The following is a 72089-nucleotide window of genomic DNA, read 5'->3' as shown; positions in this document are numbered from 1 at the left end:
AGTAGTCAGTAGCTTTGATTGACTTTCAGCTTTATAAATCTCAGAGATCTTTGCCATGCCTCAAGCAAGAACAACACCATAGTTTAATAATGATCTTGTTTATTAAAGGTTTTCTATGAGACATTCAGAGCAGCATATAAAACAAATTGTAATATATAGATATAGTGGAGTAATGCCTACCTGAGCGGAGAATGAAGTTGATCTCCCTCTGTTTGTGTTACATTACATTACATTACATTACAGTCATTTAGCTTACAATAAGTGTATTCAAGGGTTACTTAACACATTCTACAATTATTTACCTTACGTCTCCAATCTCAGCCATCATTTATCATAGACCTGACTCTATTCAGAGTGCTTTTTAGAGCCTTATATTCTTGAACCATCTGTTGATTGGTTCTTTTCAATTACCTTCTAATTGGCCAATGAGCAGCATCAAAAGGTTTAGGGTAACCTGTGGAGTGAGCACATCATGTGTATTAAAGCTGCCCAGGATGGCAGTGAGGAGTTCTCTCTCTGTTGTTGTGCACAGCAGCTAAACAAACTGGATTTAAACTAGGTTTTAAAGGCTGAAGAGGCCCCTCAACAAGCACAATGACACACATTGCATTCACTTTCTCTGATCAATGAATACTAGGATACAATGTCATTCACACATACAATAAGAAACTTGTATTTCAGAAATGTCCACAAGTGTGAACATGCAGCTGTTGAAAGCGCTGTGTGAGTGTGTGGATCACACTTTATGTTGTCATATTTACTGTCTGTGGCACACACACACACACACACACACACACACACACACACACATACGTCTCGGCTACATCCACACAACTATGTTTCCATACTAGCAAGCCTGAAAACAAATATCACGTGATTATTCGCGTACACGGCATGCGGTGCCAAGGAAGAAGATGGGTTGCTTAGTTACAGAAGATATGTCTTTAATAATAAAATGTAATGCTTGATACTTAAGATCTTCCTCTATATCTCAAACAGACACATTTTGTGGAAGGTTTTACAAGTTTTATTTTTCAAACTTAGTTGCAACGCTGCTCTCTCTCTCTCTCTCTCTCTCTCTCTCTCTCTCTCTCTCTCTCTCTCTCACACACACATGTCAAATTTACTTTAAAATCAACACTTACAAGTCAAAGTTTACAAGATTATGGCTCAATAAATTGGAACTTACCCGGCTTCATTAGCGTTTCTAAACTCCTCCATTTTTGGTGCTCTAAAACTCCAGAGTAGTGTGGACGCTCAGTGTAAACGTAGCAAAAGATATGAATTTAAACTGGAATTTAGTGTGGATGTAGCCTTAAAGCTGTCTACTTTTGATAGGATCTCCCAAGAAGCATGCTAATACCGGGTGTAAACAGGACCTCTGTAAGGCCTCTCCTCAAAGGGACACACCTTTTGTTGTGCTGTTCAGGTATATAATGGATTGTGAGAGTTGCGGGGGAGTAGTGTGGAATGAATGGTAATACATACCAACACGGTGACAAAGATCAGGTAGTTGCACTAAGTGTGTGTCTGCATGTGTGTGTCTGCCACCACATTACCAAACAATGCACTGAGGACTTACAAAGTAATCACTGCATGCCGCTCACACCCACAGCGTCTGACTTAGTTCTGAAAGTTTAAACAACGTCACCTTGAAGTCACTGGTTTATTCAGACTTGATGCCCTGAGCAGGCAGTGTTACCTAGTGATACCTATCTGTCAGCATATCACTGGGAACAATTACACTGTTGTCCAAAAAGTAATTCTAGCTACTCTGTGAGTGAGGCTGTACTTAGACACAGTAAGCTAAATGCTAATGTCAACATGCTAACATGGTGACAATGACAATGGTAACATGCTGATGCTAAGCAGGTATGTTCACTGTAATCACCATCTTACTTTCGTGTCTTAGCATGCTAACATTTAGCCAATTAGCAGTTAACACTAAGTCCAACTGAGGCTGAAGGGAAGTTCATTGGTTTTATTTGGTCATTATCCAAAGTATTGGACAAATAAACATTGTGACATTGTGATGACACTAGATGAATACATTTCATCACAACAAACAAAACGCTATTTTGCCATTGACAGTGTACCAAATACATTTTCATGAAATCATTTGAGGTATAGGGTCAACCCAACACTTCTCCTTCTTCTTGTTCAAAGCAAGCACATGCACGGGTGAGAGGTCCCCTTTATGACAGCAAGCACCAAGTTTAACATGTTTTATCCATCTAGACTGCTTTTATTTAGTCAGATCCATGTTATTGTTGTGTTGTTATCTAATTCAGAATCTGCACTTTCACCTCGGGCCCTAAAGATAATGAATATTGGCATCAATTGTAAGTAATTACGTGAATTCTAACAGCTATTACGGTCAGTAAGAACCAGACACATTATTACAAAAAAGAAAATCAGATGGATCAAAGACAAAATAATAATTTTCAAGTCATCAACAGCTCAGCAATTTACTTACACACATCTGTGTAGTTCTATGACGGTGCTCAAATTATATGATTAGAAACAGAATCAGCCACTGCAGCCCAAGAGCAAAGGTGCTCCTCTACGGTTCATGAAAAATATGAGAGGCTAAATAAATTGTAAGACTTCACAAAACTAGACTGCAATCCTCTGATTGGAGTGGAATAATTGTTTTTGAAAGTTTGGTTTGTGTGTGTGTGTGTGTGTGTATATGTGTGTGTGGGGCCAGTACAAACAAAAGTTCTGAATGGCCTGGCTTTCTCCCTCCGAATAAAAGACAGCAAGCGAGCAAAGGAGGGATGAATAGGAGAAAGCAAAGTAAGAGAGGAGGCTGTGTGCTGCTCCGGCATGCAGCCTGTGAATTACCACAGCAGATGGTGTGTGTGTGTCTGTGTGTGTGTGTATGTGTGTGTATGTGTGTGTGTGTGTGTGTTTGAAACACAAAGGGCCCAGGAAGTGGCGGATGAGTGGCGTGCAGAGGCGCGAGCCACAAGACCCTGTTGTCAATCACGGCCCTTTACTGCCTGTCTGTCTGACCGGTCGGACATACTGTCTGCTGCTGTTACTCTCAGGCTTCTACTGCCCGTCTCACTGCCAACAGTCAAATAGAGATCTACACTGCCTGTCTCACAGTCAGTAATACAGACACTACCCGTCTCACTGCATCAGTCACTAATACAGACACTACCCGTCTCACTGCTTTTGATCACTAATACAAACACTGCCCGTCTCACTGCTATCAGTCACTAATACAGACACTGCCCGTCTCACTGCCATCAGTCACTAATACAGACACTACCCGTCTCACTGCTTTTGATCACTAATACAGACACTGCCCGTCTCACTGCTATCAGTCACTAATACAGACACTACCCGTCTCACTGCTTTTGATCACTAATACAGACACTACCCGTCTCACTGCCATCAGTCACTAATACAGACACTACCCGTCTCACTGCTTTTGATCACTAATACAGACACTGCCCGTCTCACTGCTATCAGTCACTAATACAGACACTGCCCGTCTCACTGCCATCAGTCACTAATACAGACACTGCCCGTCTCACTGCCATCAGTCACTAATACAGACACTACCCGTCTCACTGCTATCAGTCACTAATACAGACACTACCCGTCTCACTGCCATCAGTCACTAATACAGACACTGCCTGTCTCACTGCTATCAGTCACTAATACAGACACTGCCCGTCTCACTGCCATCAGTCACTAATACAGACACTGCCCGTCTCACTGCCATCAGTCACTAATACAGACACTACCCGTCTCACTGCCATCAGTCACTAATACAGACACTACCCGTCTCACTGCTTTTGATCACTAATACAGACACTGCCCGTCTCACTGCTATCAGTCACTAATACAGACACTGCCCGTCTCACTGCTTTTGATCACTAATACAGACACTGCCCGTCTCACTGCTATCAGTCACTAATACAGACACTACCCGTCTCACTGCCATCAGTCACTAATACAGACACTGCCTGTCTCACTGCCATCAGTCACTAATACAGACACTGCCCGTCTCACTGCTATCAGTCACTAATACAGACACTGCCTGTCTCACTGCCATCAGTCACTAATACAGACACTGCCCGTCTCACTGCCATCAGTCACTAATACAGACACTACCCGTCTCACTGCTATCAGTCACTAATACAGACACTGCCCGTCTCACTGCTATCAGTCACTAATACAGACACTGCCCGTCTCACTGCTTTTGATCACTAATACAGACACTGCCCGTCTCACTGCTATCAGTCACTAATACAGACACTGCCCGTCTCACTGCCATCAGTCACTAATACAGACACTGCCTGTCTCACTGCCATCAGTCACTAATACAGACACTGCCCGTCTCACTGCTATCAGTCACTAATACAGACACTGCCTGTCTCACTGCCATCAGTCACTAATACAGACACTGCCCGTCTCACTGCCATCAGTCACTAATACAGACACTACCCGTCTCACTGCTATCAGTCACTAATACAGACACTACCCGTCTCACTGCCATCAGTCACTAATACAGACACTACCTGTCTCACTGCCATCAGTCACTAATACAGACACTGCCCGTCTCACTGCTATCAGTCACTAATACAGACACTGCCCGTCTCACTGCCATCAGTCACTAATACAGACACTGCCCGTCTCACTGCTATCAGTCACTAATACAGACACTGCCCGTCTCACTGCCATCAGTCACTAATACAGACACTGCCTGTCTCACTGCTATCAGTCACTAATACAGACACTGCCTGTCTCACTGCCATCAGTCACTAATACAGACACTGCCCGTCTCACTGCTATCAGTCACTAATACAGACACTGCCCGTCTCACTGCCATCAGTCACTAATACAGACACTACCCGTCTCACTGCTATCAGTCACTAATACAGACACTGCCCGTCTCACTGCCATCAGTCACTAATACAGACACTGCCCGTCTCACTGCCATCAGTCACTAATACAGACACTGCCCGTCTCACTGCCATCAGTCACTAATACAGACACTGCCCGTCTCACTGCCATCAGTCACTAATACAGACACTACCCGTCTCATTGCCATCAGTCACTAATACAGACACTGCCTGTCTCACTGCTATCAGTCACTAATACAGACACTACCCGTCTCACTGCCATCAGTCACTAATACAGACACTGCCCGTCTCACTGCCATCAGTCACTAATACAGACACTACCCGTCTCACTGCCATCAGTCACTAATACAGACACTACCCGTCTCACTGCTTTTGATCACTAATACAGACACTGCCCGTCTCACTGCCATCAGTCACTAATACAGACACTACCCGTCTCACTGCTATCAGTCACTAATACAGACACTACCCGTCTCACTGCCATCAGTCACTAATACAGACACTGCCTGTCTCACTGCTATCAGTCACTAATACAGACACTGCCCGTCTCACTGCCATCAGTCACTAATACAGACACTGCCCGTCTCACTGCTATCAGTCACTAATACAGACACTGCCCGTCTCACTGCCATCAGTCACTAATACAGACACTACCCGTCTCACTGCCATCAGTCACTAATACAGACACTACCCGTCTCACTGCCATCAGTCACTAATACAGACACTACCCGTCTCACTGCCATCAGTCACTAATACAGACACTGCCTGTCTCACTGCTATCAGTCACTAATACAGACACTGCCCGTCTCACTGCCATCAGTCACTAATACAGACACTACCCGTCTCACTGCCATCAGTCACTAATACAGACACTACCCGTCTCACTGCTTTTGATCACTAATACAGACACTGCCCGTCTCACTGCTATCAGTCACTAATACAGACACTGCCCGTCTCACTGCTTTTGATCACTAATACAGACACTGCCCGTCTCACTGCCATCAGTCACTAATACAGACACTGCCCGTCTCACTGCCATCAGTCACTAATACAGACACTGCCCGTCTCACTGCCATCAGTCACTAATACAGACACTACCCGTCTCACTGCTATCAGTCACTAATACAGACACTACCCGTCTCACTGCCATCAGTCACTAATACAGACACTGCCTGTCTCACTGCTATCAGTCACTAATACAGACACTGCCCGTCTCACTGCCATCAGTCACTAATACAGACACTGCCCGTCTCACTGCTATCAGTCACTAATACAGACACTGCCCGTCTCACTGCCATCAGTCACTAATACAGACACTGCCCGTCTCACTGCCATCAGTCACTAATACAGACACTGCCCGTCTCACTGCTATCAGTCACTAATACAGACACTGCCCGTCTCACTGCCATCAGTCACTAATACAGACACTACCCGTCTCACTGCTATCAGTCACTAATACAGACACTACCCGTCTCACTGCTTTTGATCACTAATACAGACACTGCCCGTCTCACTGCCATCAGTCACTAATACAGACACTACCCGTCTCACTGCTATCAGTCACTAATGCAGACACTACCCGTCTCACTGCTTTTGATCACTAATACAGACACTGCCTGTCTCACTGCCATCAGTCACTAATGCAGACACTGTTTGTCTCACTGCTATCAGTCACTAATGCAGACACTACCCGTCTCACTGCTTTTGATCACTAATACAGACACTGCCTGTCTCACTGCCATCAGTCACTAATGCAGACACTGTTTGTCTCACTGCTATCAGTCACTAATACAGACACTGCCTGTCTCACTGCTATCAGTCACTAATGCAGACACTACCCGTCTCACTGCTTTTGATCACTAATACAGAAACTGCCCGTCTCACTGCCATCAGTCACTAATACAGACACTACCCGTCTCACTGCTATCAGTCACTAATACAGACACTACCCGTCTCACTGCCATCAGTCACTAATACAGACACTGCCTGTCTCACTGCTATCAGTCACTAATACAGACACTGCCTGTCTCACTGCTATCAGTCACTAATACAGACACTACCCGTCTCACTGCTATCAGTCACTAATGCAGACACTACCCGTCTCACTGCTTTTGATCACTAATGCAGACACTACCCGTCTCACTGCTATCAGTCACTAATACAGACACTACCCGTCTCACTGCTTTTGATCACTAATGCAGACACTGCCCGTCTCACTGCTATCAGTTACTAATACAGACACTACCCGTCTCACTGCTTTTGATCACTAATACAGACACTGCCCGTCTCACTGCCATCAGTCACTAATACAGACACTACCCGTCTCATTGCTTTTGATCACTAATGCAGACACTACCCGTCTCACTGCTATCAGTCACTAATACAGACACTACCCGTCTCACTGCTTTTGATCACTAATGCAGAAACTGCCCGTCTCACTGCCATCAGTCACTACAGACACTGCATTAATACATATGTTTATGGCGTGTCTCACTGCCTCAGTTACTTATGCAGACCTACATTTTCACACAAACATAAACACACACACCCTTAGACCTAGTCTACATAGTGACTGTAGTTAGTGTTAGAACGGTGGGCCAGTCCTCCGGTGGCACAGCCATGGAGGAAGACATTGAGGAATGAATCAAACATTTGGGAGAGCTGCAACTCAGACTCTCACAACAATCTGCACGCATGGATGATAACACAGTTTACTGCAAAGCTAAGTTTGGAGGGTGGAGGTTGGACCACCGGAACGTCTGTGGCTCAGGGATAGAGGGGTTCATCCGCCAATCAGAAGATGGTCCCCTTAGTCACTTTCACTGGCATGTCTGGTGTCTCCTGGCTAACATTTAAGTCATCCACTACTCACTGTTGATGTGATAGGAATGACCAATAGAATAGCACTGACAAATGAACATTACCATTCTGCAATGCACCGATGCAGTTTACATTTCTTTTTCCCTTCATCACAACCTAAATGTCTTGTTATCTCTTCTTGTTAAGAAGTCTTTAAACATTTATGGATCTGGACGTGAAAGGAACAGTTCCATACATTTACTGTATGTCCATTTATATTGCTGCCCTTTTCTGTGCATTGCTGAGCCTTGGCTTGTTTGGACAGGAAATATACAGTCTGAATCCCAAGAAGCTTTCTTTTATGGTTTAATCTAAAAGCCAAAGTTTAATAAACATTCTTCATTTGCTCCCTCAGTTCCTGATGTGATTTCTCCACACTCCTTTCTATAACCATCATATCACATATTTTTATTACCGTGCACTGCTTGAAGCAGTATGTTTTTACAGTTATGCGGCCTCGTTTGATGGTATATTTCCTTATCGTCACTATCTCTCAGTGCTGTATTTTTACTGCTTTTACTGTGGTTTGGAACCTTGTATAATAATGTTCTTTGATTTCACAATATACAATATATTAAATTCATCAACATAATGTATGTTTTCATATAATGCTTTCTTGCAGTCAATGTGGCAATCCGTCAACAGTTTGTTTCTCAGTGTACCGCTCACATTTAGTGGATGCCATATTGTGGCCTTCATGGGTGGCAAACCCTCCTACATAACAACTTGCCATGTCGCCTCCAACAAAGCTGGTGGGCAGATTAGCAAAACAATTTAGTGAGCTCTGTTAGACAAACAGTTGATGCACAATGTTAGTGTGTGACATAGCTGGTAGTTTAGACCAGTGGTTTTCAATCATGTGCCACCAAGCCCCACAGGTTTAAAGGCTTTCATTCCAACCAAAGTCATCTGATGACAAGTGGGTCATCAGTGAATGCTTCATCTACGGTTTATACCAGATAAGAACATAATATGAAACAGTTGGTGAGCCTCCAACTAGACTCTGTTTAGCTAGGCCATGTCAAAATCCATTCTGTCCCAGCAAAGTGGAGTGGAGAATGATTTCTCTACTACTACCTGACAATTTTGCCCAGATTACTTTGTTTCGTTGTATTAGACACAATGTTCATGTTGTTCCATTCCTCTCATTCATTTACTCAGGTTTTCCTGTAAATGATCAACTCTGCCTCTCATTATGACTGTAGACACACTGGAGAACTCTAGTATGCGGAGAAGTTTTACATAAGGGTACAGTCCACACAATCAAAAAGGGATGTAAAGAAAATGAGCAGTTGAAAATTAAAGAATTAATCACAAAAAAATAAAAAGGGGTTGTTACAGCTCAGCTACCAGCACTTGTGTGGATAGAGTAGCAGCAGGTTAGGGTTCATGAAAAAAGTTGATGCTTTGGTTTTTCCACACCCTAGGTTGTTGTGTGTCATTATAGCAATATAATTTCAGTCTTGTGCATCTGTGTCTAAAGATACCTTATTTCATATGATCACATCACAAATCACAGCAGTTTTTGTGAGGATAATTGTCTGCTAACTAAAACCCTCTGCACATACAGCAACAATATACCCTGGTTTACAGACAAACTCAGACAGCTTCATCAGGCCAAGGAGGAGGCCTACATAAGTGGGGACAGATTCTTGTACAACTAGGCCTGAAACACACTGACACAAAAGATCAGAGTAGCATCATCAATTACCATTCAGATCGTCTGATGGATATCCACAGCGGGGGGATCACCAGCTACAGGAGATTACCCCCCCGCCTGCTGTGGATATCCATCAGACAATCTGAATGGTATTTATTGCAGTTTTGCAACTTTCACACCCTTTACCTGCTCTGACATCAAACAACCACCAGCACCCCATTCTACCCTCGCAACACTCCCCACTTACCCCCACCTGCACTCAGGATCTGTGAAGAGGATGTTAGCCCCAGGCCCAGACGGTGTGTCACCCTCTTGCCTGTGAAGGCCCTGACACTCCAGGCCGACGGTCAGCGTCTGTGGTTGCAGTTGGCACTCCTCCTGCTTCAAATTCTCCACATTCATCCCGATGCAACCTTCCCATCACAGGATTTAATGACTACAGGCTCGTCGCCCTGACATCTGTGTTCATGAAATCCTTTGAGAGACTGGTGTTGACTCACCTGATGGACATCACATGATCCCTGCCAGACTCCCTGCAGTTTGCCTAACGGGCAAACAGGTCAGTGGATAATGGAGGCAACATGGGACTGCACCACCTCCTCCCATAACTACCTAGGGACATACGCAATGATCTGTTTTGAGGATTTCAGCCCAACGATCAACAGTATCATCACAGACATCTTACACTTCAAACTCACCCATCTCATTGTGCTAGACCCGGAATCAGAAACTGTTTATTGCCAAGTACGTTACACATACAAGGAATGGCAAGGTCATTTGGTGCGTAACAGTAAAACACAGTGCAATAGTATGACATAATTAAAAAATAGAAAATATGAAAATTTACAATAAAATATGGTGAACAAACAATCAAATAAGAGTATGTTAAAACAAGTATATTATAAAAGTGTCAAATGTATATTAAATGAGAAAAGATGTGCAAGGGTGTGTAACTGTAAGAAACTGTCAGGGATGTCAGAGTCAGTGGGGGTCCCGGGCATTATTAATGAAGCCAACTTTGCAGGTTTGCAGACAACACACTTTTAGTTAGTTATAATTAGTGGCCTCACGCTCAAAACTGTTCAGACTGCCACAGGAGCTGCTGATTTAACTCTACACTGCAATAATACAGTCTGTTCTCGGCACCTTCATCACTGTGTGGTTTGGGTCAGCTACCAAACAGGACTTGATTTCACTTCAGATTTTGAAATACTCTCCCTCAAAACCCTGTCCACACACTCATGCTCGTATATAATAAAAACAGAAGTGGATGAACCAGTTTGAAGAGTAACCGTCAATGGGGGACGCTCTAGTAAAGTGACAAGGCACGGATCATTTAATTCGTCAATATCACAGCTGGCATTCTATTAGTCGGAGGATTTTAACAGGGTTGTTGCCCACAAAAATCCAAGAGCAGAGGAGAAATCTAAGACCAAACGTTTCATGAGCTCACGGAATTAGCAACATGTCACTGTGAAACATCTACATGGCTTGTGTGAGTTAGCAAACATCCTGAGATAAATGTAGTTCATTAATCTTCATCTTCCGGACAAGTCTGTTTACTTTTTCAGAGCAGTGCTGAGTGGCGGTCGTGAGCTAACCAGTGGTGAACGCTTCTGTGTATGTATGTTTCTCCTGCTAGTTTCTCTGCTGTGTGGTGCCATATTGGACTGTCAGTGACCGATTTTGTGCCTTGGGCTGCATTTATTCAAAATCCGGCACCTTACATGGGTTACATGACCAGATACACCACACAGCAGCCTAGAATCAGGCTTGTTAACACTGAGCTCCTTGCATAATTGATGCTTGAATTCACAAGATAAACAATATTGTTATTACAGATTATATTTTTAATAATACATATTAAATAGTACATAGTTAGGTTTAGGCAACCTAACTTAGTTAGGTTTAGGAAAACCGTCTTGCAAAAAAAACAACAACACACGGTATCAAACACTGGTCTCATGTTTGAAAGTCCTGCTTTTGTTGGACCCATACACCTCCCCTCCACCCCACCATAAGTGGTCTTTCTTTAAATACCCCGTCACAAGCTCTAACTATTGCATAGTAAGGTGGATGAGTTTAATTTGTATCCAGCACGAAAAAGGATACTAATTGACTTTCCATTGGTATTGCTTTCGTCCTGAAATAAAAAAACGTCCATTTACATGAAATGTTGTTACTCTTGCCTTAAGGTTTATGTTAGACATTTCTATACTCATCCATGTGACATATAACCATTTTTTGCTGCAGAGGCTCTGTAGAAGTTTCTCTGCCACCCCTTGCAGCTTCTGGGACATGACTGACCATGGCAGATTTGTCTACAATTTGTGATACAGTTTTCATGTAGTCAGCCTCTGTTGCTCCAGCACTAATTAAATAATCTTGGATTTCTGTAAACACATGGAAGAAAATGTAATAATGACAAGCATGTGATAAAATGTTGCAATGTATCTACTGCAGCTGCCAGGAAGAGTGCAGCTGTGTCTTTACGCACACATTCTTTATACGCATTGTAGACAGCATATTGGCTGTGCTTTGCATTGCTGCACCTGAAACATAAAAGGGTATCCTAGGAAGTCTCCCGGCAGTCTAGGCCTATAGCAGCATATCTAGGGGCTTGTCCAAGGCAAACCTGGGCCAGCCCTAAGTATAAACATGAGTCAGCCTTAACTATAAACCTCAGCCAGTCCTAACTATAAACCTGAGCCAGCCCTAAGTATAAACATGAGTCAGCCTTAACTATAAACCTCAGCCAGTCCTAACTATAAACCTGAGCCAGCCCTAAGTATAAACCTGGGCCAGCCTTAACTATAAATCTCAGCCAGCCCTAACTATAAACTTGAGCCAGCCATAACTATAAACCTGAGCCAGCCTTAACTATAAACCTGAGCCAGTCCTAACTATAAACCTGAGCCAGCCCTAACTATAAACCTGAGCCAGCCCTAACTATAAACCTGGGCCAGCCCTAACTATAAACCTGAGCCAGCCCTAACTATAAACCTGAGCCAGCCCTAAGTATAAACCTGGGCCAGCCTTAACTATAAACCTCAGCCAGCCCTAACTATAAACTTGAGCCAGCCCTAACTATAAACCTGAGCCAGCCCTAACTATAAACCTGAGCCAGCCCTAACTATAAACCTGAGTCAGCCCTAACTATAAACCTGAGCCAGCCCTAACTATAAACCTGGGCCAGCCCTAACTATAAACCTGAGCCAGCCCTAACTATAAACCTGAGCCAGCCCTAAGTATAAACCTGGGCCAGCCTTAACTATAAACCTCAGCCAGCCCTAACTATAAACTTGAGCCAGCCCTAACTATAAACCTGAGCCAGCCCTAACTATAAACCTGAGCCAGCCCTAACTATAAACCTGAGCCAGCCCTAACTATAAACCTGAGCCAGCCCTAACTATAAACCTGGGCCAGCCCTAACTATAAACCTGAGCCAGCCCTAACTATAAACCTGGGCCAGCCTTAACTATAAATCTCAGCCAGCCCTAACTATAAACTTGAGCCAGCCATAACTATAAACCTGAGCCAGCCTTAACTATAAACCTGAGCCAGCCCTAACTATAAACCTGAGCCAGCCCTAACTATAAACCTGAGCCAGTCCTAACTATAAACCTGGGCCAGCCCTAACTATAAACCTGAGCCAGCCCTAACTATAAACCTGAGCCAGCCCTAACTATAAACCTGAGCCAGCCCTAACTATAAACCTGAGCCAGCCCTAACTATAAACTTGAGCCAGCCCTAACTATAAACCTGAGTCAGCCCTAACTATAAACCTGAGTCTTGAGCCTATTTGGACATGCTTGGAGTTTAGCAAACTGGTTAGTTTTGTCTGGCTTGATTGATAGATATAGTCCCTCATTGGGACCTATAGTCTTAACAAACTCCTTTTGGTTGAGAATCATTTATCTTGAGGGTTTCTTCCCTCCACTTCATCAGAATCAGGCAGAAAAAGTGTCCTACCGACTCAGCCCAGTGCAGACTTTCTCTCAGTATGTTGTATGCATGGCGAACATAAGGCAGACACAGCAGCTATTAATTCATTACAGAGGGCACTTGCAAGGCGAGGTTTTCTCCACACAGGGCTGACATGGTATTAACTAGGCGTGCACGATATGAGAGAAATCTGCCATGAAATCTAACTAGGGCTTGTGGAGTGCATATTAACTATACAAATCCTCTGTCAATAGTTGTTTTAACAGACATTTGAATATTTTAAATATAACTAAGCTAAATGTTGCTTCAAGTTTACAATAGCAAAGTCACTATATGAACTCGAACTACGCCTTTCTTCAAAGAATCTGGAGTTACAATACGTAACTACCGTACCCGTGTCGCTGGTGATGGTGCTGGTTTCGTGGGTGCAGGATGCATGCATCATACAGCTGTCTCTACATATTTACTGTGCCCCACAGATACGTCACAAACAACAATGGAGACTGCAGTGAGCCATTATCCTACACTCATTTAGCAGTAATATCTTTATCATGCAACTTTCTTCAAATTTCAGGTTTGTGATATTTGGACAAAGCAAACAGTTTTATTATTGTGTTATTATTGTTATCTTATTGTGTTATGATCCAGGTTAGGAAGCAGATACATCTGTGCGTCACAGTTAATGTCACAGTTTCAAGTGCAGCGCCATAAAGTTATTTGTTTTGGTGATTCCCCAGCAGAGATAAATTAGATCAATTGCATAACCTATGGCCCCAATCCCTTCTTTGGTTATCAGATTTCCATAATTTTTGCATGATTTGCATAGTATTTGCATCCTGACCCTGTGCTGGCCACGGCTGTATAGTACAATTGTGCAGGGGAAAGCCCAGTGGCTGTTACTCATTACACAACCAGGAAACAACAACAGCAGCTGGCCAAGAGGCCTCCAGCTACAGGGGCTGTAACCATACCAGGGAGGTTTTCCACCAGGCAGCTGAAATGAAATATGAACAGCTGTATTCACAGTTACTTGAGCAAAAATCTATTCCTCCTTTCTGCGCTCAAGTACAGTACAGTCAACGTTTTTATCTATCTAAAGGTAGAAAACAACAGAGAAGGATTTGAGATGTGTCTAGGAAGTAAATATCAGACAACAAATAGGCAGTTGATTTTGAACCGATTTTGCAATTTGAATTTGAATGTATGAATCAGGTTGATCAGAGGTGTAAATTTAAACCTCATTTGGAGTGCAAGAACTCAATGAAAAGTCCTCATTTCAGTTTGAAATGACTACACAGCAATGCAATGCTGACTCTAAACTTTTGTAATTTAATGAACGTGGGTGAATTTTCGTTTATGTACCAAACTTTGGTCAATTAACTGATCTAAACTAACTGTACTAACTGGATAGTTCAGTTAAACACTGTTTAGTTTGGATCCAAACTAAACAGTGTTTAACTGAACTAACATGGGTACTTTGTCAACCAGATATTATACGAACATGTATTTCTAAATATTAACAAACTGAATGTGTCCTTCAGTGCAAAGCTGCACTAACCAGAACAGTGACTGCTGCCTCTGCTGTGTATATTTTCAAATACATTGACATAGCACGCTGAGCATGTCATGTGAAGAAGAATATGGTCACTTCTGCAACAGCTTCCAGGATATGACAAAAGCAAGTCAAATGGCAGATTCCACATGTTTAAAGCAACAGCACAGCAGCATTAACCTGCTGGCCCAAACTGAAAGCAGAGGAAAACAACAGAGACAATGCAGACACACATGGTGTAACATATGTATCACCTCGAGCGCACGCTCTGATAAGATTGCATTCATTTCTCTTGTGCTATGCTTGTTCCGTCTGTGTGGGAAAACTACAAGGAATGTGCTATCACTTCCCATCGAGCATTCTCTCACTGTCACGGACAGGCAACTTGTTAGCTAGTTCATTCCTGCCCATACAGGAATATTAGAAGGCTTGGCCTACTAAACTTTAACTCTGACATGTGGGAAAGGTTACTTTTAAAAGCTGCTGGGGCAAACAAGGTGTCAGTCAAAACAGGTTATGGACCATTTTGGAAGACAAGAGCAGGCGGGATTTACAAGACAGTTTCTCTAAACAAAGACACTTTTAACACTGTGATAAGGCACTCCTAAAAGTCTTTCATGCTCAGACAGCATGGCTCACTGTCAGCGGAGGAATGCCTTTAATACAGGTTTATTGTGTTTAAAAATAACAGGCAGAGGTTCTGTCACCATCAAATCCTTTCTTCCCACTTCTCAAACCTTTCGGGGCCAGATTGTAAAAACCTTGGTAACACAAACTTTAAAGGGATACGCCTCCTTCCCTTATTCTTATTTTGACTATGGAGCACACATAATGATAGGATATCTATTCTTAGATTCAACTTTTATTCGTAAAAAGGAGAATGTGTAATTACTTCATTCAAAAGTTAGTAATGAGTTGCTTTAAGGCAGATTTCTGGTGAAAGTAGTGTTGACATGCTAATAGTTCATAGAACACTTCATGGTCTCTAATCGCTCTATCCATCTCAAACCAATGAGTAAATGTAATTATGTATTCCCCTTACCTTTTATCCTGCAATCACATGGCATCAAGCTACGTAGTTCTCATTGCCTTGCTTGAAGATATAGCTACATATTGATCACAAAGAGTTCATTGATCCTCTGCATTGCTCAGAGCTGAAGAGAAAATTCATCAGAAGTAACATGTCAGAGTGTGAAAAGGCCCACATCAAACATCATGCTGAGCTAACCAGATTTTCTTTTTTTCTCTATTGTAGCAATTCATAAGAAAGTTCCAGTCTCACACCAAATTTAAAGTTGTGAGGTTGACAACCCATTAATGTGTGGGAAACTTACAGAAACTAGTTTTTTTTATCAACAAATATTGATACAAACAATGAATGTGTGAAAATGTGTGATGAGACTAGATTAAAAACATGAACTCGTACACATCTAAAAGGCCACAGCCTTAAACTTCTGAATGTGCTATTGTCCCTGAGACCAGGAACAGTCAGCGGTGAGATGAAAACTGCCAGACAGATTTGAGTAGTGTGGAAGAGAACTTGTGGCACACTTTAATATGGAGCTACTAGAATTACTTTTCATTTTTACTTCGTACCTATCCATTCTTCCACCAGGGTGAACAATGAATTTTGCAAATGTCAATAACAACACTCACCATGTTTCAGGTTTTCTTCTAATTGTGTCTGTCCTTCCTCTGTCACAATTATTCCCACATGTGCCAGTGTATAGTGTCACATGTCACTCACATGCACTAACACGCACTAAAAGCTAATGTAAACAAAGCAGAGAGAAGCTCGGAACGCAACACTTCATTCTCTGCTCAGACATTACTCCACTCTAATAGTTCTTTGCTATCAATGCTCTGACTCCTGTATGTGAACCCTTAAGTGAAGAGCTGACACCAGAAACGTCTTTAGAACCTCTATGAACATTTAGAGATTTAAATGTAGAATACATCTGTAAATAGTGTACCGAGTTATCTGGTACATCCTGTCTGCAACTTTGCATCATGACATATGTCATATGCAGCTATTTTTCAATCGCAAATACTGTCTGGATCACATTTTCACACTTTAAATCCCACAACTCCACAGAGAGACTTTAAAATCACACTTTACCTTACAGGTAGGCTTTTTACTGATATTAGTTTGAGTTAAGCACTAACTGAGGATGTACTAATCTTTGGTGTATGTGTGTTAACATGTTAACCCTTTTCTACAAGCCATACGTGTCACAGTGAGGGGAGATTTTAGATTTATGTCTGGATATAGATTGTGCTGCTGGAGTTGCTCAGTCCGTAATCATGAGAGCCATCCGGTCTCTCTCTCTCATTCTCTCTTGGCCTCTCTCTCCCTCTGTCTGTGTGTCTGTCTCTCTCTATCTATCTCTCTGACTGTCTCCCTCATTGCCTTTCTCTCTTCATGCACACTCACACAGGAGTGTTCCCCCTCCGATCAGAAAATAATTGGGATTAAACTTGTTTGAATGTCCTGGATATCTGTACACCTGAACAGTTTCCTAAGAGACAATTCAATCCTTTCATATCTATAATATAAGATGAATACAGTACATGTTAGGATTCAGGTCTGCTGTTGCCTCAGGTACCAGTGACATTCTAGGCATCAGATCAGATGTGTTTGATCGTATGTGTAGAAATAACTGAAGGGGTTTTCCCTACTGCTTTAATGAGACAGCAAACAGACGGCTCATTTCAGTTTAAGTTCAGCTTCCGTTATCACAGAAGGATGCATTTACACCTTTCAGCCATCTGGCCAGAATGAGTCCCAAACCTTGTCCATAGGTGGTTTGAACAATCAGACTTCAATCTGTCTTGAGTGCTAGAATACTGGAAAGCACTGACACAATGTAATATAAACAGGAACGTATGCATGTCTGCTGTCCGTTTCAGAGCATATTTGAGCCTTTAAGCTACGTTCAGACTGCAGACTAATCCGATTCGTTCCTCAAATTAGATCTTTAAGACAGCCTCCGCACTGTTATTTTCAAGTGATCAGATCGGATTTGTGTGTCCAGACATCACCAACCTATCTCCATGGTTTGCTGTTGTAATGATAGGTGTCCGTAGCTATGATGGTGATGTGGGTTTCCAATGCAGATGCATTCATGCTTGAAACAATCAAATCAAGTCGCGTTTCAGAACTGTGGTGTAAGTTGCGATTGGGAAGCAGCAGAAAGTGAATGCAAAGTGAAAGTGCCAAAAAACAATTGTTGTCTTTCAAACACTCTGCTCGGCACGTCCACACTTTGAAATCCGATTTTAAGTGGCCAGATATCCAATTATATTTCAAACCAACTCCAAATGTGGTTTGCAACTGATTTGCAAATATTGCACGTCATATGCTGTTTTACTGTCCAGTCTTAAATCAATCTGGATACAATCTGGATATGCCAAAAAAACAGATTTGAGGCAAAAGTGTTTATAGCTGCTCCAAACGGCCACACTTGAAGACAGAGTGAAAGCCAGTCATCATAGAGAGGGGGGAGACGTGATAAGTGAGCACATATGGGAATAACACATACTTTCAGATGGGACTTCATGCAAGAATGTGATTTCAGGACTTTTACCAATTTCTCTTAAGTATGAACAAAATGACAGTCTGACTCTCTCCACAGGGCAAACCCACTCACTTGACCGGCATATCTGAGTGACTTTGGATTAAAATATATTTAGAATGTATCAGACTAACTAAATACAAAATTATTATTCGGTTAACCAGATCACCATCATTGCTGCCAATTTACTGATGTTTTTTTACGGATGATATTGGCATATTTTGACACAGGTCAATAGTTGATCGACAAGATAAATGATCTCTCTCTGACAGGTACCTCAGGGCCTTTCTGCAGATCTCTGTTCTGTATCATCTACTGTTATAACACCTGACAGGATAACGTCACCTGCTGTATATCATCCTGTGTAATATCTCAGTGAATATCACCCCTCACTGCTTTACATTAGAAGTTATATAAGTATCTTTGTTACATTTTAGTGAGATATTGGTACTTGTTTTTTGACAAGTGATCTTGAATATCTTGTGAAGTAAAAAATGACTTTTGTCCAATACAGGCTTATTATGACACATAACACTTCCTAATAGCGCAGTTTTTCTTGAAAATATTACACACTCATTCCAGACGGCTTAGAGGGGAGAGCTGGATTTGCCTTGTTTGATATTTGATCTGAATGGTCAAGTCCTCCAACCCCAGTCTCTCTCTGTCTGTCCCTCACTCACTCTGATACCATGTGTCTCTACGTCTGAGTGATAAGTAAGCCTGCTGGAATCCAGTAGTTGTGCTTCAGCAGCATCTAGTATGTCTGTCATTCTGCAGACACAGACACGCAACACTCACCCCATGGTAAAAAACGTTCCAACACAATGGGACCAATTGCTGCTTACTTAACTTTATCTGGATGCTTTTAGCATTTCCACACCTTATAAATCACGAGAAAACAACTTTCCTCTCTTTTCCACATCACTTCAAGCCCTCAGAACGTCCTCTCTCTGTGTCCTCGTCCAACAACAGCTGCATGAGTCATCTGACAAAAGTAGTGCCTGACAAATGACAGTTTTAAGTGAAGTAAAGGCTTACCTGATGAAAAACATGACTGTTCATGCACAGTGACTGCTTTGATTGAAGTTTATAACATAGTAATAGAAAATATAAAAAAACCATTGCCCACCTCCAGCTGCAAAAATGCCTTAAGTGTACTTGACTTCACTTGAGTAACCTCCATGCAGCAGCAATGTTAAAGATACTGTACATTACTTTGTTAGCACCTTGGGCACCCGAAGATTTCATATAAGCTAATTGTTTTTTCAAAACTAGCAGAGTTTACACTTTCAAAAACATTGGTGTCTGATCTACTGGTGGTATCCACACTCTTTTATTATGTGTAGCAGGAGGAAGAAGATCAGTCGTTGTAATATTTCATCATGGACTGTGAACTTTAAGAAAATCTAAAATGCATGGTGTGACAAAAAAACAGCATATTTAATGGGGCATAGTGTTAAGTTTAAAGTGAACTTGATGTGGCATTAAAGCACCCTAATGTCTTCTGTGTCTCTGAAGGAATAACCCCGATGATGTCATCAATACCAAATTGGAGCCTGGAGATAATCTACAACATTTTAACAGAAACCCGGTGTTACAAACTCTGTCTCTGTGAGACAAAATCAAGTTGCATTGTGGGAAATGTAGGATCCAGTGTTTTTGGAGCTTCTTACTAGGGACTAACAGTCAGAATACAGAATTGTAATGCTACATTTCTTAAAGCACCTCTTTGACCTAATAAACAACATGAAGAACATGGATAGAAAAATAAAAAAGCAATCAATCACTGACTGCACAGCCCTTAGATAAGAGAGAAATAAAAAAGTCTCTAATCTAATGAATTACTTTATTAAATCATCATGTTCGTCACGATTAGGCTTTGCCTCTGTGTTCTGTGTCTTTGTGTAGCTCCACACCCTCACTCTACCTGTCAGCCACTCCCTTCACCTGCCCCTGATCAACTAATCAAGCACTCGCTCCTCATTAGCACAGCTCCCTTCACCTGTTCTAGCCACTATTTAAACCCCAGTCACACACTCACTCACCGCCAGATCATTGCCATGTCTACCTGCCCGTTTGGCTTGTCCTGTTCCCGGTTTCCCCGTCTGCCTTCCCTGTCTCGTTCCTGCTGGATTTTCCCTCTCGTCTCTTGTCTCGTCCGTGGATCCCCTGCTGTGTCCTGTGAGTCTCCTGTTTTGGTTTCCTGTAAATAAATATCTGTTGCACACTACTCTGCCTGGTCTGCGTCTGAGTCCTCCACCATGCCCCGTGACAATGTTATCCTATGCTAAAAGGTCTTTCTGATGCTTTTCCAATGAACCTGACTTTAAATTGCCAGGTAAAGAAAAACATCTATATCTGCCTGTGTGTCCCAGCTGCAGGGTTAGTCCTGTAAACCTCCAGTTGACTGCAGGGTAGAGACCAGACAAACAGCTTCATCTTCCCCTCCGTTGGCAGGAGGGTCCTGTCGTTCGTTTACGTCAACACAAAGTCAACATTAAACAAGTCAATCTTTTAACTTTCATATTTCCAATATTACCTGTCCATCAGTTTTGATCACATCTCAGCCTTTTAAAAAGTCTAAATTTGGTTGAACACGACTTTGCTGTACTGCCCCTGTCTTCATCACCATTTTCATTGTCATTACAATCATTAACAATTACAATATCAAACAAAAACTGGAAAAGCTCTGCTAAAAAAAGAACCTCAGCATCAATCCTGCAAGGCTACGAGTTTCTTTGTCTTTCTGCAGCAGTGAGTGTTTGGACTGAGCCCAGAATTTCCACAGCAGCTCTGAAAGTCATTAAAACCTCCACAGACACACAACTGGCTTTCATTTTGTCATTATGGCCCCCATGAAGGCCCTGATTGTTGGAGGGGAGCCTCAGCCAGTGAAACAGTGCCATGGAGGGGGAGGGAGAAAAGGATGACGGAGGGACCACACATGTCTTCATGGACAGGGAATCCCCCACTAACCAGTGGACTTTACTGAGGCCTGTGGGAATCAGCTGCCTGTGTAAAGTCATGCATACGGTAGGTTAGGTTGTACAGTGTCCCTAAATGTGTTTCATGTTTGAAAATGTTCAAGCAAGAGTTCCTGTGTTGGATCTTGTTCAGTTTTAGCTGCGTTGTCTAAACATGGCTATTATTTAAAGCTACAAAGTTCTCGAAGACCTTCATTCTCTCTTTTTTTGCGACATCTGTGGCAAAAAGTGGTACTTAGGTGTTTATTTGGATCTCACCAAACCGTGTCAGAAATTCCTGGGACAACAAATTCTCACTCCCAACTCCTCAAATATGGCAGCTTGTTCCTTTTTAGAGTAAAATAGACCATAAAGCAGGGTATGCTTTAGGGCGGTTCTGCCTTTTGATTTACAGGTCACTGCCACTACCAGGGCTGTATGCAGCTTCTTTCCGACAGTCCTCCGCAGTCCAAAGATGCTCACTTTCGTTCATGTTCACTGGTTCCAAAAAGTCAAGATGGCGAAAAGTTGAAAACTAGTGTGGTGGCAGCTTATTTTACCGTCCTTCGCCACTTCTTGCAGGATGTAAAGGGTTCTGACTCTACCATGTCCAACTTACGTGCTCTTGCAGGCTAAACTTTTCTTGTTAGCTGTCCAATGTTGAGGATCGTAGCTCGTAGTTAAAAGTAGTTTTATTCCATGTAAACAAAAAATAAACAAAATCTTTATGCAATGAATGGAGTACCAAAACACTGACCTTCTGCTCGCAATAACTAAAAAGTCTATAATCTGCGGTCAGAAAAATTGTTGCTCCATCAAAGCTTAATTAGCACTGAAACCTACTTAAAGGAGTCAACCAAAATGATCCAAAAGCAGGAACAGAATAAAGCAGCCTTTATCTTAATAGGGCAAAAAACATACAGCAAAGCACATTTTGCAACATGACCAATTCCCTTAACTATATTGTATGGTAAACATTCTAAAGGGCATAACAAACATTACTTTTGCAATAAACATACAAAAAACTTAACATTATATAATGGCTCGTACATTCTGGCCATAATTGTCTTTGTGGCTAACAAAGACAATTATTCTCATGCACATTAATAAAGGGCCATACTGCGAGCACAATACAAAGGCAAAAAGTAAGACCAATGTCAACAATAAATTAACTAATAGACCAGGAATAAACATCCAGTTATCATTGTCATTCTTTGAGTGCTTTTATGTCCATTTTGTGGACGAGAGTCAAAAGTGTTACATGTCACCTTCAAGCAATAACCAGAGCTTGGTGACAGGTCTCAGAAGAACATTTGTGCTGGTTTTCACCTGGACCTGGTGAACTCTGCCTCCGATGTCCTCCATTGTCTGGATCACTCGTCCCATAATCCATGAGTTTCGTGGAGCTGAGTCGTCTACCACAAGAACAATGTCACCGATTTCTTTCTGGACGAGACCACTTTTGCCTTTCCTGTAATTCAGGCAAATACACTCTTCCATACGCGCTTCTAGAACAAATCTGCCAGGTACTGGACTTGACGCCATCTTCGTCTGGAGTAGATGTCATTCCTTTCAAAAACACATGGCTGCAGTGAACATTTGGCTTTCAGCAACAGCAGGTTATTTGGAGTTAGGGCATCAAGATCCCCTGGATCAGTAGAGGTCTGAGTAATCGGGCAGCTATTAATGATCGCTTCTACCTCACATAGGAGAGTATGCAGCCCCTCCCCATCAAGTCAAGTTATGACCACTGTGTCCCAGTTCCTCATGGACTGATCGAAGATTTAAGAGTGGTGATGTGAAGGTCTTTGGTTAGAATAGCTGGATGTTTCACCTCGTCTGGCATAGCTGCCTTATTCAACCGGCCACCAACTCTTTTAATACCATCATGTAAGACTGGTGACTTGCATCAGGTCTTCTGTACAGAATGTTGCTGTACTGCCAGGATCCAAGAATGCATATGTCTCAACTGTTTGATTCCCTTTCACAGACTTCAATTTGACTGGAACAATTGAAAGCACAAACTCTGCCTTGCCGGCCCCAGTGCAACTACAGGTTTCTGTGTCTATAGTGAAAGATGAGTTTGCATCAGATAGCTTGCTGTTCTCACTTTCATCAGCTGAGTGAACAATTTTCTTGTTGGCCATGCAGAATAGTGGGATACTATAGCGAGCATATTTGACAGGTAAGCTTCTGTTGACAGCCTTTACTCAAGTGTCCTTGTGACAAACATCCGAAGCACAAGCCCTTAGACTTCAAGAAGTCCAGCTTTTCTTTGTGAGACTTCTGTTTCAAAAGCTTGCAGAACTCAAGTTCATGACCTTTGTGGCATAAAGAACACTGTTTTCCACTTATGGGAGAATCATTTTTCATCTTTCACTGATTCAACGCTTGTGGCAAAGATGTTCTTCTGCTCCTTGAATCTTTGACTACTTGATGTGTTCCCCCTAAACTTGCCCACAACCTTAGAGAAACTGGACTCTCGAATGTTTCCGAACATTGGGTAAGAGGTGACTTTTGCCTGTTTGTCCACGACCAGATCTGTGAATCTAGCTCTTCTGCCATTTTTTTCCTGTACTTCCCATGCAACTCCTCTCCACCTCTCTCTCAATTTGAAAGGAAGCTTCAAGATAATAGCCCGCATGCTAGTAGGGCTATCCGTCTCCTCCATATATTCCACACTATCAACTGTATTGCAACAACCCGTGAGAAACACAGAAAACTTAGCAAGGGCTTCTCCATCCTCTGACTTGATTGTGGGCCATTTCAGAGCCTTTTCAATGTAGGCTGAACTACCTTAACTATATTGTATGGTAAACATTTTAAAGGGCATAACAAATATTACTTTCGCAATAAACATAAAATACAAAAAACTGTTAACAATATATAATGGCTCTTACAACGAGGCTTAAAAAGGACAATCCACAAACCAATGATTGACGTTAGGACTACGTCCACTTCTTATAAAAAGTCTGTGTGAGACTCGTGAGTCGCTTGTCACATTACTCGTTTGCCACTCGCTAGTAACATGAGTCACTAGACAGTCAAGTTAACTCTAACCACATTCATTTTCTAAACCTAATTAGGTCCATCTCCGATGCCAAGGGGCACTGACCTAGCGTCATTTTTGACGAGTTGGGGGTGAGAATGTATTGTCTAGATACCCCTCTAGTGTCAGTTTTGGACTTGTCATGTCAGTTTACACTCATGACATGCATAAAGTATCATTTTGAAATAAACTTCCAACATATGTTTGCTTACTTTTTACGTTTACCTCCTTTTTTTATGTAGTTACGCAAAACAAAAGTACTTGGTTAGGCTTTGGAAAAGATCATGGTTTGTGTTCAAAAAAGCAAGTTTGTTACTCAACTAGCGTTATTAAAGTAGGGGAGTTCAATAGCAGAGCTACGGTTAAGTAACTCTGGGACACGACCAGCTGTCTCCTGGGTGAAAGTCCTGTGTTTGCCTGACATCTGACAAACACACTGTGATTGGTCAGCTGTATGGAGGTGAAAAAGGAGCCAAGGCTTGAACTTCTCTTTCAGCTTTCTCCTTTCAATCTTTACATAGCTATTTCTGTCACTTTTCATGTAAACGATAACACAACATATTTAATCTCCTCCTTCAGTGTGATAAAGAGCCTCACTCTACCTCCCAGTTTGGCTGCTAAGGACAACTATAAATAGGTGTTAAGACATATATCTGCAGCCCCATTCATTCCAATGTAGGCCAACACAGTGGCATGGCAAAAACAAAACATTATGATTTTACCCACTCAGATTGATTTATCATGCGTGATTGTTCTGAAGTACTTTACTTAAATTACAGAATTGGATTTACAGCCAGGTTACTTTTATTTCACCATTGTACATACTATTAGACTATTCTGTGCAGTCATGATGTTTGCAGAAGGTTTGCGGTGGAGATGGCTTTGCTAGATGTGTGCAAGTAGCCCATGCTGACCACAGTTCTTGTAATCCCCATGTGGAATCTCTGTAGCCGCTGTAAGACCAACTAGTAGTTTTATTGTTTTGAGGGCACACACCAGCTACGGTGTAGCTACAGAGCTTTGTACATGCCATAACCTACTAATGTACAATAAGCTGTATATAAGCCATATAAAACAACAATTTATGTCATTGCTTCGCATTAGGTCATGTAAGTCACCCAGACTGCCACCAGTATATTAATAATCCTTCCTCCCCATTCTGTCTGTGTAGTTGTGCTCTTTTTTAAAATTATTTGTAGTACTTCTGCTACAGCACTACATGGAGTAAATTGCATCACAACCTGGTCTGGTCTGAGTGGAGTGCGTGTCGTATCCGTTTGTCCACCACCTCCCTCTGCCTCAGAGATAACAATGTTATCACGGGTGAAAGAGTCAGGAGGGATGGGCTTAGATGAGGAGAGGGGAGGAGGGGTGGGGCTTCATATTGTGCACCAAGTCAATCAATTATTATCTCATTGTTATTATTAATATTATTAGTCTTTTAATCATTTGTGGAAAGTTTAATGTTCAAAACAGACAAAATAATACCTATGCCAGTGGCATGTCAACAAGTAGAGAAGATTACATCACATTATTTGTGTGATTGAGAAAAAGGACTTTTCCCTCCATTCACAACACATCATTTCATTCCGACATGGAAACAGCTCTAGAGAATCTACATGCTGAGAGTCCCCTCAGCTGACCGGATCCCCCTTTTCTTCTTTACCAACCAGCACGTTTTGGTTGAAACCTTTTTTTTTTCATTCATTCATTCATTCATTAAAAAAAAACAAGTTTGACTAAAGACGAATTAAATGAAACTATTACATCCTCACTCATGTGGTCAGCTTTTTATATGCTTTAAAATACTTACAAATATTCACCTTTAAAGTACTTCACCCCCAGCATGGCTATTTGTGTATCAACTACTCACTGCGTGTTACCTTGAATTCTAGAAGAAAACGTTTATCTCACATGTCTCCACTGTGAACGGACAATCCAAAAGTGGAGAAAAGCCTTGTGTTTTAAATGACAAGGTATTACATAGACACATGAGTTTGGGAAGTAGTATCGTACGATTGGATAAATGAGACTTGGATTATATTGCACAAGTAGTGTGAGATTTTGTAAACTGATGTTTTTATATAATTTAGCTTTTATTTAAAGCGTTTTAATTCATCGAGACATCTCTCCCGTTTTGGCTCGTCCGTGTGAAGGCATGAGAGAAAACCAAAGTTTTCTTCAAGACCTCAAGGTAAAACAGGGTGAGTTACTGATATACAAAGTGTCATTTTGGGGGTAAAGTATTGCGCTAAACACATGATTCTTAAAATGTATACTTTTAAACTGCTGCCGACGTGACTAACAAGACTTTGGACAAAGTCTGAACACACATGGCGATATAGTCACCCAGCAGCCCTTTGGGCCGAGGCCTCTTTGATGTCTAATACCGGACTGCAGCAGACAGGAAGCACCCTGATACCAATCTGATCCCCTGTGCACAGCAATTTAATCCCTCTTCCACTGTTTCCTGAAGCACAAGCCCAGCAGTGACATGCTAGGTGCTTGATTTTCAGCCCCAAATTGAATTAAGGTCTGAGCTAGGGAAGGCGTGTACTTTACTGCCTTAAAGCCTCTGGTTTGAGAGAAATGGCTGTCCCCTTCTTTCTTTTTTCAACAAGACTTTTTCATGTATCATGAAGATGCAATCTTCTCTTTAGAGCAGCCTTGTTTGTTTCTTTGTGAACGAAAATCCCAAACTTACTGAGCCCTAAAAGCTGACTCTGATTCAGACTTATTCTCTGAAGGTACATGTACTTTACTTCAGTGGCGGGCCGTGGATTTTATACCTGGGTCTTCAGTGCTGTTCGACACTTCTAATACGTCACAGTTACGGGTCATTATTTGTTTCGTGTAAAAGCCGCATATTCACATAACACTGCAACATTTGACAAATGAAATAAAATGTTACATGAAGTTCAACACCTAGCATACAAAACACGAAATGCAGAGTGCAGATACATGAATACAAGCATGACGGGATGCTGCGTCATTAATGGACAATATAGTCCAAATCAATGTAACACAATGACAAATTCACAAGAGCAGTCGCATATATTCATATGACAATAAAGCAACAAATCAATCCAGCAGACCTGCAGCGGATCCACGAATTCCACCACACGAGCACAAGCCATTAAAATATTATTCATAAAAACGCCACGATAGACAAATGAACAGTAGTAACTGTCGAGGTAAACAAACAAACTTCACTTACCAATTGCTGTCTATCCTCCTTTCTTTACATCAGTTCCAGTAAGAAGTCCTTCTCCATTCATCGATGCCAGTCGAGCCTCCACAGTTGTATTTTGCCGGTCGTCGTCGGTCTTCCGCCGCCGGTCGGTCGTCGTCTTCGACCGCCGTCTTCGACCGCCGTTCGGTTGTCCGTCTTCCGCCGCCGTTCGGTGGTCGTCTTCGGCCGTGGACCGGTGAAGGGCGGGCCGCGGTTGTGGAGCTGTTTCCCTGCAAACGTGGTCGTTGAGTTGTAGATCCACTCGAGTCTCTCCAAAAGTACCGACGCTCAGTTAAAATGAAACACATTCCCAGCCATAACATGTGCAACGCTTCTCCGACGCTGCATACAAATCCTTTTCCTGGCTGGGTCAGGGCTGCTAGCTGTGGGGTCGTTTCTTACTGTCCAGTTTGTTCAGAAATGTCCTTCTTGAGAAAAGCGTTCCCAGTAACTCCGCCACTAAATCCGTTTCTCCTCCTTCCGCCATTTCATATTAAAAAAACAAAGCTAGGTAAAATGTCTTTCAAATATTTCCACTTGAACTCTGTCTGCTACAACCAAAGCTCTGCTAGCAAGCATTATGTTTCGCGGCCACATAGTCACGTGCCCGCCCACTGATCAATCACAGCACACTCTGCACCTTGAGGCAGAGAGGCATCAAGCTGCAGTAATGCTGACGTAACTGTAGGCCTGCAAACCGCTCAGGTGCGTCCATGAATCTCAAACTAAAGAGCTGATTGGTTGAAGACTATGTCAATCAACAATATCGTCCCCATTCAACTTAAACTGCACATGGAAGCACTGGATGAGTCTGCAGGCTGGGGCCTCTCTTCTTACCTAGAGACACAGAGGTGAAATCTGATTGGATAAAAGCTCTACTTAAAACAAGCTGCACTGGAAGCAGAGCAACTGAGGAGCACAGTAGCTGTGCAATGAGAAAATAAGATAATGGGAAAAATATTTGTATAAATTATAATACATATAAGAAAAAGTTAAATGTTTTTAAGAAAAAATATTAAATTATAAAATAGCTATAACTTTGTGATTCTGTTTAGGCCAGCAGAGAAGGCTTTGCAGGCCCTGACGGCCCGCCACTGCTTTACTTTAATTTCTTTTATACAACTTTCTGTCTGCTCTGAACCTTAATTTATTTACTTTATTGTCAACGGTCCTGCTGTGTAGTGCAGTGTAATACTACTCATGCTTAGGTGTCCATATTTAAAGCTCTGCTGCTACACACACACACACACACACACACACACACACACACACACACACACACACACACACACACACACACACACACACACACACACACACACACACACACACACACACAGTCTGTACTCTGGATTGTTTCCTCTCGTCCACTTGTCACATCGTTACATCACACAGCCTGTTTACGCTCTCACTAGTCCTCTCTCACATTGTCTCCCCCCCCCCCCCCCCTCCAACACATGAAACCACCTCCAACCTACCATGGGAAGGAGTCCATATACATGGGAGGAGGCCCCGGAGGAATCTCACTATGTGGACTCATTAGAAAGACATGCGCTCTCTCAGACATGCATGCTAACAGCATTCTCTGCAGGCCGGCACTTGACGACAGACAGATCAGAGCGATAAAGCTCCCTCTGAACAAGAACGGATGGGCTTGAAACATACTTCCTCCCATGCAGCCCTTGTGCTGACACATAAAGCTGGCCTTACCACATGAATACACCAAACAGGAAAAGTCACTTAAACACTACAACAGTTACATTAGTTTAAAAAGTTGCGTATAATAAAAATAAAACTGCACGATTTAGCTAGATATCAGTTCATTTGAAACCAGCACTGAGCTCAGCAGCTGCTTCAAATATAGAGATCACATTTTAGATTTCATGTTTGGGGCTATTCCAGATTTTGTAAACTGGGTAATGGTATGTTATTTGTGGTATTTAGCAATTATCAGCTATGTATGCCCTCTATAAAGTTAACGTCATTACATCACCAATGAACTGCCATATTGCTAATGAATGACTAATAACACAGTATAACATAGCTGTAATCATGTATTAATATATAATTAATTACACAGATCAAATGTTAGCGTTATAAAACATGTCAACTGTTAAGACACAAAAGATTTAAACTGTTCTCCTGGCAACATGGAGAGCTTGATAGTTCATTGTTGACTGTGTAGTCATTTGACAAAAGAAATCGGAACTCAAGGCCCACTTTCTAGATTTCACTGTTGACTTGGTTGAGGTAAAAAACATAAGATCAATAAAGCTAACTCTAACCCCTTTTTACTTAACACACTATCTGTATATATGTTACATTATGATGTTACGCTTTTTTCCGTATAGCTTGATATGATAAATGTCATAATAAACACATTTTCATTGATTACATTTTAAATTTACACGACCTATCAAACGTTTGGAATCAGTTGTTCAATATCTATTCCAACATAATCGAGATAAAAACAAAGTATTATTCAGACGCCAAATGTTTTTGTTAATGTTTGACTTAGTTTGGGCCCCCAAAAAAGAAGAAAGAAATGATCAAAACTCCATTTAGTCAAGTCAATGTTGCATGACATCGGAGAAGTCAAGTCAAATCAATTTTGTTCACAGAGCCCAGTTTCACAAATCACAAATTTTCCTCAAGGCGGTTTTACAATATGTACAGCATACAACATGCTCTGTCCTCTGACCCTGAAGTTATTTCACGTGATGTTCTCCAAAGAGAGAAAAGTGGTCAGAGAGACCAAAGTCTTTAACCAACAATGAACAAACTCTTACAGGTTAATTCTTCCCATGGTCAGTTTAAAACCAGTATGTCTTATATGTTCAGAGACTGTAGCGGTTAATAAAAGCGGTAATGTGAAGCGCCACTACGACTCAAAGCATGAGTCTTTTGAGCAAACGTATCCACTCACATCTGAAATGAAGAAACAGAAAATAAACCTAAGAGCCCAATATGATCAGAATCCTAACACATGAATTCACTGTTCAACAATGATGTTAACAGAGAGAATAGAGCTGAAACAAGTGGTTTAATAACCACAGATAAAGTCCCTGCACACTAGTTTATCTTGTTAGAAAATGAGAAAAATATAATATTGCGGCTTTTTTGATTGACATCACTTCACACCTGAATGAACTGAATTTAAATCTGCAGGACAATTCAGTTCAGTTTTTTTTTCTAAAATATGGTACTTTATTTTAAGATGAACATTTTTCAAAAGCATGTTATATCAGTTATCCTCTTGAACCCTCAGCCTTTTTTTAGGCCTCTTCCCGAAAATTGTAACCCAAACTAAAGAGACTATAATTCTGTAACTACAAGGTCTATTTTAAAAATGTTGATGGTTCAATAACACTCGGAATTGTGAGATTTGAAGAGATGAGTAAATATTGTGTATATGTTACTGGTTAATAATAGTAGCTGAAAAATTTGGAAGAGTGCAGCATCTTTTGATAAGTACTAGAAGTGATTCACTGTTTTCATGTTGCTGTCTGTCCACCGTGCTTATTTGGCCATGCATTGTTATTACTGACTGCTGATGAATGAATATATTATATAATCAAAATAATTTAGTTTTAAAGACATCCACCCTCTTGACACTCACACACCACATGTCATCAGTTTCTGTCATACAGTAACACGTTGGTGCACGTTACCTGCACATGTCCACTCTTCAGCAACCATTTCGGTTCCAAGCAACAACATAAACCATTTCAATTTGGATAGGTGATACATTTCTGGCCATCATACACTTAAGATGATCCAGCTGACAATGTTTCTCAGTTATTAGCAATAAGAACACAATGCCAGAAAACAAAATAGGCCAAGACTGTACATCACTTAACCATTAGAATTTAAAAGAGCTCGGAAACTGCTAGCTCTGAGAGAACATACACCTTCCCACAAACCCAAAGCTGTCTTCTTTATTTTTATATGACGTATAGTTTTGAAAGAGTCATTGATCATCAATCAGCCTTTTGTCCATCTTGAAACCAATCATGTCTCACCTTTTCCTCCTCCTCCCCCTCTGTATTTTACAACCCCCCTCCTCCACAGCCTAGGTGTGGACAGGCCTCCCATGTGTTTCATTCATCAGTGCTTACTACAATATGTGTGGGGTCATGTTGTTTCTGCTCCAGTTAAAGAGATAATGGTGAACAACCCACACTCCCCTTAACCAAACATCCAGCTCCGGAGAGATCCACCATTGTTAAACAAGGAGAGTCCCGCTTTCATATGAAAAAATAGAACATGTAAAAGTTACAGGAACTAACATGTTTAAGGTGCTGCCCATTGATGTTTGGATCAACCAGTGGGATTATTTCTACCTGTAGTGCAGCCCTGCATGCAGAACAGAAGGCTCCATTTGAATTTGTTTGTATTTCTTTCTAAAGAATCTTGTCCCTCCTTGGCTTAATCCACCATAGGGTCACTGATGCAAAGGCTTCATATCTGGACTGTGTTGTATTGATAAGTGCAGCAGCTTTTCAAAGAGTTTCTGTAGCGAGTCAACAGCTCAATCTTTCTGGGTTTCCTCTGTTTGGACAAGGTCAGGTGACAGGCTCTGCCAGATATTTCTGAATGAACTGTGTGTGTGTGGCTGTGCGTGCAGACACGTGCATGGAGGGCCGTCCATTCATACATTCCTTCCTCCCACAGTAACCTGAGCCGGGGGGGCAAAGAAAGAGGGGGTGGAGTCTCACTCTTTCATTTGTCTGACTTATCTAACGATTTCTTAATTCTTGAGAAATGGCTAATAGTTTTTCTCCTAAAATGATTCTAACTACTGACTGACTGATATAACTGATATTACAATATTGTAAAAGTTGGAATACACGACAAGCTCCTCTCCAACAATGACAAACTCTTTTATGTCCACAAAAATCCTGACTGGGCTCGTGAGGAAAAAGACAGTTCAAGCTGAATAGGAATGGATGGATATTTTTTTTCATTCTATCACTGCACCTTCTCTCTTGTTGTACTACAAAGACTACTGGGGTGGCAAGACAACACAGAGCATAATCCGGGAACACACACGTACGCACACAGCAGCACAGCAGCACAGCAGCACAGCCCCAGTCTTTGGCTCCCCTCCCCTGTGTCTGGTTGCAGCCCTCCTCCGTCCTGTGACCTACAGGCATTTAACCTCTGACCTGCAGGGCCAATATTAACTCTTGTGTGATTGTTCCAGGGCAGCCGACTTCCCCTGGCCCAGGCCCTGAGAACATTCCTGGGCTCCGTCGCTAGGAGAGCCTTGCTGTCACACTGCTGACCTCCTCTATGTTCAGGGTTACCCTTGATCTTCTATATACACACACACACACACACACACACACACACACACACACACACACACACACACACACACACACACACACACACACACACACACACACACACTCAGCAGCCCCTCCACCCCCAACCCCCAAGCCAGAGGTCCTAGTGAGGGCTGCTGGCCTGTCTCGGGGCTGAAGGCCACCCAGTCCGTCTACTAGCTGACAGCGTGCGTTCACTCTGCTAACACAAAACACCTGCATTCATCAATAACTGATGGCTGCATGGATGATTGAGATGTTTGTCATCGGTGAGTGTGTTTACAGACACATTAATATCCCGGTTTGGAGTCTTCTCCTTATTGGTTGTATGGCATTTACATGGAACATGAGAAAACCTGTTATCCATCCCCCTGTTAACAAGATCACAAACATATCTAAGTCTCTAATTATGTGCATACAGGTGACTCTTAATTCCACAAAAAACACTTTTTAATTTACCAACCTGATTATCTGCACATGTAAACACACTCATTAAAAGACCATTAAAGGAACACTAAGCCATTTTCCTGGAGGAAAACACCAGCGTACCATGGTAGCCAGATTTCCTTTCGTTTGTAAAAAAAGGCGGTAACCAAACATCTTAATAGATCTTAATGTTGAAAATATGTTGATGAGGTTTGGATTTTGGTTATACCTGAGGGGTTTGAAACATGTTACGGTGCAAATTAGTAATATTTTAAGTGATTCTTATCTAGTATTTAATAGATTTACCTCATAATTGCGGTAAATTAATGGATACATAAAACAAACCATTATTTTTTAATGAAGAGGCAAATTGAAGGGTTCATTCAAAATGTTGTAGTAAATTAATAGATACTTCAATAAAATCTAATAAATCAATTGACAGTGTGATTGAAGGTCCGTGGCTGCGCAGCAGATGCAGCACATGAAACAACGAGCAAAAGGAGTAAAACAAAGTCTCTGAGAACACACAGCCAACGTAAGATAAGCCTTGAGTATGAATTCATTAAAGACACACAAGTAAACATTCATTTCTATGTTTTGCGTTTTAGAATTGTGTTTGTATCAGGATGTCTAGAGTAACGGTAATGCTTTTCTCAGGAGAATAATGTTTTAAAATGTGAATGTTGTTGATCAGTATGTGTAATAACCTTCATGTGAAAACACACGTGTGTGTGTGTGTGTGTGTGTGTCTGTGTGTGTGTGCTGTCTCAGTTTTATTTTCCACTGGTTGTAAAATCAAAGATAAATCTTGATGTGAAGATATGAAAAACCATATTGCAGAATGTTTTCACTAAATGCATTCAAAAATGTTAGTCTTTGTCACACACAACAATACCATGCTAACCGATGAGGCTTTCATTGGCCATTAGTCAAATTGTGTTGTCAGACTGTGGATGTAGTAGATATTAATGCTATGTGAAATGTGATCAGTCACTGTGGGGGATAATAGAGGACAAAGGATTGTGATATCTGAAGAAATATCAATTTGAAAGTGAAAGGAGAACTTCAAAGTCATCTCACGACACTGATTGCATAACTCACTTACAGTCACCTTCACCCTAACCTTCACCTTCTGTCATGTGCCTGCTTGTGGTGTGTACTTTTGTACTGCGAGCTTGTAATGTATTATTCTACTTAAAAAAACTACGTTTTTTTCCATGTGTTACAAAATAAAGTTGTGCCTCTTTTAATCATAACAAAGCTAAGTGGTTCAAGTGCGTCTCTTCCTATTGCAAACATCGAGTCAAGGTTGAATCAGCACTCTCCTGAAACCGCTCTCTGAGGGTCCTAACGACATCCTAATGATGTAGGTTATTGTTCTGTGTTGGTAGTTCTTGACCTCAGTTCTGCGCTCAACACTGTAGACCATCATATAAGAACCTACTTGATTGGGTAGGCATCTGGCAGAGCATAAGACTTGTTTTCATCTTGTCTCACTGTTGGAGACTTTGTGTCTGATACCTCTCCACGATCTTGTGGTGTTCCGCGAGGCTCGGTCCTGGGGCCCCTGTTTATCTATCCAACGTTTGGGTTAATTAGGCTCCTAGATTATCTGAATGCTATTAGGGACTGGATTGCAGAACATGTTACACAGCTCAATACTGTTTTTGTTGTTGCTCCAGAAAACCTTGCCCTCATGATCATGCAAAGTATTGGGCCACTTTCCTCTGCTGCCCACTCCCTTTGTAATCTAGGGGTGATGTTTGATCAATCCTAATCGTTTGAAACACATTTGAAATGAGTTGTATTTAACACTCTAAACAATATTATAGCAGCAAACAATGATTTTCTATGTAAAGATATAGTGGAGTAATGTCTACCTGAGCAGAGAATGAAGTCACTCTCTGCACTGCTCTTATACGTCGGTTACAGCTGATGGCGACTGACGACACGCGTCGTGGAAGCGTGGCACCCACCCTCGGGTTCCCTCTTAAACACATATAGGACTTTTGGAAAGTGAAGGAGGAAAAAAGACAAACAAGTTCTTAGTTCAATCAAATCTATTCTGCCTCGTCATCCTCACCTACACTCAGACTCAGATCGGTTTTGAACCTGCTGACATGCAACAGCTTGACACAATATAGTCAAAGTACAGCTGAGGTTGATCTGAATTTGGTTGTGTACTTAAGGTATCTTGCTATGAACGGAGTCTTGAAAAAGTGGAAATGTTGACCTGTTGGTGGTGTTAAGTGAAAAGTCTGTGGATCAATAGGTTTCCTCCTCTGCCGACTATGAATGTGTGTACCAAACTTCATAGCAATCCATCCAGTTTTGCAGAGATATTTCACTCTGGACCAAAATGTGGACGAATAGATGCACAGGCCAAAAGACATTGCCACCCTTGGAGTCTTATTACAAACTGTCTGCAGTCGGGTTGCATTGTGAGTAATGTTACACACAAGGTTGGATCATTTTTTGTAGTTTATTGCGAGTCCATCAGTGCAATGACAAATTTGTGTAGTCCTTTTTTTATTCTAAGTGCTCTGACATATTGGTAATGCAAGTTATTGTTATTTGAGCTTCAGTTTATTCATACATGCATTATTCAGCTCCTGGTCACAGTGACAGCAAGGTCATATCTACCCTAGATGTGAGAAACACTGCTTCCATTTAATTTATAAAGCTACCGACATGTCCTGAGGTGTTGAGGCGCTCTATAGCAAACAAATGCACACTGCAGTCTGACAGACACCCAAGGATAAGAACCACGGGAATTAGCTTTTAAATTCTTTGCACCATACCAACGGAATACAAATACTCTGGGATGAAGCACATGTTGTCACTGTTTGTCTCTCTCAATGAAATATGTCCTCCAGTTGAATGTAAATGTTATCATTTTTTTAGTTTTTTTAAATCTAGGTAGCAATTTGATTTTATACTTCTACTTATCACACATATTATTTGAAATATCACTGTCAACAGGGCACTTCTGCAGAACAGAGCTAGCTCTCGGTTCGTTAATCATGTATGAATAAAGGTTGAAAAAAAGGAAAGTAGCTCTGGTGAGACACTGAAGTGTTCCCAGGCCACGTGTGTGTAGCACCAGGGGCTGTTGGATGTGTTAGAATACCTTAGGAAGACATCCAGGAGCCCAGCCACCTGATTTAGCTCCTTTCATAGGGAGAGGGTATCTCTAATGCAAACTCTGGCCACCTGACCCAGCTCCAAACTATCTTGAAGGGCAACCAAGCTGTGTGCAGAGAACAGACCACACTGATGAGGGTTGGAAGATTGATCAAGTAGTAAATGGAGAGCTTGGTCTTCAGGCTCAGCTCCCTCTTCTTCAGGACAGTGTGCATGCTGCACCTATCCGTTCAATCTCAAACCCTCTCTTACTTTTCCCTCTCCTTTAGGCATAATGTTTAAACATAAGCTATGATATCATTTCTCACAGAGGGACAGTACTAATTTGTGTGTTGAGGAATTATAGCTAATAGTTGTTTGAATGGGTTTTAATAATTAAGTGGTTGAAGGTGACACACTACAGGCGAAAACATTGTTTTTCATGCCCGTGTTAATATTGATATTCTACGTTATTTTGCTTCCATAACTTGTCTTCTTTCATACTAGTGGAAAGAAAACATCCAAAATACACATTTAGGTGTTTATTTTACGTCAATTTGTCTGTCTGCGCCTGTAGATTTCTCCTAAATTCACCAAAGCTTACCATAGATAATACTTCATGTATATTTAAACATACATTTTCAGATAACTTGTAATTCAACATATATTTTCTTCAAGTTAGTTATCAGCTGGGAACATTTCATGCTGGCATCTCTTAGTCTTTAGTCCTTTTTCATACTATTCACCTGTAGTGTCTTCAACATGTATGACATATCTTTAAAGGCCAGTATTTTAAAAAGAGACATCCAACATGTAAATGCAAATTCCTTTTACTTTAATACGTCAGCAAACTGAAACAAGAATATTCAACCTGGCTTCGGCAAATGAACACTTATTCAATAAGATAAGCCCTCATTTGTATATCCTACCATAGAATTTCAGAAAAGTTATTACACAAAAAATAGTTGTGTTAATCAACATGGTGGTATCTTTTAGTTACAATCTTTACCCTTTTAAACCGGGATGGCTCCCCAAACTATGATCATTAGTTAAGGTCTGTTCTGCTGTTCTACATATCATGTAACATCAATGTCAGTTGAGGCATGTGCAGTGTGTTTGCTTTCACTGTTTTTCTTTGTTTGCTCTGCCGCCTCCAGTCACCTGTTGGTTTTTCCCCCAACACAGTGCAGATGTTGACCGCTTATAAGGGAAGTTGAACATCTTCATACAACGGCAGCAGTCCGTTCATCACCTATCACCGGTCACTCTCGGAGGAAGTTTGTTCAGGGAGACGGCTGCATCCTCATCTATGCTTCATAACCAAGTCACTGAGGGGACTAATATTCAGATCTGTTCAAATAAGGAACCAACATTTCCCCATGTCCTACTATAATGTACATTGTGGAGGTATACTAAAAAACACACTCGCTGGGCACTTTATTAGGTACACATTTACAATCTAATGCAATTCAATACAAAAAGACATGTTACAAATGTTATAATGTTAGTTTTCTGGTGGCAGAAATGTGTTAATTCAACTATATGTTTATTACTGAGGTCAGTTCAAGGTGTTGTATTGAAATACATTATATTGAGAGGTGTTTCTAATTTGACCTCATTTACAACGTACATAAAACAATAAATTTGATTTCCACACAGGGTATGAACCCACACACACACACACACACACACGGTTGATTACACAGTGACCACATGAGTAGAAAAGACAGTTCATGGAATTAAACAAGGTCATTTTCATATTCTCATCTGCATAGTCTAGTATATCCATCTGTATATGTGTGTGTGTGTGTGTGTGTGTGTGTGTGTGTGTGCAGATGCTACAATACATGGCTGGTTGCCAGTCGTGTCAGTGGACAAAGGCAGCAGCAGCACAGATTCTGGGGAACAATGGACATGAGTTTGGTCGACACACACACACACACAAACACAGACACAGAGACACACACACACACACACACACTGTCATGCAAGCAAAATAAAAATAGTTTGAAACGAACCATCGTTTCTGTTGTGACGCATGATGAGCTTTGGGTTTTGGTAGGGAATATTTGGTACCTTTCCAAAAAAAAAGAAAATACTGCAGCCTGTTTTGTCAAAGTGGTTCCAAAGTAAAAAGATCAACTATTAATGCCAAGCTGTAATCCACACAGTGGGCCATATGGTAAAATATTGTATGACAATGGTGAAGATGTGGCCCAAAGTCCCTTTTTGGGGATGCATAACTTTTTCATAAGGATGAACAGAATTGGATTCCGGGTAATTGTGGCCTAAAGCAGTGTATCTCATCTATCAATCATGTCAAAGTTCCTTTAAAATGTGTGGATGGGCAGGGCAGGACCAACAAGCACAACATGTAATTCAACAGGTGTGCCTAATAAACTGGAGAATGAACGATTAAAGAAGAATAAGGGAATCTTGAGCTGTTGGCAAGCTGCTTGGCTGAGCAGTAATGGCTAGAGCAGGGGTCGGCAACCCGCGGCTCTGGAGCCGCATGTGGCTCTTCAGCCCCTCTGTTGCGGCTCCCTGATAACGTTGCTGGACACGCCGCCAAAAATAATTTAATAGTTTGTCAACTAAAGTGTGCGCCACATCCTATTACGTCGCTGTCAAGCGCCTTTCCCTGCAGTTGGCTAATCATATATGGTTTGCAGACCTCCGCCCTCGGTAAACTATTGTAAGCTATTATGTTGAGCACGTTAAGAGCTCTGTAGGAAGCAGAGTTCCTGTGTCTGTGTTTGGGGCTTTTATTGTGGAGGATGAGACGGAAAGAGAAAAAAAGGTTCTGGTGAAGTGTGGGAGAAGTGAATAAAGTTGCTGCCGTCTTGGTGCAGATTACAGAGCCCCGTGTTTATTATTTTATTATTATCATAAAGTATTGGCACAACATTAACCCTCGGTAAACTATCAATGGATAAATCCAAAACAGGTAGCAATAAAATGTCAAGAATTGTCTTTATTCTTGTTCTATAATTTCACAAATACAACAAACTATAGTTTTCGTATATATAATATAACTATATACAAAACCTTATAAGGTGTGATATCAAATAGCTTCTGCGGCTCCAGACACATTTTATTTGGTGAAAAATAAGACAAAATGGCTCTTTGGATGGTAAAGGTTGCCGACCCCTGGGCTAGAGCTACACATTTTGAAATCATCATCAGCTTTCACTCTCTCTGCTCTTTGGTAATTTAACTCTTCATTTTAACCATGGGTAAATACAGGATATGGTCTTTAATAGACATGGACATTCGGAAGGACTAAGACAAAAGAGATGGACAAAAGTCTTCCCAGGCCTCCTGGAGAGTAGAGGTAAAGGATTAAATACTGCAGGATGGGAATTTGAGTCAAAAATCTTCACTCATAACTTAGTGAAATGTGAACACAGACATGAAACGTTCCTGAGGATATCATTATCTCTGATCCACAATAAACGTCTATAGATCAACTTTAAAATCATGAAAAAATGCCGCTGCAGAACTTCATGTTCTTCAACATCTTCATGTTTTCTTCAGTTTTAAAGTAATCCATTGATAGTGTTCTGTTCACCCATGGGTACATTACAAACAAGAGCCGATCATAGATCATTCAGCATACTTTTAACGGAGACAATTTGACTAAATATACACAAACACACACTAAAACAAACATGTCCGTAATAATTGCAGTATAGCACAGTTTGACTTGCATTCCAGTGTGGCCATTCAAAACAGCTATAAACACTTTTGCTTTAGGAGGTGGTCTGAGGTGGTCACTTCATGCAACTTGTTTGTTTGAAGCAGACTGTTGAACACAGCATCAGCGTCCCGTCACTACACACATGTAACTAGATCTGCACACACAGTCAGTCAAAACTGAACTTCTCCAAGTGAATATGCAATGTTTGCATATGAGCATGGAGCTGAACTGCTGACCACATGGCTGATGACTCTGATGTTCATGGCTGGTTTCACACACTGTTTCCCTCCAGCTAATTGAGCTGCATCCCATTTGGTGTGTGTGACTGAGCAGCATGTAGCTGAAGCATGACTCGCTTATGAATACGTGCACACTTACAATGTTCAGTCTGCCCGCCATCTGCCGGCCATGAGCCTGCTGCTCCGACTGCACCCAACGCCTCGATGAAGCTGCTCGTTGCTCTAACTTCAACCACAAAGTCCTCACTTTAAAATAACCACTTGAGGAAGTTAGCATTCAAACAAATATTCAAAAGAGGTCTCTCTCTCTTTCTCTCTCACTCACACACAGACTCACACACACACACACACACACACACACACACACACACACACACACACACACACACACACACACACACACACACACACACAAATGTGCCCCCTGCTTGACCATTACCAATTAACCCTTTATCATTGTGCATGTACAATAAGAGTGTATTTGTGTGTCCTCAATCTGTCCATCAGGTGCCTTTAGAAGCATATGCCTAGTGGTCCGTGTGTGTTGTAGAGATGCGGTGGATCTCCGGGGAGTCTTTAGAGTGGAAGGGATGACCACCAGACAAAATCTTTGTCCCTCAGCTGTAGTCTTATTCAGGGCAGACGTTAAGCGATACAGGTCTCGGTTTCAGCAGGCAAAAAGAGACTAATATTGCAAAACTAGGTACAACAGCTCCGACCTGCGTCTTCCCATTACAAATGTAAACTCTGACTCACATAGGTGGAAGAGTGATGTCACTATATAGACACCCAGGTAGTGGTCGTTACAGTGTGTTAGTGGGGGTACAACACTGAATGAGACAGGATAAACTGTGAATTTTAGAAAAGCTTTACGCAGCAGCAAGGATATCATTATAGGTCCAACACAGGACTTTCAGCCAGGAGGCCGCAGTTCTTGTCCCATGAAAGGCAGAGTCAATGTTGACTTAGTTCTCTTTTGTTATGTAACTTACATACTAACGCCACAAACGTAAGTTATGAAACAAACATAGTTATTTTACATAACAAACAACTCTTTGGACCCAAACCACAATCTTTTCCTCAACCTTACCTTAAGTTTGAAAAAAATGAAAAACAGGGTATCATGCGAACCGTTGCACCATTACACCTGAGCCAGAAGTTGATACATTCTACCAGTAGGTCCTGTAACCATGGAGCAACAGACAACAGTCACTGGATTACTTTAGATGCTTAAGAAAACGTTAATGCAAAATTCAGCAATCAGGCATCAATGATTCAGTATGCTTGAAACTAGTGCTGGGCGGTATGACCAAAAATTTGGTAGTAGTATTTTCGCCCCGGTAGGACGTACCTTGAATCCAGTGTTTTAATCATTGCTCTGAGCTCGTCTTTCTCGAAAGTCTGTAGCGGGACCATGTCCTTGCAGAAGTGGATCGTTATTGCATTCGTAATGTCGCTCCACCGCTTGCTTTTCTTGTCATATGCAGTGCTTCAAGCAAATGCCTCTTCAAGCGATGTCTGACCCTTTGGCTTCACTGTTTCACTTGTGTTAACGTTACCGGTTGCTGACCGTAATCACACTCTTGCTATTCAAACACATGTTTTCTGCTGAGGTGATGGAGAAAGTTGCTCGTGTTACCACCAGCATCAACAACAGTGGCTCGACACACTTTGCAATATATAGTCTTTTGGATGTCGGACTTTTTAAAACCAAAACACTTCCAAACAGTGGAGACAGCTCCTCTCTTGGGTCACAGACTCTATCGGTGCATCTCTGGTCTGTCTTTGTTCATCCTGCATCGCTCTTTTCTGTTCTTTAATGTAACGTTACTGTAGCGACGGAGCCTCTCCCAGCTGTTAGTAGACTGTTGTGCTACCGGGCTAGCTAGCGAGCTGTACCCAGCATGCCGTTCGGCGGTGTAATTTTATAAATGTACAGCAGTTGTTTTGGCTTTGCACCAGTATGACGGTGTGTGAAAAATGTATATCATACGGGAAATTAAAACCGGTATACCGCCCAGCACTACTTGAAACTAACTAGTTGTATGACATGGCGTCTGACCTAGTCTAAAAACACAAGTGTTAATAGATGCTCCGAAAGGCCACAGTGAAAGAGGGGTGAAATCTGTCATCAGATCCTGTCAGATGATCTGACCTCAGCATTCTGAGGGGATTAACCTGCACATGGCAGACCGAACTCTGGGCATAGACAACTAATTCATGTCATTCACTGTCAACTGTCCACAATAAGATCACACCTCACTCAGGTAGCCACTGCTAGATATATGCAGCTTCATTTTTAATGACCAGTAGCGTTGGTGCAGCTGTGAAATGTGTAATTGAAAGCATTTGTGTGTGCATGGATGTTACTAATGAGTTGAGAAGCAGGTCAGCTCAGCAAGACGATAGCGGCCTCCTGGTGAGCAGTGGTCACCACTTCGTGATGGCCACGCTTCAGGACACAAACACACACACACACACAAGGAAGTTGATTAAGTGTATGCAATGAGATCAGGGAGGTGTGTGGGAAGAGGAGGATGGCGTGAGAACACATGGCGATGAGGGGGACAAAATCCCTCTTACTTTTTTTCGTGGATCCATATTGCTCTGCAGTGGTGACCACAGGCTGGACACATGCCGGCGATTTGGGCAACAGGTGGTCAGACATGTTTTGCTATGGTCAACAGACACAGTGGTGAATAAAGAGGGTGGAACAAAGGATGAAAAATTGGGTTTGGTTTTTGAACAATCTCAGCAGCATGATTTATATAGATTAGTTGGTTTAGTGCAGACCCATTGACTTCCCGAGATTTTTATTTTCATCACTTAAAGTAATGATTACAACACAGAAATACGAGAGACTACCAATTAGCTCTGTTAGCTCTGTGTTCTTCAACTTCAGACCTTTTATTTCAGTTGATGATGTGATCACATGGTCCAACTTCCCAATTAAAGTTGGGTTTAATCATATTGATGGAGCCAGAAAGCCTGGGGCCTGATAGTGTTTTTCCAGGTTTCTCACCAACCTGATTGTGTGACTACTGATTCCTAATGACGTGTCTCAAATCACAGGAATGATGCATGATGAAATTCAATCAGAATTTAGTTGAAATGAGAAAGTTGGTATCATGAAGAAATACCAGTAACGATCTTACAGAGGGGTAGGAAGTCCACTGAGCAACATCCTTCCCCTTTTGGTAATGCAAGGGATTGCTCTCTGGACTCAGTCATTTAGTTCTTTCCAAGGAGTCTAGGCAGACGGCATTAAAATAAACCTATTGAGGGAATTCAGATGATCGGAGTATTAGATAGTTAATTAGTGATACAACTCAGCATCAAATACATCTGGTGCACATACAGATACAAATGCTATTTCTGTGCCATTTCCTTCTGGTTTTATGTCAGCAACTCCCATCAGTACATCTCCCAGATTCCATATCTGTGTGTTGAAGTCATTGCCAAGCATACCCTTAGCAATAATTACTACGCCTCTGCTCTTTCTATATTGCTAATTCAATAACACATTATAATTCATTCTGCATTCTGTCAGCATCTTTTCCAATAAATACATTGGTTGAAAATCAATTCATAATGCTTATTTGTTGCTTCTTTTGGATTACTTCTGTTCAACATACGTAACTGGTGCTCCTCCAGCAAACGAAGCCAAGTGCACTACCATCCATTAGCTAGAGTATCAGATCATATCCTATTCAATTACAAATGCATGGACTAGTCCACCTCTCAAAAGCCTGTTTGCCAGCCATCCTGTCTGCCAGTCTGCCAGCCTGTCTGTCTGTCAATTGAGAAGTCTTTGACCCCCTCTTTTACAACGTGACAAGGCAGCAAACCGCGGGCCACAGGGCTGATGGGCCATGATATTGTGTATACGGCAACTGTCCATTCTGGACTATTGTCTGGATGAGCGCTACTGTCTCAGAGACAAAAGAAGCACCTGCCTGATGATTCAAACACACACACACATAATGGTCTGCCATGTGCCTGACACAAGGCCACTGTGTGTCCCTAACCTCCCATTATACTAAGGAGGGGAGTGTGACGTGGGGCTGGACATGTAGCACACGCTCAGGGATTGTGTGTGTGTGTGTGTGTGTGTGTTGAGGCTATGATAGATATTGGCGGGAAGGAGGTGGGTGAGTGTGTACATGAGCTGTGTGTGTGCTTGTGTGTGTTGGGGGTGGGAAGGCTCACTCTAGGGGTCAGTTTGGCGGGAATGTCAGGCTTGTTGGATTTACATCTGTTCAGCATTGTGCCAGGCTGTGCGCCACACTACAGAAAACACACACACACACACACACACACACACACACACACACAAGCTCATTCAGCCATTTGTGAGTAACCGAAAGGCATCATGTTGGCATGTGCCTGATTAACAACAGGTCAATCTGTCCATTTGTGTATGTGTGCACATGAGCAGCGGAAGCGACACTACAACACTTGTTGCGCATCTGTCCTCCGAGGCATGTCCAACGAGCTGCTCCTATAGTCAAAGAGAGACTCTGTTGATCCGACCAGCCCTCTATTGACAGTCATCCAGAGAGACATAGGCAGACTCAGTCATAGCTGTCAGGCCTAACCATCCCTGTGGGTCTTAGTAGATAATTGTGCATTCATGTGCTGTCAGGATAATTGCATACACTGCTCTTCACCAGCGGGTTTCACTTAAATGTCCCGCCATGTAAGGCACTGAGGTTGAAGAAATCAAGACACAAGTGTGATTAGTTTCAATGGCAGAATAAACCATCAGACCTTTCTCAAACTATGTTTGGTCAGCAACATAACATGCATTTGCACGAGTAAACCCTCAAACTTAAACATGAATATGATAACATGCAGTGTTCTAATGTGACAAAGGCTTCTGAAAATGCATTAAGAACCACCTTTGACCAGAAATGGTACTTCCAAATGATCATGCAATATTAGACCATTTAACTTTGATACAGCCTGCAATTGTGGCAAAAACAGGTCAATTAGAAAGTGCTCTTCATAGCTCAACTGTAAGATTTCTCTCCAGTGGGGTCATAGTGACGTATTAGTGACTGTGCCCCAAACAATCAACTAAAAATGCCAAGCTTTAAAGTTCATTCTTAGCATCACACCTTAGAAACAATGATTGACAAAGCAAAGTCATGGATGTGTTCAGGAGCTCTCGATCACATACGTTGATCTTCATTGGATGCAAATTGATTTTTCCCTGTTGTAATGACATATTTATTCAATTGAAATACAATTTTTGGTTTTGTCCACTTTAAGTACATCACATTGTCTTAAAAGTCAATGCGCTCTATACAGCTTCTAAACAGACTTTGTTGTCAGACTATTTTGTCAACAGCTGTTTCAAAGGTTAAGAATGAACTCTGATGCTCAACTTTTAAGACAGCATGGATGTGAAGTCCTAGAATTGCGCAGAAAAATAATGAAATCTCAAAGTCTGCAACTGAGCAAACTCCATCTACCGATAAAAGTTGTATAACATGATTGAAAGCTTCAGAACAGTTATGGACCTTGCAGTGAGATTATTCTGCCAGGATCCATGCAACAAGCTCTAAACCTTGCTGGCATAAGTTCTAAATTAAGTAATGTTTATTTTTTGTATTCTATGACAAGTTTTATGCATTTATTACTATTACTCATTGGGAAAGTTGTCACTTCACAGCAACTAAAGCTGGGCATTCCATCACACAGAACTAATCCTTATTCAAAAAGATCAATGCGGAGATATAGGACATCTCACCAGACCAGTTATATTTTGACTGATCCTGTGTCTGGCACAAGGAGACATTATTGGTTAGCCTCATTAACCTGTCACAGACTTGCATTGAAAGTCATATATTTATGGGCATTTCAGTTTGAAATAGATGTGAAATTGCAGAACAAAGTGAATGAGGGAAAATGCTTCAACGCCTCTGCCTACTTAAGCCATGCAAATGTGTCCTTCTGTCTGTGATTACATGTATTTTATGGACCAATACAGGTCAGCAGAGTAGGTGCTGAATAGTGGAAAAAGCGTGAGAGAGCCTGAAAGCTGGTGTCTAACACCAAAAGCGTGAGAGCTGGCAACCTTTCAGTGACCAGGTAAGCATACATTTTAAGGTCACTGATCTTTTGGCAGCTGCAGCTCGCCTCAAGCAGCTGCAGCTCGCTTCAAGCAACTGACGGTTTAGGGTCTTGCTCAAGGGCACCTTACTGATGATAATGAGAGAGGGGCAACTGGTGGTCATTCACTTTCCCCACGTAAATCACTGGCATCACATGAGGTGAGTGGCTATCTCCACAAGGAACTGATAATTAAGACGTACACATCCGCGATTGGTTGGTTTTGTGAGTCATGACATTTTTCTTAGGAAGACTCGACCACAAGTGTTAACCGCAAATATCAAAGGTTTTATGTTTGCATAAACACCATTTAGAAGGTCTTGAATTGGCAGAAACGTTAATATTGTGCAAAGAAAGCAAGACAAGGTGAAATGGGTTACCAGGTGGAGACACGGGACATGGTGATAACTGCAATATCTCTGTTAGGGAGTGCAAACAGTGACTGGTTAGTGATAAAGTGGCGGTGACTTTGAACAATCAACCAACAACTCCCACACAAGGGCTGTAACACAGTTGGCTTGGACATCAAGAACAATGTTCGGTAGTAAAATGTAAACACAAGGTGAGTTGAGGACAGTATCAGTCACCAAAAAGTATTTCAACAGACTTTCTGCAATTTCTTTTGCTTTCATTTCCTCACTTTGTTGATAAAAGCATGGGGCTGAATAAGCTGCTTGAACAAAACACTGCTATGTGACTAAGGAATATATTATCCTCTGTAGATAACAGTTTTAAAGTGGATGCTAAATATTCTTTAAACTGTCTCCAGTCTGGTGCTTAGCTAGACTACACACACCCTGGATGTATTTAGCTCGGCTGTAAACCTTCTGTATATGTACTGGGCTGAAAGAAATTAATTTGATATCAATATTTACCTTCGAAGGTCTGCAAAGATGTTTCCCAAAGTAAGTGTTCATATGAGAACAAATGCAGAGGTTTCAGGGAGGAAATCTTGGGCCAGTCAGACCTGTACATTGGTTATATTTCCAGCTTGTGAGGTTTTATACTTTTACAGCCACTCTTTTTCAAAGGGATTTTTTTTCTGAGGTACTATAATTATCTAATGACTGTATTTACTTTGCAGATGGAAATCTCACTTGATAAGTGCTTTAAGCTGTTGTAATAAGATAGATTTCAGTAGTCTAACCTGTTTAATCAATCACCAGTATTCAGAATCAGAATCAGATCCTTCACTGCACTTTTGAAAAAAAAAATGTTAAAAGGCACTATGCATGTAACCAATGTATATTGACTCGTCATCTCTCACGTCCACAACTGACACTAGAGGAGCATGTAGAGTTTCATAGTTTGAAGCTTATAGCACTGCCTGCGTGGTTGTTCCCTGCAGGGCGATCCCTGCTCCATGCTTCACTTTAAGGATGATGTTATGGTAGGCTATGCGTTTGTTTTGCATTCATAACAATTTTAAGTTGGTTGTGCAACAAAATATAATCTTTTGTTTCAAGTTTTCACAAAACACCCACTTACATAAAAAACATCCAGGTTGCCAATTTGAGATGTACGATGTGACCAATTTATTTGAAGGGAGAGCCGGGCTTTCTTCCATGGTGCCTTCCATAAGCTCAAAGTTCGCCCTATATTTCTCTTATTGCTGGGACATAAAAGGCGACCTCAGTGATTGAGATATTACACAGGTCTCAGCTGTAACCCTGGGTTCTCTTCCCCCTTTTTTGCTATTTTGCTTCATATGAAGTACTCTGAAAGCACATGTCAATGATGGATCACATAAGCATGTGATGAGTGTCAGCAACTAATATTTGTCATGTGTTTTGTACAGAATACAGCAAGTAAGAATTAACTACAATTTCAGCTCAATGATGGGAACATCTTTTCTTTTAGAGGTCATTTGTGAAGGGCTTCACATACTATTTCCTATTGGGAATTTTAATTTTGAGATTATCTGATAAATATGCCAATTTGGAAAACTCTTAATTGAGTGTTATTGTTTTACAAACAGTATATTTGTCTTCTATAGTGACTTTGATGAAGATCAGACAACACTGTACGGATGAATTATGCATAAAAGAAGGTAATTCCAAAGGGTTCACTTCCGTTTTCTTGGCACTGTAGGAGTACAGTAAAAGTACAGTAAGTATTATCAGCAAAGTGTACAGAAAGTATCTAAAACCAAAAGAAAATTGTATTAATCATATTATTTGGATTGTTACTAATACTAATACATGAATGTGAAAGTAGCATTTGAATGTAGTAGCGGGTGACTGTATATTTTGTAAGTATCTTTATTTAAGCCTAGCTATAGATAACTCTAGTGGTCAGATGACTGTAGTGCAGTAAAACATACAATATTTCCCTCAAGCAAAAGTTTCAAAGCTGTATAGGTACAGTATTTGAGTATGTAGTAGTTTCAATGTTAGTATCCTCATACAACAGTTTGTACGATATCTTATGAAAAAATTGACTTCTGTACAGTCTTTTCAAAACTAATTTCTGTCATCACAGGAAACAACTTAGTTAGGTTAAGGCAACAAAACTACTTAGTATTGTTTGGGAAAAGATTCTGGTTTGGATTAAATAACTAAGGAAGGGACGTGACAAATAAATCAATGTTGACTTCTCGTTCACACCGGGCAAAAGCGTCACTCTCCTGGGTGAAAGACCGGTTTTTGTTTGACCCATCCACCTCATTCCCCACCTGCCCTGTGTGTGTGTTTTTTGTTTTTCTATACTTCCTGGTTCATGATTACACGGATTACATACAAATAGATTTTATAGGAAATCTACGAATTACAGCGCAGTAATTTATGGCTACGAATGCTGGATAAAAACAGCCCGATTTATTTGCACATAAACAATGTCATTTGAAAATGTTACATTTACAACTGCTTTTTAAGTCACCTTTTATTTAAGTAAAGAGACTGAAACATCTCTCACTGGTGTTTGAAATATGCGTGAATAGCATTTATTTGTTTTCTTGCATGTGTCTCTGTGCACCACTCAGACAAGCATGTACATATATTTGCGGGAACACATGTGCCTAATAGAAGGTGGATGTGTATATGTGTGTGCATGCATACATTAGCAGTCTTCCTACACGTATTGCACTACACTGAGCCATTTTGAAGGCTGAATGGAAGAGTGTAGAGGAACAGGGAGGGACAAGGTCGCTTTCAGAGGAGGGAGGAACTCAACACATAAATTCTCCAGCTTCTCTTTGATAAGCCTTCAATTCACCAGGGATCATGTACCATGCTAATAGCTGCCTGCTTCAACATCCCAGCCAGCTCACATAACACACACACACACACACACACACACACACACACACCAGCAGCACTTATACACAAACACACAGAGACACATATGTGTAACTTATGGAACTATCTCTACGTGACCTATATTCATATGAAAATACCCCAAAACACATGCATGCTAACAACCCAAAACAGAATAATTGTTGATAAAAACACATTGATACATACAGTCAAGTAGAGAAATAACACACATTTACGCTTGAGAATACTACAACAAATATATATATATGGGGAGGCTATTTCAAAATCTAACCATAGTAACTCACAGACCCCCCCCCCCATCACACACACCACACCCCCAGGCTAAAATCAGGCTATTTCTCTCTTGAGATTTTCACACAATTAAGTCAACTTAATGCGAGTGGACAGGCGCCCACTGCCATGGCTGCCAGACACAATATGCTATAATTACACATTCACTAAATGCAAACATTTGAAAATGTTGTCTTCTGTTAGACTCGGGAGCATGAAAGACAAAAAGGGTCCAGGGTTACATGGCAGGATCTGAAGCAGACCTTGGGCACAACCTCAGTGCTAACTCTTGAAACTACAGCTACCAGCCATCCTTATTAAGATTCCAACAGGAAGATGAATTATTGGATGAGAAAAGAGATTTGTGCTGGAGACTTACTCTTTTTTTTTACAAAATGTGGAAAACAAATTTTCAGGTTTTGTGTTAAAACAAAAGAATTGAAATATATTTTCCACTTTCACCAAAAAGCACGACACTGTAGTATATAACACATCCACAAGCATTTCATTGAATATAAATGTTGTGTTCCATCAGTGTGAAAGCAAGTGTTTCCATGTCTTCTGCAGGACAAAGTGTTGGGATGAGAGCAGTCCTGCTTAATTCATTAGTGTGGGTGTTGCTCTAAGCCTTGCATGCATTCAGGGATGTTAATGCAGGCTGCAGACAGATGTGATTCTAAATAGCACCACACTGTGAGCCTTCACTATAGCACACCATGACCCCCACGCTGCACATAAAGAAAGAAAAAAAACACAAGAAAATTGTTGATTTGGAATGAAGCATAGCAGAACCCTTTATTGTACTGGAAAGAAATGTGTGGAACAGGTAGGCTTCAGGACCTCACTGCAGGGAAGAGGTTAAATACAGTCAGTAACTAGAGACCATCTTGTGATGGGATCCCACAAGCCTCAACGCCAAATCAGACCAGGGGCGCAAAGTGTGTGTGTGTGTGTGTGTGTGTGTGTGTGTATGTGTGTGTGTGTGTGTGTGTGTGTGTGTGTACTTATTGTCCTTTGCTTGGATCACACAAATCACAGAACTCAACCTTCATTTTCATCTCAACCACACACCTGTAAAGTTACTGCATCTTACACGGCTGTGGCACTGTCGCTGGGAAATCTGTCCACAGACAGACAGAAATATAAATACCAGGCACAGTATACTCCAATCCTCTTCTGTGGTAGTCCCAGGACCACATTTTGCCATGATGACTCACAAAAAGACTCACAAGGTAAAAACACTGTCACACTTTATGGTGAAAATGTAAATTTGTTTAAAGGGAAACATGAAATTCAGGTGAAAGGTGACAATTATAAATATAATGGAATATAATGCGGTAAGGCTCACGGGCATTCTGTTTTGCTGTATAAAATATGAATTCACACATGTAGGCATGATTTACTCTTTCCTCCTCTCTTGTGTCTTTTGTTTGGGGAAGTAAGTTTATGTGGCACCTATTCATGTCGAGGACAAATAAATGAATTGTAATGCATTTATAAACCCTGGATGTAAATGGCTCATATGTGTTTCAGCGAGATTGCTGCACTTCAAAGCATACCCCAACATTTGTGTTCTCTGACCATGAAGTTGTACCATCTTGAGAAAATTGTTACTTTATCCAATTATGAGAATAAAGTCATAATTAAATGAGAATAAATTAAATATTAAGAAAAAGAGTTGCAATATTATGAGAATAAAGTAACAACAACCCCCTCCTCCCACTGACCAATTTAGGCCGGCAGCCTGCCCCCCTTACACATCCCCCCTAGCGTGGTCTGATCGGAGGGTGAAGGGGCATCCCAGGAGGAAATAACGGTATTGTCACGGGGCATGGTGGAGGACTCGGACGCAGACCAGGCAGAGTAGCGTGCAACAGATATTTATTTACAGGAAACCAAGACAGGAGACTCACAGGACACAGCAGGGGATCCACGGACGAGACAAGAGACGAGAGGGAAAATCCAGCAGGAATGAGACAGGGAAGGCAGACGGGGAAACCGGGAACAGGACGAGCCAAACGGGCAGGTAGACATGGCAGGAGGAATGATCTGGCAAGGAGTGACTGAGGGGCAGGAGTTCATGTAGACGGATGAACAGGTGAGGGGAGTTGCGCTGATGAGGGGGAAGAGCTTCATTAAAGATCAGATGAAGGGAATTAGACCGAGAGAGTGACTGACAGGTAGAGTGAGGAGGGTGTGGAGCTACACAGAACACAGAGGCAAAGCCTAATCGTGACAGGTGGTGACCACCCACTACACGGCCAAGCACTTTTTTTTTATCTGTGTGGTAGTTGGCCTTCTGAGAAAACCGCTTCCAACAACACCAAAGTTTGAATTCCACTTTGTGGGACAAACTGACCCCAGCCTGCTGTCTGATGCATCGTCTGTCCAGACTAGTAGCTCTGTGAGGCTGTAACTCTCATTGAGAGACTGTTCAGTAAACTCTAATACCAAGACAATGACATTTTGACCTGATAATGGCACTAGATCAAAAGTAACGGATTCACTCACATACACAAAGAGCATGAATATCTGCACCAAATTAGATGGTGCCAGAATGTCTGTGCCAGAATGTGTGACCATCCATCCTGTGGATGTAGAGAGGTTAAGTGAAAGCAAGAATCAGGGGTCATTTGATCCATTGTCAAATTTCAACGAAAAATGACTCCTCAATTTTTGTTTGTTTTCCCACAAAAGAATGTAACACGTGTCAATTTCTGCTCCTTGCGCATACGGTCTTTTCAAAATAAACTTCTGTCTTCACCGGACACTAAGTTAGGGTTAGGTAACAAAACTATTTAGTTAGGTTCAGGAAAAGATGGTCGTTTGGGTCAAAATAACTACGGTTGTGCCGTAACTCTCCTGGCTGAAAGACCGGTTTGTTAGACCCATCCACCTCCCCTCCAACCTGTTCTGTTTATATGCTTTTGCTGTCTTTGTACTTCCTTGGTCATGATAACGTGGATAACATACAAAATTATTTTGTGGGATAGCTACGAAATTCGTTGCATTGTTTTTCGTAGATATAGCTGCGAATGCGTAATGAGACAAGCCTGTACATTTCATGGCAATCCATCCACTAGTTGTTGAGATATTTCAGTCCAAACCAAAGTTATGGACCAACCAACAAACTGAAGTTGCCCTTATGCATTACCATTTGTCTATGTTTGCATATGCGCCTGTTTAATTTCTTGACTTTTGATGTAGTTATGGCGGGGTGAAAGGAGAGGCACAGCTACGGTGGTTTTGTTGATTAGGTAGTGCACTGCATTGCAATTTTGGGGTTCATTCTGGCACAAAATTGTATTTGCCTCAAAACCTGCTCAGACCAACTCTTATTGCAATTGTGTTTGAGGACACAGACCTCTCTAAAATCACAAAATTCAAGTATGTTCAGAATAGCCTCTTTTAGTTTGCTTAAAATTTTTTCCATCTACTCAAATTGATTTGTGCATCAAAATATTTTGTTATGTGATGATTCACCAAACGTCAGTACTGATGTTCTGTCTGACGAATGAGTTTCCAACAACAACTCAAAAAACTTTTCTGTGCAATGGATTAAACACTTGTAGACATCATACAACAGCACGAACGATATGTGTGGTTCATCTACTGTTTCTGATTTGAGAGAGAAGCTGTGAGTAGTTGAACATGTAGCACAGAAGAAGTAATTGTTTATACCTCCCCAACATAGATATAAAAAGTGGACGGAGTTGTCGGGACGTCACCGATTGGTTTGTGGACTGCAAACCAATTGGTTCAGATTTTGTCCATCACCATCTTTGATTACGGCCGTCACCATCTTCTCAATCACAAGGAAGCCCGCCTTAAAGCATACCCTGCTTTATGGTCGATTTGACTCTAAATGGACCATTATTTACAAAATGATGCTGAAGAGGAAGTTCAGTCAGGAAGACTCTCTTTGCTCTCCTTTTCATTCAGAATATCTCAGTCTCTCTCTCTCTCTCCCTGTGATTACTCTATCAGCTGATTGTGGGCGTTCACTTTAAATTAACCAACCAGATTTTGCATAGTTTCCTGAAGCCAATCACATCGTTACTGTCAAACTTTAAAAATGTTCTACTCACTGCTGCTGTCAGTTGTCATTTCAGCAGAGTCGGATGCGACCCTCCTCCACCCCAGTCACCTCCAGTCAGCATCACAGTCATGCTCCTCATTCGTCATCGGATTGCAGCAGCTCCCTTCATCACCACCAGTGTCTGGACACCAGGGGGATTCTGCTTCATCTGACCTCAGCATCACTACCCCTCGATTATCCTAAGACTTTGCACTATTCAAATTTTACGCATGTGTAATAAATTATTGTTAAACTGTAACGAAGTATCTCCTGATTGAAATAAACATCATGCTGTATTGAAGAAGACTTGAAACTAGAGATTGAGACCATACGTTCACATTTACTGGGGAAATAAATATGACCATAAAATGGTTGACATCACACTTGCTAAACATTAGCATGCTAGCATTGTCATTATGAGCATGTGAGCATGCTGATGTTAGCATTTAGCTCAAAGCACCACTGTGTTGAAGTATAGGCTCACAGAGCTGCTAGTAGACTATTGACTACTTGGCATTTTGTTAAAAACACTTTTTGACCTGCAAAGCTGATCCACTGACAACACCAGTCGACAAACAAGAAGTGAGGGGAAATTTAAAATGCCCAGAAATATTTAGATTGCTATTGTCCCAACATACTGTTAACATTTAGGGTGAATCTGTGTTTAGCATGACAATTGATGCTACATAAGGCTTTCTCTGATACTTCAGAAGTGTTGAACAACTAACACAAATTAACTGTGCCACTCCATACACTGTAAATGAGGGCAATGGGACAACAAAGAATACATTCCTCAGACAAGAGGGTTTCCATTGCCTGTTCTCAAATAAAAGGCGAGCAGACGCTGCTCTATAAACCATGCAGTTCCCTCTCACTGGGAAACATTTTAGCATTTTATGCCATTCTCCAACTTCTCTGCTTCAATTGGCCAGGGGAAGTGAGAAAAATGGCCATTGCAGGTCAAAAGAAGGTCTACAGGGGTCCTGACTTTCAAGGTGGTCCCATTAAGGATTATTCATTTTATAGTGCTCTTTAACAAGCCTCACTTACTGGATGACCTAAACTGTTACTTTGATTCAAGACTAATAGAACAAAGGCAAAACATATTCAAATATGGTTCTTTGAAGATTGCTGTTATTCACCTGGTGACAACAAATCAATCATGTTTAGAGGCTGTTTGCCACCTTCTGCAGCAGCTCCTCGTCAATATGTTACAGTAAAAAAAAACTTCACCCAAACAAAATGGCTCTATTGTTGTACAAGACAAAAGTTCTGGTAGTTTGCTAGAAATAGACACATACATGCACACAATGCACACACACGCACAAAAAAAAAAAATCACAATTTTTTTCTTCATTTACTTATACCTTTCGTTTTCTCTAAACCTTATTTAATTTAATATGTAAAACAGGACTGAAGTGACTTACTTATGCTAAAACTGGGCTTGCACATTTGATGAAGACATTAAAGCATTGTTATTACACCACATAAGGAAATATTCAATGTTTGATATGTTATCTGAGGTATGCATGAGGAAATCAAGCATTGACATTGTTTACCGGGAAAGTAATTCACAGAAAAATGTGACATTACAATGTGAAGTTACAGTTACATCCCAGAGAAGTCTAACTGCCTGTTTGACCCCCTACAGACAATCCGCATTAGGAGTTGTGTAAATATTAGTGATTGGAGTGCAGTTTTGCTGTGTTTAAAGTCCTGTCAACAGCATTCACTGTTATAGAGCAGCATCCCATGTATATAACCAGCTTTTTTAGCTCGGCCATAAACGGAAGCAATGAATCATATTCTGAAGCAAACTTCTAAACCATGAATGAGTATGATTTGTTAGCTGTGAGGGTCCAGGGTCTCCAGGACCCAAAACAAAACATTAGGGCTAACATTTTTTACATCATATGATATTATACGCAATTTCCTAAATCTGCAAATAAGTAAACTTAACTCTATCTTCAACATCAAACACATTATCTCAGAAAGCCAACAAAAGCCATCAGATACTCAGACTCAATGCACCAGCCATTACAAACTGGTGAGAACAATCCACATCGCTATTGAAACCACCTGTTACTGCAATGAATCACAATCTTTCTGAGAGACTGGATACTAGTTTTTCTCTTCTTCCTTTTTAGGCTCTGTCGCCTGGAGCTAATGAACGCTGGTGCTTTCTAACATGAGTTTTATTAAGTGATTTGTGTTTAGAATTCCACAAAAAATAGTCACCTCATCTACAAGAGAGTGATTGAGAAGCTACAAGCAGAAAAGAATGACCCTCAAGAGAAAATGGAGTGCAGATAAAAATAATAACAGCGTTAGTACTGTTTTAACCTCTTGAACCCTCAGCCTTTTTTTAGGCCTCTTCTCGAAAATTGTAACCCATACAAAAGAGACTACAATTCTGTAACTACAAGGTCTATTTTAAAAATTGATGCTTGAATAACACTAGGGATTGTAAGATTTGATGAGATGAGTAAATATTGTGTATATGTTACTGGTTAATAGTAGCTGGAGATTGAACACAGCAAACAGGGGAAATTCCCAGGTTCGTCTGAAGAAAAAGCACTGTAATTTATTAAATGAGGACCTGGCTAGCCTAAAAACATTCCCAATTCATCACACAAAGGGTGCAGGTGCCTCACAAAAAGATTTGGTGTAAATAAAGTGAAGCAAGCGCCAGTTATAGGTGTTTATCTAAAAAAAAACATGCCAAATTCTCATTTTCGAACCAGGATCCAGCAGCTGTTCCATTGTACTTTTATATACTTTATAACTATATATTTCATTATATTTCACTTTGTTTATCACTCATATTGTACAATCTATCCCAACAGAGCTGTTTGGCATCATTTTGGCATCATTTTGACCCATTTTGACCCATTTTTACCTCTCATATCTCTCCTTGATGCATTTTCCTCGTCTCTGTCTGTTTGTCTGGAGCGCTTGCTCAGGCTGTGCCGGACGGATCTTGTCATGTGACCACTCGTTACAACCGGGTGCTCATTGAGAACACACTCGTGTGTTCCATGAATAAAACTCCAAAACCGTGCCGCGGTCAGCCCCCAAGCCCCAAGCCCCCTGTATGATTAGCCGCCGGCATTCTGACCACCATTTTAGCTCAGATGAACAGAGAAATGCCATTTTAAGTTCCAGACGTACCCACTTAGTAGACGAACACATTACTAATAAGGAATAATTGCGGATTTCACCGTTTTGGCCCTCAAAACCGACTCAAGGTCTGATACAGTTATAATATTTCGCAGTGTGGGAGTTGTGCTTTCTGTGGCTTGTTGGCTGTAACTCCTGAATGCTTTGACGGAGAGTAATTTGGACGATACTGTTGAACTCTGTGTGATGTGCTAATGCTGTTAGCTGTGTGATATGCCGGGGGAGACGCTATGGCCACGATTTACGAAGCATTCTCTGAGTTGTTGTCTTGCCGGCTGTGGCGTCAAATGCATGATATTGTGGCGGATCTTAGTAGAATAGTTTATAATGGTGTTTGCAGTGTGTAAAATGGTTAAAGTGATTAAATTAAGGAGACTTTTTCCAAAAAAAAAAGTTATTATTTCTTTTATTTATTTCTTTATGAAAAGTCCATTCTGCGACATTCGGAACCGAGCCTCGGAACCGAACGGAGACCATGTGGGCTTAAGCTAACCTCCTCCCTCCCTCTCTGTCCTCCAAGTCTTATCTATGGCCATTTGTAGCGGCCATTAGCATTGAAGGGCCTGGTAATCTCTAGCTGCAGGGAAGGAAATTCACTTTCAAAGAGCCGAGGCCATTCTCTGCTCCCTCTCGTACAACCTCCCCCTCTGTCGCCTCCTCCTCCTCCTCTTCTCCTGGGCCCAGAGCCTTTATGTTGACATCTGTCCACCACATTCCAAACACATCTCCTCATCCATACCTGTTGGTCCAACACAAAATATGAGTCTTCTCTCCATGAAAAAAACACATTCTTAAATGCTGCAGTTGTATAATGTTATGTGTTTATGGCTTTGCTTGTCCTCCTTGAGTGTGTGTGTGTGTGTGTGTGTGTGTGTGTGTGTGTGTGTGTGTGTGTGTGTGTGTGTGTGTGTGTGAGTGTGTGTGTTTGTGTATGTATGTGTGTGTGAAAATAAGATTATCTGCCAGGTACTTGCCCTTTACAGGCCTACAACGATATGGAGCCGTCATTGCAGAGGGTGATATAGGCCAGTCTTTTTCAACCTTTTCTGAGCCACAGCACACTTTTTACTTTAAAAAGATCCCGCGACACAACCAACAACCAAAAATGTTACAAAATGACACCTTTTAGCATTATACAGCATATATGCCATGGTGTTAAACTCAATCTCAGAGAGGGACAAAACTAAAATTGACAAATAGAGTCACCATTTAATAAACAGGATAGAAGGGATATTGGACAAAGTGCAAAAAGAATACATGTTTAGGTATAAGCTACATTATTTTATGCATACGTACCAGAGCCAGATGTTTGGCATATTTTCTTGGCTGCCAGTTCATTAATATCTGGCGTTGGGTTCTGTGGAAACCCTCAATGTGGAGTGAAGGTGTGCATCAGTGAGACGACTCCTGTGTGGGTTTTTGTTCATCTTCATCACAGAGAAAAGCTGCTCACACAGGTATGTGCTTCCAAACATGCAGAGCATTTGAGCAGCATGTACAGTAGGCGGAGTTAAGGCATCGTTTCGGGGATGAAGCTTGGAAACTGTGCTGCGTCAAACTTTGCCTTGAGTGTGTCATTACACTGGAGGTCTATCAGCTCCATTTGGATGTGCACAGGTGCTCTTTCCACTTCAACTGCAAAGGGATTGCTGAGCAGTTCCAATTAAAATTTTTCTGAACTGCAAAGTCGGCAAATCGCCGAGTGAACTCTGTGCCAAGTGCGCCCAGTTATCAGCAAAATGCGCAGTCGGGAACACAGCGGTGGAGACTTTTACTGCATCACATGTCTGTGATCACACGTCCCCGTCCCTGAAGCTGGAGGTTTAGCGCAGTGAGATGCTTCCTTATGTTGCACAAAAAGCCAGCTCACATCGCCACTTTTCGTCCCGGAGCTCTGTGGTGTGGCGGGCCAGTTATGATAAACAATGATATTTTCTGGCGATATAGGCAACGTGCACACTTAAAGATCGGATGATAGCGACAACGGAGACCATCCTTTCATGATTTAGGTCATATTCATGGCCTGCCAGAGACATCAGAGAACTGCATGGCTGCAAAGGCACATTCACATCTGGATTTCGATTTAGGATGATTGCATTAGCATTCCCAGGGAATCACATACAATATCTCCAATCTCAGATTTAGGACTTCTGTGAAGAGTTACGACAAAACAAAGCTCAAACATGAGTGTTGATAGGCAAAGAGGTTTTTCAGTGGTCAAGTGCCTGCTGAAAGTAAAGCTTTTCTCTCTCTGTAACATCCTCCCATAAAAATGTCACTCAGTCCCCATCCAGAACAATATGCCGACATGCTAATTCACACCCTCTTCCTCTCACACAGGGGTGTGAAATATCAAATTTCACTTTTCCTCCCTGTGAGAGCAAAAGAAAAATGACTGCTGTTCTTGGATATATTTCAGTAGTAGTGAGTAAAGTATGACCTCCGCTGAGTCATCGCAATGAACCAAGGCAAGAACCAGCTAGTTAAGCAAGCACAAATCATGTGTTCGGCTCATCAAGAGAGAATTAATTATGTATCAGACTAAGTATTAGGTGACAGATATCCTTCCATTTTGGTACCATTTTGCAGTGAACTCAGATAGATTTTTGTATTTTTCTTACAGAAGTCGCTAGATTTAAACAATGACAGTCATCAACATGAAGGCACAACATGAAGTTTGCCCTCTGCTCTACAGAATTCAAGACAATAAAACACAAAGTGGCTGTAGGTTGGTTTTCGACCTTTGTAGCTGTTCTAGGCAGCCAAAAGTGAAACAAATATTGAGGGTGTGATTACTAATGCGAGCAGCATGGTGGATCAGAGGCTCTGCCACAGTCCTCCATCTGTAGATGGCTTGCGTTGGTTTCTTCCATTCATCTCAGGTTGACTTGAAATTGCCCATGATTGTGAATGTGTCTGATGGTATTTTTTTGAATTGATGACTTTTAACCTGTTTGGATTGTTTGCATATTGTTTGCAATACAGCGAGAAAAAGACCAAAGAAAAGGAAGATGCAATACGACAAATGACCACTAAATGTCAAACGAATCTCCACACTGCATGAAGTCAATTAAAAAGGCACCAACTTCAAAAGCTCTCCAAATAAAGATGTATTATACATTATGTTAGGCAAAGTTTTACATTAAAAGATGTTTAGGGTCTGTTTGCTTGATTGTCTCAGCCAATCACAGAAGCATGCATTGGCAGACAATGTTAAAAAATATTTTTGCATTATTTATTCATTTGTCACTTCTCCAGGCTGTCTTCTATTGGCAACTTCTCTACTCCTTGAAGGCTTCTTGAACCATTTCTGACCAATAAGGATACATATCCCATGCCACAGGACCCGCCTACACAGGATGAGGACCAGCAGCACCACCACAAGAGTACCAGAGAACTAGTCCAACCTACAACATATACAACAGTTATTAACTACAAAAAAATCACAATACTCATTCAGTCGCAGTATGCGTCAAACAATGTAGGTTGTGTGATGTGTCATCTGATCATGAGGCAAAAGTGTCTTTAGTTGTTCCCAAACAGCCTATACAGGATTTGAACTCTCAAGCTCTCTGTTTTGCTTTTTACTACTTCTGTTCACTTTTCATGTTTAAATGTCTTTGAGGAAGGATTGTAAGCCCCAAAAAATGTTCATACATGTTCTGAATTTCCCCACTTAAAGGCCAGGCGAAAAGACAGGGGGCCTTCCCAGATGAGCAGAGGCTGTCTCAGCTGCATGAGACGTCCAACTCAGCTGTGAGTTAGATATTTGTTTGTTCACATACAATTTAAGGGTTTAGAATTTGAACATTCAAGTGTGTACCTCTAATTTCAAAAATGGAAATGAAAGATTAAGTTGGAAAAGGAATGTAGACCAAAAGCTAATCAACTACAGTAACAGGAGGAAAAGTAAGTAATTACCTCCTCCCCTGTCTGTGTGTGTGTGTGTGTGTGTGTGTGTGTGTGTGTCCTCTTCAGTCTAATAACAATGATAGCTCTGTGGAGGGCCGCTCCACTACAACCCTTGATAGAGAGATACAGAGAGCGAGGGACCAGGATAGAGAGAGGATGGTAAAAAGAGGTCTGATTTGTGGAGTGTGCCTCACACCCTCCTGTGGGTGCCCCCCTCTCTCTCTCTCTCTCTCTCTCTCTCTCTCTCTCTCTCATTCCTTTCTTCTCAGCCACTCTGATGTAATCCAAAGGCCTCTGCAGGAGCAGCTGCACAGCGAACCAGCCTTCCCTCCTTCCCTCTCCCTTTCTCTAAATCTCTTTCTCCCTTTTCTTTGCACTTCCAGAGGCATGCGAGGCGAGGCGAGGCGAGGGAGAGGAGGGCGCTCAGACACAATTGGGGTCTTTTTCTGCCCTGAAAAAAAGGGGGCTATCGCCTCACATCTCCTTCTGTCGCCCCTCTACTGTACTATACTGCAGGCGGGTGGGTGGGTGGGTGCAGTGGCACAGTGTCTTGGTGTGCTGAAAGGCTAACATAAATAGAAAACTGCACATAAATACCAAAGCCAGACAGCAAATGTAGCTGCAGGCAAACAGTGGTGACTTTAAACAACGGCGTAAGCAGGGATGCACTAAAACTGAGTTTATTCAGGGAGTTAACCTACAAACATCTTGAACTTCGATTTCAGGGGCATCAGTTAAACCCAAAACTAAAGCCAATCCACCAAAATGTCCATACAAACTATGCACTGATGCCATGAACCAAGTTAGTAGTATCCATACTTAGAGTAGAATATTCCCCTGAAATGTCTTTAAAAACATTCTGATGTTTTGGTTTATGAAACAAGTTCTAAAGCTCTGCTAGCAGCCCCTACAGGCTGCAAGGTTCATTGCTCCGCACATCATAGTGATGGGTGGAATAAACATGCTGACATATCTCTCGATGCAACTCAGAGTAGCATTGAGAGAGTGAAGTTTGTCCTGAGGGTGGTGCTACTGAGGAGAATCGATGTGCTCAGCAAATCTGATGGCATATTGTCCATTAAGTTTTAATATTTAGTGTTTAGAAATGGAAAGGTTGCCCTGACCCGTGATTGGCAGTGCTAAAACTATAAAGTCTTGATCAACATCACACAGGCATACCGTGGCACAACTTGCCCAAACAAAAAGTGACTAAATGATTGTGTTTTTCTTTATTATGGTCGTGATGCATTTACAATAAAAAACATTTTTTTATTTAGTATACGTAACACAAACTCACTTAAGCAAGGAAGCTCAATCTTGACCCTGGAATTAGTGTGTGTAACAAAATGATCTCAACTCAAGGTCTACTTACGAGGACCTGTGGTCGATGGCTTAGAAAGAGCTAATAATTGGTCAGTTTGTCACCTTGGACCCTGAGTTCACATTATAGGAGACTTTGAGTTTTTGTCAGTGAAGGAGCAGAAGCCCAAGAGAGCTGAGCTGCAGTTTGAAATGGGATTGTCCTCAGTATGTTACGTTGGAATCAAACTAGTTTGGTTAGATTCCACCACTTATTCAGCATCGTCACTCATGCTGCAACCATAAACCATTACAGTTGTAAACGCCTGATACTTGTGGTGTCAACTGCTATTCACATTTGATTGACATTATATTTAGTAGGACAGATACACAAAATCCATTGGGACTGGCAGACTCAACTGGCCTTTAGTGGAAGAACAAATCATTATATTTTTATTTTTAGATATCATTAACAGGAGATAAGTAAATCTGAAAAAAGGAAAATGAGCAACACCACACCATTTGTACCTTCAAAATAAAAGGCTAGTTGAGAAATGAATGAACATGATTTTTAAATATCAGTTGTTCACTAAAGTCAATATTAGACAATACTAATCACCAGCAGGATCTTTAAAGATTACATTCCAAGGACGTCTTTGAAATACCTCTTAAGATGAAGTATGTCCTTATGTCTTTAAATGTTGAACACGAGAGCTTTTAAGTGGCATTATTATAACCATAATTATTATTTAAAAGTTTGTAGATTGCAAGAAGAAAAAGTAAACTGAAGATGTAATTCACCTTCTAAAACCAGGTTGAATAAATGCCCATGAAATCCCAGCAGTGGATTGCGCATTAGATGTATGACAAAGTGTTAACTTTCCAGCACAACTATGAGAAAACTGCACACTGTTTGACTTCTCTGATACTGTTTAAGTCAATATTCTGCTGATACAGACATCAGACCAGCAGACTCTCAGTAGAAAGTCATTTCAGAACACCACACAAAAAGTGACCTGCTGAAGCAACAATCTAACACTTTTACTTCAATGAAAGTCCATGTCCATGAGATGTAAACTATGTTTTCAACACGATTACCACAAATCAACATCATTGTGTATTTGGTTTGCTTGTAAGAGAAGGTAAAAGGAAATTTGTTCTGACTTCAGAAGCACCATGGCTGAACTTTCATTGCAGACTGAAATCTATTACCGACATCCAAAGATGAACCTGTGACAACAGTCTACGAATCCAACACTGGACCTTGTGTTTACAAGACATCACTCTTGTCTATCCTAACAGGTTCAATTGATGTGTTCAGCCACCTTCACTGTCAATAGAGAACAGCCATATTTAAAGCTGCCCTAAAAGACTCATTCAGCTGCTTTGGGATAGCGCAACAAGCTGAAAACATGACATTCACTTAGCAGTTTTAATGGTAAAAAATGAACTGTGAAAGAGAGCATCAGCTTACTAGAGAAACAATAAAACATTTTGTCCCTAGAATAAATTCAAATATGTTTAAAGTTGTACACAGAGGGCTTTACATTTTTTTAAATTAGATGGACTTCTTTAGAACAGGTTTATTTAAGGGTTATTTAAACTGTTATATACAAATATCCTTATATTACATTACAGTCATTTAGCTGATGCTTTTATCCAAAGCGACTAGATGCTATCATACCGCAGGCACAGCTACGGGAGCAATTTTCGGGGTTAAGTGTCTTGCTCAAGGACACATCGACTTGCAACTAGTTGTGCCGGAGCCAGAGCCAGGGTTTGAACCACCAATCCTCTGATTGAAAGACGGCCCTGGGCTCCACTCAGCCAGTCGCCCCTGAGTTTTATGTTTTATTAAGATAAAACATCAATGGCAATCATAGGTGTCACATATTGTATGTTGATGTGAGTTCCAGTCCATGAATCTGACCTGTAACATTATCAAACAGCAAGCATGACGAGATTCCTGCAACTGAATTATCTCCCTAATCTCAGTTCACAATTTAAGAAGCATAGTTTATTCTAACATCCCTCTGACCTGCCTGACCCCTGCTTCAACTGAAGCAAACCACCAGCAGCGGAAACCACTTACCTATAGGTTTGTGTGTGTGTTTCTGTGAAAGGGGCTACTGGTGTTTATTTATGCCTGTCTAGGTGTCATGCCTCTAACTGAACGTTGTACTTCCCAGTCACCAGGTTAGAGGGACCATGGAGGTCACATATGGTACGTCCTAGAGGCACAAATGCATTGTGTGTGTGCGTGTGCATGTGTGTAAACGCAGGTTAGGGTCAATCAGTCGTGTGTTTGTTGATACTTTCAGAGAAAGGTGAACCAGCTACTGCTTCTCGGAATTATCCATAGTGCTGATCATGTTTGGTGGGCTGTTTAGTGTCTGCGCTTTGTGGTTTGACTGCAGTTACCCATGTCAACCATTTATTTATTTCCTATCATCAAGGTCTCCATTGAAGCAGCATGAGGGATGAGCATAAAAATCCTAACCTATAGGTGACCATACACTCATATTTGCACATTGGGCAACAGGTTTGATGTGCTTGATTGAAAGATGTATTCACAAAATGGTCTAGGTAGAGCATCGTTTGGGTTAAATATGTTTAATGTCGTCTAAAACCAAGTAGCTGTCCATGATAAATAAGAGGGTCTAATCTGGCAACATTTTGATCTTTCAGTGTGGCTGTACATATGAGAAGTGATGAAAGTAATTGTTTGAAAGTCAAAGAAGAGCTTGAGACAGAAGTTTAAATCCTGCCTACTTTCTTGTGTAGAGAGGAGGTGTTTCAACCACTTTTTTCAGTTCACCATATCACAAGAGTGCAAGGAATCCTAAAACACCCGGTTCGGATCGTATAATGAAATGGAGTCATGTATCGGATTGGATCAGCACAAAAGTATTGTGTATTTGTTTAAAAGAATTTTGGTAAGACTTTATAATGACTACACACTATGAAGCATTAGTATGAGTATACACTTAATTCATCATTTATAAAGCATTGTTCCTACATTAACACTCTATGCAGTTATAAATGTTTTTTTCTTGATTAATAAGCTTGTCTATTGCCTTACAAAGCATTTATAAATGACATTGAAAGGCCATCACTGCCTCAAAACCCATAGTTTTTCAACAGAAAAGGCAAATAGACACAACACAAAGTGATCAAGAATATATCAATCATTCATTCGTGTAAAAAAACAAACAAACAGATTCTCCTTCAGGAGAACATGGCTGGATATAAAATGTTCACATTCACTCCACTCATATGAACAGATAAATGGTCGTCTAACGTTATCGAACAGTTAGCCAACTGTCTCCTGGATTGCTCTATTTGCCAACAGAGGTGACACGGTAGCGTGTGCCGTCACAGTACCTCTAGTTCAGGGGTGGCCAACCCGCGGCTCCCGAGCCGCATGCGGCTCTTTGCCCGGTTTCATGCGGCTCTTACGTTCATATCGAAGTTTGTATTTGTGTTTTTTTAATGTGCGTGTTCGCTTCGCTTGAGTTAAATACGGTATTTTCGTCAAACGCGCATGTGCGGCCACAGATTACGTTCCTCGTCGACCCATTTAACGCAGAGACGGACTGTTTGAAAGCCCCGATAGTCACAGATGAGGATGCGGCTGAGTTAGAGATGATCGATCTTTGTGAGGAGGACCAACTCAAACCTGCTTTAAGGGAAGGGACCATTGAGTTCTGGAAAAGTGTGCCAATGAAAAAATACCCCAATGTCAAACGGGCTGCGCTTAAGATACTGTCAATGTTTGGGTCAACATACGTCTGCGAGTCTGTGTTTTCTACCGTGAAACACGTGAAATCAAAGCATCGATCTGTTCTGACTGACACCCATGTGAAAGAATTGCTTCGAGTGGCAACAACGGAATACAAGCCAGATTTGAAGAGGATTGTTCAAGGCAAGGAATGCCAGAAGTCCCACTAAGTAACATGCATAGTAAAAGAAAAACACTATTGTAAATTATTATATTTTTGTTTGTGGACTTGGTTGAACTGAGAGTTTGTCTGTGTGAGACAGTGCACACAATGTTCATTGTTGAAAATGACTGGCCTGTGGTCTTAGGAGTCCATTTCTGTCATTATCATGTTGGTGTGTGACCTTTACAATAAATCTGGCTGAGCAAAGGTATGTGTGTGTGTGAGGAAGGGATAGGGTGATGTTCATGTGTGCCCATGTGTATGATGTGGCTCTTTGCAGTAACACAGTAAAAAATGTGGCTCTTGGTCTCTGACTGGTTGGCCACCCCTGCTCTAGTTAGTGACTTGCTAGCTGCAAGGCTAGCTAGATACTCATCCTCCATAATGTGTCCGTGCCAGCAAACTAAGATACATACTGTTGGACATTGGAGGCCCGACAGCAGTCATTCAACTGTGCGCCCTTTCAACTTAGGTCGGAGTTTTCCATAGCGTAAGTGCACTTCCGTATCAGTTTCTGAGCAAAACGTTTGTCCCACGTTGATGACGTGTTAAATGGGCTTTTACTTTGTCCCACATTGATGACTTATTGAAAGCGGTATTTCTCTCGATTTCACTTATTTCGTGGATCAGGCCCAGCAGAGGCTGTACTTCCTGCACCAGCTCAGGAAGTTCAACCTGCCTCAGGATCTTCTGATCCTGTTCTACTCGGCTATCATCCAGTCTGTTCTCTGTTCTTCCATCACTGTGTTGTTTGGATCGGCCACTAAACAGGACAGAAACAGACTACAATGGATTGTCAGGTCTGCAGAGAGAATCATTGGTTCCAGCCTGCCCTCTATCCTGGACTTGTTCACCTCCAGAGTCAGGAAACGGGCAGGAAAGATCACTGCAGACCCATCTCACCCTGGACATAAGCTGTTCCAACTCCTCCCCTCTGGTAGGCGCTACAGAGCACTGTACACCAAAACCACCAGACACAGGAACAGCTTCTTTCCACTGGCCGTCACTCTGATGAACAATTAATCAGTCATACTGCATGGATGAGCCATGTTTTACAGGTGTATAGAGAGCCCAAGCTCTCAAAATGATGCCAAACTGCTGTATTAGATAGATTGAACACTATTAGTGATAAAAGAAGTGAAATATATAGTTATATAGTATATAGAATTACAATAAAACGGCTGAAAATGCTGCTTCCAAAATCAGAATTGATGTCGGCTGACCTCGGCTGACCTGTACAAAAACATTGATATCTCTGGCCTGCTTCACTTTATAAAAGCCAATTCTTTTTTAGAAAGACATGTTGTGCTATGATTTGGGAGAGTTTAGGCCTTCGTCTGCATCATTTTAAATCAATAGCATCAATAAAAGTGCTTTTTTTTCAGGCGAACCTGAACATTTTCAATTTGAGCTGTGTGTTATATTTATTCAGCATTTACCAGTAACATATGCACTGATAAGTACACATATTAACAAACTATCACAAATGTTTGTGTTATTATTCTATTGAAATTATTCAAATAGACCTTGTAGTTAGAGAGATAAGCCCCTTTGAGTATGGGTATGACATTTTCGAGCAGAGGCCTCAAAATAGGCTCAGGGGTTAAAAGATTAAACATCCCTTTCTACTACCACCTTGAGATCGCCACCATCACCAAATGAGGGAGTATGTTATGGAAGAAAGCTGTTCATCCCCACCAATACATTTATACAAAGAATCTATGACAAGCAGCAATGAAGCTGTTGGAGGGTCGTGGTCCTTCACCTTACCGTGATAAGTCACGCTGGTTTTTCCTTCCATCTCTATCCTTACGGCTATATCCACCTTATTCCTAGCCCCATGATACCTTGTGTGAATTATCCTCTCATTAAAAGCAGCATCTGTTAGAGTTCGCAGTATCCTATAGGTGTCTTCACTTTTTGTAGAGCTTCTGGGGAAATAAATGATGTGGTAACAAAGCCTGTGACTCCTTAAACAGGATAATATGATCACCTATTCCTTCTACTAGCTAGGGGTTGGAGGACAACCTGAACACGTGGCCTCAGATAACGTACACTCTTTTATAGCACATTTTGCTATTTTATTGATTCTGTTGCAATTGATAGTGAAGTGATGAACAATCTGAAAAGCACTGAAGCTGATTAGTACTCCAATAGTAATACAGTTAAGTTAGTTTAATTGAAGGAGATGAAACAGAGCCTTGTTTAACTCAAAGCAGACCTAAAGCCAATCCAGAGCATCAAAGTCCCACATCACCACACTACTTAGCTAACGCTAAGCTAATATAATTTGCTACTGCTACACAAGGTCACTTCATTAAGGGTGCCCTCTGGAAACAAGGGAATACAACTAGCCTGGCTCTACCTGCCCAACTATTTTCAATCTGTATACTAAGCTAAAATAACTCAGCTGCTAGATGTAGCTTCATATTTACCTTATCGATCTTGTCATCTAACTCTCTGCAAGTATGTGAATTAGTTATTTTCCCAAATGTTAATATTTTTAATAACCTAGGCCTATTTTGAGACCTCTGCTCGAAAATGTCATACCCAAACTCTAGAGAGTGTAAATCTCTAACTACAAGGTCTATTTGAATAATTTAAATGGCAAAATAACACAAATAAATGTGAGCTTTGTTAATATGTGTACATATCATTGTATATGTTACTGGTAAATGCTGAAACGAATGTTACACACAGCTCAAATTGAAAATTTTCAGGTTCGCCTTTTTTTTTTGTGCCTAAAAAGCACTTTTATTGATTTTAAATGATGCACAGACAGGCCTAAACTCTCCCAAATCATATCACAACATGTCAGCAGTCCTTTTAAAAAAACAATTGGCTTTGATAGAGTGAAGTGATCGGCCGATTTGCGCAATTCCCACAGATTTGAACCCGGAAGAGCCTGGGCAGTGTAGTCATTCGTTCTTTGAGTTGTTTACAGAATTTTAAGCCAATAAAATAATCGAAAACTTTGCCCCCATGGGTCAAACCCATTGGCCAAAACTGAAATTATTACTCATTCGTCATAGAAGCTTTTTCGATTTTCATCCAGGAAACATCTACAAGGTACGGAGCGTTTCAATGTTTATGATGATGGGCTGAGTTGATATCTGTGGCAGATCAATAGTAACTTCATAATAGTTAAAGTAGAATAATTTGGAGGCGATATTTCGATGCAGTGTGTTCTCCTCGTGCTCCTGGATATGAAGTGTGTGTGTGAAAGTGCCGTAGATCGCGGCTGGGATCGATAACGGTGAACATTGCTTGCCTTCTCCTGGCGAGAAATAGGTGAAATTGTGGTAGTACTTGTAGTACCTTGAAGTACTTTGTGTATATATATGTTTTTGAGTGATTAAAATAGGTTACATGGTCCATTTGATCAGAATCTCTTCGTTGTGTACGTTTTTGAAATATTTTTAAATATAATTTCATTCGTTCTCAAAAGTGATTTGTACTACATGTGGTACACTCTTCGCCCCCCCTCTAGTCCCCCATTTGGGGCACTCTCGGGTGCAAAAGGTCTTAAGGAGTGACAAGCGATGTTCCCAAATGATTTACTTATTTATTTCTCTAAGAAAAGTGAAGACACCAGAAGTATACCACTAACCAGATGCCGGTTTACTAAAAGCAATAGCAAAAATCATGCAAGGTATCATGGGACTTGGGAAAAAAGTGGATTACAATGGTGCTGCCAGAGGTATGCGCCAGTGGTCAGCAGTTCTTATACTGTGTAGACATTTTGTTTAAATGTATCTATATCCCAACTTTACCAGTTCATTAACTCTAATAAAGAGAAAGAGTTATTAGAGTTTTGTCTGTGCACTGTACCGACGGAGCTGGAAAAACAGCAAGATGGGAGGACAGAGAGGATGACAAAAAGGAAGAGGAAGTTGCCAGACAATCAGCCCCATGGAGCTAGCAGACTGCCGTTTTGGCATGACCTGAAAACAAGGAATGTGTGTGTGTGTGTGTGTGTGTGTGTGTGTTATCATTCAAAGCCTAAAGCTGACAGCCAAGCAACCAACCTCCAAAGCCAGGATCAGTGCAGGGTGGCACACTCCACAGACAACATGGCACTGTAGCCTGGGAATGTGTGCGTATTCGTGTGTGTGTGTGTGTGTGTGTTTGCAGCAGGGTGCAGCACCCTGGGTGGCCTGGCCTGTTCAGCTGCCTGTTTGGAACCATGGGTGTCTGGGCAGCAGCATACTGCACACCGCAATGAATTTTGGGTGCCCAGTTATGGGTTATGGCTGCATGCTCAAGGACCTCTCATGGTAGCGCTGACTCACACTTTGTCTAAACACTTTGTTATAACCTGTTTTATGGTAAATGGATGGTAAATGGACAAGCATTTAGTCTTCTGACCCCTCAAAGCACTCATTTACACACATTGTTATGCTGATGGCAGAGGCTACTGTGACGACCCCTCCCTTCCACTAGGGGTCTGTGTCCTGTTTGTCTCTTTCTGTCTTTCAGGTTGTTAATCATCAGCTGATGGGACATACCTGAGTCTGGTGGGAGTGCAAAGTATAAAGACTGGCAGCTGAACAAAGATGGGCCCCGGTGGTGAGAGATCAGAGTGGAGAAGAAGAAAAGTGTGTTGGAAAATTGTGGATAGGTATGTGGAACGTGATGGGGCGTACAAAAAATCCTCTTGGAATTTTTCACTAAACCAAACAGGAAGTCGGCCATTTTAAAGTGTATGACGTTTTTGGACCGTTTCAAGGCATCACACTTTAATGAACTCCTCCTAGAGATTTAACCCGATCAACTTCAGATTTGGTCAGTCTGCTCTTGAGACCTTGACAGTGAAATGTTACTCAAAGATCAAAAAGTTATCGAACTATGTATCCGTGGCGTGGCGGCAAAAAAACACCATTCGCCATGAAAAAGGAAGTTGTTGTAACTCGGCCGTACATTGTCTATTCTGCTCCAAATCTCTCATATGTCATATCATCCTGACTCAGAACACATTTATATGACAATTTAGAATCATAGTAAGAGCGCAACCTAGTGGCAACTGGAAGTTGTACGTTTTGTACTTTGACATCCTGCTCCTCACAGATTAATCAGATCCCTCTCAAATGTTGCCAGGAAAGCCTTAAGATCTTGATAATGCTTCATTGTGAAGATTGTAAGAAGTTGTCGAAGGGCGGCGACGTGGCGGCTCAGCGAATTTTGATCCTTCGCCATGAACGAATAAACTGATGTAACTCGACTCCACATCATCAGATCTTTACCAGATTTCACATGTTTGATTAGACTCCAGGCCTGAAGACATCTGCAGGCCAATTTGTAATCATAGTCATAGCGCCACCTACTGGTAACAGTAAGTTAAAGTCTTTATACTTTGCCTTGTTTCTCTTACTAGGTAAACCAAATCAACATCAAACTACTTCCGCACAAATGTAAGAAGTTCATAATGCCAGTTCATGAAGCTTTTGATGTTTCGTCAAACGCCGTTGCCGCGGCGAC

Source organism: Pholis gunnellus, assembly GCF_910591455.1.
Source record: "Pholis gunnellus genome assembly, chromosome: 1".
In the NCBI taxonomy this organism is placed as follows: domain Eukaryota; kingdom Metazoa; phylum Chordata; class Actinopteri; order Perciformes; family Pholidae; genus Pholis; species Pholis gunnellus.
The sequence above is the reverse complement of the archived record's forward strand: the minus strand, read 5'-3'. Positions refer to the sequence as shown.